At 43.9% G+C, this 72089-nt stretch overlaps 2 protein-coding genes across 2 annotated transcripts in view; one reads left to right on the forward strand and one right to left on the reverse strand.

Annotated features, from left to right (window-relative positions):
• Nucleotides 1–1060: 1060 nt before the first annotated feature.
• STX6 (syntaxin 6) lies at nucleotides 1061–48193 on the reverse strand. The gene is made up of 8 exons (XM_047751902.1): nucleotides 47899–48193; nucleotides 28521–28690; nucleotides 26400–26494; nucleotides 15837–15899; nucleotides 12672–12797; nucleotides 11337–11443; nucleotides 6939–7033; nucleotides 1061–2650 (listed from the first exon to the last, which is right to left on the reverse strand). The coding sequence occupies exons 1-8, from the start codon at nucleotides 47931–47933 to the stop codon at nucleotides 2574–2576; spliced, it is 768 nt and encodes a 255-aa protein (XP_047607858.1). The 5' UTR covers nucleotides 47934–48193; the 3' UTR covers nucleotides 1061–2573.
• An 11897-nt stretch (nucleotides 48194–60090) lies between these two features.
• Nucleotides 60091–72089, forward strand: part of LOC125110743 (major histocompatibility complex class I-related gene protein) — a 15510-nt gene continuing 3511 nt past the window's right edge. The window contains 3 exon segments of the mRNA XM_047752269.1: nucleotides 60091–60238; nucleotides 69777–70037; nucleotides 70718–70993. Of these exon segments, the coding sequence (XP_047608225.1) occupies nucleotides 60184–60238; nucleotides 69777–70037; nucleotides 70718–70993 (592 nt within the window). The 5' untranslated portion in view covers nucleotides 60091–60183.

The following is a 72089-nucleotide window of genomic DNA, read 5'->3' on the forward strand; positions in this document are numbered from 1 at the left end:
GATTAGTAAAATGTTAATCCGATACACAGAAATCGAGTTCTTTCTGCTGTCCACCCCATCCTGCCAGGTTTTCAGCAATGATGAGTACGGGACGAGGTACAGAAGCTGAAGGGGGAAAAAGCCCCACGGTTACAGGAAGTGCCCCTGAGCTGCATAGGGGTTGTTGCAAGCGTCCACACCTCCCGCCATTCCATCACCAGGGTCAGGGGACCACCTGCAAGGGACCCACAGCATTAGGATCAAGGACGAGGAAACGCTTGTCCTTAAAAATAAGCCTAAGCCCTTGGCATGCTCTCTCTGCCACAGTCTGGAGTCTGAATGAGGAGCCTTCAAATCAACACTGATCTGCGTACAACTGGGTCAGACCCAGGATCGGGTCAGCTGGGCCAGAAGTTAGAGCTGGGAAAGAGCAGCCCTCCAAGGAGAAGGCCCCAGTGCCTGAATTTTAAGTAAACTTTCTTTCTACATAGTTCCCTCTTCAGCTCCATCTGTAGTAGCCACCGTTTATCAAACATCTTAAATCAGCGAGCATGGCAACTCTAATATCCCCATTTAGTAATTAAACCTCAGTGTCACAAAACTTGGTCCCCGACATCCAGGGAGAATCATACTCACTAATGACCAGCGTGTTCATGACAGCTGTGAGGGCAGAGTAAATCTGCTGCCACCAGGAGAAGAGCACGGCCTTTCGATAGGGCCACCCTGTGATTCCTCCAGCCACTCGGTGTAACGTGGAAAGTGGAGGTCACAGTCCTGCGACAAAGTCCACGTGGATGGTTAACAAGGACATGTATCTTTCAATGCAGATTAAGGCTCAGCCCTGTCCTCAATTTGCAGAAGACTATTTTTAACAAGTCTCAAAACTGTAAAATAAATCATCTGGTACCCTACATCTGAAGCCCTTCATCATAATCACTTTTCCCCCAATCTGAAGAAAAAATAACTCCTATATCAAATCGAGTTGAGTGTAAACACGGACGTCAGTCACCTATAATCCTTTTAGCTTTCATCAGTAGGCAGATTTTCCTTACCTATCATGATCCTAAACACCAGAAAACACTTTTCTTTAAAAAACTGTTACAAATATTTATTAAAAAGTGCAATTCAAAGGTTAGCTGGGCAAGTACATCATTGCAAATCACAAAAAAAGGGGCATGGACAAAAGCCCAACACTAACAAACAAACAAAAAACAAGATACCAACAAAACAAGAAAAAAGTTAGCGTGCTGAGGAATGGGCCCCAAAGGAGGAGGAGACAAAAGTCAAAGCGAGAACTCCACCCAGATGTTGCTATGCTTTCCAAGCGCAAAAGCCAACAGTCAGGAGGCAGGCAGCCTCCCCCACCCGCCAAGCGCTGGCTCTGTGTTCAGCTGCTACTTCAATATTGGGTTTTCATCAGGGAGGTTAGAAAAATATCCCATATACATGTGTACACTGGAGGCATTTTTAAAGTCATCAGAAGCTTGAAGTGTATAGTGTCTCAGCAGTTTCAGTTACTAAAACCCAATTAAAGCATCTGTCATTTAAATTTGGATTGGCTCAGTTATTTAAATGGAAGATAAAATCGAGTTGTCATCTTAGGGAAAATGGAACCAAGTTCACCTACCCATCCTTGGAATTACTCACAGGCTAAGAAAAATATGGTCCAGAATTAGCCTTTTTTGACATTATAGTTGAAAATGTGATGAAAGGGCTGCCCACGGCCTCAGCCCCCAGGCACAGGGCCACAGGAATAAAGTAACCGCAAACGACACCTCCTCGCGATCTCAGTCTACCCACAGGAGCCGCTGGGCTGCTCATTTAAGGGTCACCCTCAAAATGCAAGCTGCACTTCTGGAGAGGAGGCTGCAGGACAGCAGCATGAATCTGGCAAGGGCCTGACCCCAGCAGCCTCGCCCACCCTCCAAAGCTGTCCTGTCCTCCCTTTAATTCAAGCCACAAGGTTGCCAGCCCCCGCAGCCCAGTGCTTCCCATTCCTTCCCACTGGTTATCCTACCACAAGAAGTACACCTGGAAGAGCACTTTCACCCCAGCACTTGTCCCTGAAAACCCCATCACTGCATCTTCTGTCCCCACCAACCACCAGCTCTCAGAGGCCAAGGGATGCTGCTGTGACAGAACTTGAAACGTACACAGGAGCCCACACCCCCGACGGGGCGCTTTTGGATGGGACAGCGTGTGCCGGCTGGTGGGAGTGGATGGGTCTGAGCAGGAGAAAAGAGCTGCCAAAGACGGATGGAATGAGCAACAGCCAACAGGAGCCAAGTCTGTGAATTTTTCTGGATTCCTTGAAGGCCCTCCAGGGGGATCGAGGTCCAGGGAGGCAAAGCTGGGGCCAGCTGTCCTTGGAACAGGGCCGGTGGCGCCAGGAGTGTGCAGTGGTCAACTTCCTCTTCTCACCGGCCAGCCCCGTGCCGGGATGGAGGAGCTGTCTCAATGGCAGGGTCACAGAGAGAAAAGTCAGCGCAGGCTGTGTTTCCAGGAGCAGGAGGCAAGGAGCGGGCACGCCGTGCGCGATTTCTCCCTCTCCCCCGTGTTCATGTGTGGCAGGAAGCAGCAGCGGAGCCCTGCCGTCACAGGACTAAAAAGAGGATCAGCACGACCAGCAGGATCACGAAGAGGACGGCGATGGCACACCACTGGCGCCGATCTAGAAGGCAGGACCCAAGGATTAGCTCTCCCCAAATCCCCCATCCCCCAAGATATAGGTCCAGGAAACTTAAGGCAACGGCTGGATACTGAAAGGGGGCAGAACGGGCGAATGATGGGGCAGAAAGGCCCTGAGCCTGCTTGGGGGCACCTGCGGCCTGCACACACGTGCCTTCATAACCCCGCCTGTCTCCTGAAAGCCAGCCTCATAACAAGCACCTGCTGTGTCAAGTCTCTAAGATCTGAGACTGCAGCTTTCTGCTGGTGGTTACCACATTCCTGGAAAAAGTGCCGGTGTTAAGGGTCAAAGCTTGTCTGCTTTAATCTCCACCAAAGTCAAATCATTTAATTCAATAATAATCATGTTCCTTTCTCAACGAGCACAATGGGAAGATGGAAAGGAGATGAAAGCTACGGCTGGTTGCAGGCATGATGAATTCACCACCCCTGGGCAGGAAAAATCACACGGAGTTCCTGTTGTGGCTCTGCAGGCTCAGAACCGGACATAGTGTCCGGGAGACTGCGGCTTCCATCCCTGGCCTTGCTCAGTGGATTAATGATCCAGTGTGGCCACAAACTGTGGTGTATGTTGCAGATGTGGCTCGGATCCTACATTGCTGTAGCTGTGGCACAGGTCAGCAACTGCAGCTCCAATTTGACCCTTAGCCCAGGAATCTCCATATGCTGCAGGTGTGACCATAAAAAGAAAAAAAAAAATCAAAAAACCAGTAACCATCTTAAAATAACTGACACAGCTTATCTGTAAATGAAAAGTGGAATGTCTTTACTGAAACTTTCTGCCCTACTCACAATTTAGAACAGGCACAGGAAACACATCTAAATGGCCGAGGGACAGGAAAAGGGCTCCCATGGGCTCTCGCCCACAATTCTGATGGCATCCCCCTCACTCGCAGGGCTGCTGTGAGAACTACACAACACAAATGTCCCTGCACACACTGTGGGCCCCCCTGGGGCACAGGATGCTGTCATCGTCAGGCTGCATCCTTCACTAGGGCAGATGGAAGAAGAGCAAGCAGTCTCTCCACCAAGAGACTGAGAGAGCCTGTGACAATGTAGCTCAACTGCCAGGAATATAAAGGTACATATACAACTCATCCAAAGTTGACCTGAAAGCCTATTTTAGTAGACCAGAGCTAGTGAGAATCACATTATAAAAAGGTCTGAATCACGGCAAGAGGCTGCAAAGCTTTTCATGAAGCAATACAAAGTCCACACAACATGCACTTAAATTACTTCAATGTCAGGAATAACTAAGTCTTAGAATCAACCCACAGAACTGCTCCAAACAACAGTGAGTGAAGCGAGTACCTTCTCAGGGGCTCAGCTTGCTCTACAACGGACATGCCAGAAACGCACCTGGTAACTGGGATTAAAGACCTCAGGTCCATCTGTTCCTTTTCTCAAACAGGACTATTCCAAAGGGTGAGGGGAGGCAGAGTTGGTCTACTCCAGGTAATAGTATTACTCTTTTTAACTATCACTTCAACCGTCCGAAAAACTCAAATACCTAGCATCCTTTCATCTATTTAAAAATGTTTACAATAATCTAAAGCTCCTCTCTTTAAAAAAAAAAAAAAAAAAAAACTTCAAGGATGGTACAGTCAAGGTAAAATGCTTCCTGAGTGCCCAGGACGAGCATCCTGCCATCTCAGACCCCGATTTCCAATCCCATCAGCCTCTACCCAACCCTCCTCCCACCTCCATCACTTTCTCTTCCGAAGCTGCATTAAACAGGGGTTTTCCTCAAGGAGAACGTCCACCACACAAGCTGGTACAACCCAGGAATGTGCTTTTAAATCCACGTTCCCTTCTAGTGGTACGTTGCTTCTATGAAGCACGAGCTGGGTGACCTCAGGGAGCTGTTATCCTGACAGACCTCTCCCCAGAAGAGGCAGGGACTGACCACAAGGGCTTTTGTGATCTCAAGGGAAAAGTCCTAACCAGCTTTCGGCCAGCTCAGAACCTGCCTCAGAAAGTCAGGAGGAACAAAGGGGACGCCACAGGTAGGTCCCCCTCCCAACACAGTCTCCTCCCCTAAGAGAAGAGATGATACAGCATGCTGGAAAGCAAGGAGAAGAAAACCTTGGTATCTGCTCAAAAAAATATACTTTTGGGGGTAAGAGAATGAAGATATTAGTGTGTCTCTTGGGTCCTTCAAAAGTTTAAATATGGTGTCTTGGCTGATGTGCCTGGGACGCAGCCGGCCGTGGGGAGGGCAGAAGTTCCAGCCCTGTGGGGCCATGGAGCCTATGGTCAATTACTGCCTAATCAAAATGTAGTGTGTTCTGAGGCACTTTCTTTTTCTTTTTTTTTTTTTTTTGGCCACACCTTCCTGAGGCATGTGAAAGTCCTGGGCCAGGGATTGAACCCGCCATAGCAGCGACCCAAACTGCTGCAGTGACAACAGCAGATCCTTAACCTGCTGTACCACAGGAGAACTTCTTGATGCGCTTTCTTTAAATACAAGTTTGATTAAAAAGCTGTGACCTTTCCCAAAAGTCCTGAGGAGAACAGAGACAAATACAAATTGCCTCGCCGTCAAATCGAAGCCAACACGGCCAAGCAGGAGGCCGCGAACAGTCTCTCTCTGGGAAGCAAAGAGAGATTCAAATGAACACAGGCAAGCTGTCCAAACCGAAAGGGCTTTCAGGATAAATGCTGTTTCCTGGCTCTCTTCTTAGACAAATATAACTAAAGTTCTTCCTTTGCACCCCAAACTTTACTTTCAGGAGAACATAGAAGAAAGCATAAGCAGGTCTCACTTAAGTGCTCGTCACAATGCGAGTCCTTTTCTAAACTGTTCATACTGGGAATGCCGGGAACAAGGACACAGTGCGTCTTTGTGCCGTTGCTCTTCTCCAAACAAAACTGCTGCTGAAGTAGCTACTTGACTTTGCAACTAATGAGAGTCCTGGTGTTGAAACTGGTTATATAATACTTCAGTAAAGGGTTTTTTGTTTTGTTTTTTTTTTCTCAAGAAGAGGGGCAGGGGAGAAGAGGAGAGAACAGAGGGAAGCCAGAAAAGGACTCTGCAAATCTCCCTGGAGGTGTGTAGAAGATGACCTAGCTGGTGCCTGCCACAGGCAAGAAGAGCCTGTTAGAAGCATGAAGATACTTGCCCCAGGAGAGAAAGAAGAAAACCAGTCTGGCTGGAGCCTCCTTTTAAAAAAAAAAAAAAAAAAAAATATATATACACACACACACACACACACACACACACACACACACACATATCTAACAGGTCCTTTGCCCCCCAGGGCCATCTTCTGCCTGTCTCACTCTTTTTTCCTTCAAACATTTACTATGTGCTAAGACATGAGACACTGTTAAACACTGTACATTAATAACGATTTCATCTAATCCTCACAATGACCTTAATAGCATCAACCTATTTTTTTACATATAAGAAACTGAGCCCAAGGGAAGTGTTATGTAAGACTTAACTATGAGTTTAAAGGCTGAAAATTACATATATACACGAACTATTAGACTCTGTAACATGTACCTGAGGAGAGGGAATCAAGAGAAGACGACATGGCCAGAAGCAAGGGGTGCTCCTCGGGGGCGGGGGGGGCGCACTGTGGTTCAGAACCCTTACTGGACCTCACAGAATGTCTCAGCTCCTCCCTTCACCCAGCGACTCCCACCAAATAAAGAGAAAAAAGAGATCCTGGATTTTCTCTGACTTAAAATATATTACTTCTCATATAATAGGGAAGTAGTAACAAAAAAAGTCACTGAACACATCTTTCTATATATAGTAACTTACTAAGAAAAAATGCTACTTCTTCACCCCCAGCTTGGTGCAAATTTGCTGGAATAGTTCACTATAGATTTAAATAACGGTTTAAACAAGTTCTGCATGGCCATCTTATTCTGAAATAGGAGGGGTTTTTCTTTCAATGAAAAGTCTGGGAGAAACAGTAACTGGATTCTTAATTACTACTTTAAAATAAATTCCCTATTTTGGCAAGGAAATAGGAAAAAAAGAAAATGAAGGATTTTCTAACTGCAAAAAAAGTTACTCCACAAGGAGAAAAACCACCCAACAACACCAGCCTTGCATGGTGGGGACCGCAGACTTTTCCTATGTGAAGGCCTCAGGCAGAGGCCAAGGCCTGTGTGTGCTCGTCTTCCATTCCCAGACCCCAAAGCATGACCAAAATGCACCAGAGGAAAGGAATCTGAACGGGCACACCATGAGAGAACCCCTATACTGCATTTCTAGACTTAAGTAAGAATGCTAGAGCTTGAAAAGGCATACATACCACTGGTCATGTGAGATACTTTTGCAAGTTTCTTCATCACATTATCCAGCCGAGACTGAGTACTCTCCAACTCGTGAGAGAAATCATCCAACATACTAGAAAGACAAGCAGATGCAGGGGGTAGCTGGTCAGCACAAAGTCTTGAGATTAATAACAGGCCATGGAGCTAAATCAAGATCCAGGCCTCAGTTTTAGCAAACATCAGACAGCCAATGTTGGGATTCAAGCCCCCAATATTTTATCCTTGGGACAGGATATGTTTTTGATTTTAGAATTTTGGAAATTTTAAAAAGAAATTATGTATATTGTGTCTTGGATAATACCCCTGGCAGGGTCTGGGACAGACTCTATAATCAAACATACTATTTCTGCAGAGAAAACTATGAGGAGTCACAGCTGCAGTCAGTTCAGGTCAGGATTTTCTGCAACCTAAGCTTGCTGCAAACATTTTTAAATTTTTTTTTAGAGCTTTCTAGATTTCAGAATTGCAAACAAGGTAACGTGGACCTGATCACAGGATAACACAAACTCGGCTTCTATGCAGTGCAGCAGAAAGAAGGCTGTGTGAAGTATGACAACCAGGCTCTGCCATGTGCCACCTTGAACAATGGACCCTATTTGTCTGTAAAATGGGACAATCCTGTCAGCACAGCTTCCTTGCCAGGGTTCTTGTAAACCAGGGTTCTCTGTAACATACAAAGCCGCTCTGCAGCAATGTGAGGTAAAGAAATGCACTCTGATCAAATAATCATCTCCTTTAAGGCACCCTGTGCTTTATCATAAAACTGGGCAGCCTCGGGACTGAGCTCCTGACAACATGCGTGCCTCGTCTACACCTGCAGAGAAAAGGCTCCCCGAGGCTCACACTGCTTGTTGGCCAAGGTGCAGCTGGGAAAGAAGACACCAAAATACTTACTGCAACAGTGTTTATTTCATAAATTGCTAAGCATTCCAGACTTTTCAACTTTGGATTAATATACAATTATCCTGAGGATAGAATGGGACATGCCAGTTAATACCAGAGGGCTTATTAACAAAGCTTTATTACTCTGGCAGCATCACTGACAGCGAGAAACTACTGGTCTTGGTCTGTGCCCACACAAGGCACCTGACAGCCCTGCAGGATTTGGGCAACCAACTCCTCATTAAGTCACTCATTAAACAAACTCCGTGTAGACAACGAAACAAACAAGTCTTTGTCCCTTACCTGAATTTTCAAATTAAAACATTTTTAGCTCATTTTAGAGCCTGGTAGCATTTTGGCCCTGCAGCTGGCAGACTTATCCAGGCAGGGCCAAACGCTGATACACAGGACATGCTGATACACATATACTCTATGTGCTGGGCAGGACTTTTCCTACTATAGACAAAACAACTAAGTCATCCAACCTCTGGCCCAAGAACTCATATAAGTTTCTAGACCAGATCTAACTCACTCAGAGATATCCAAAAGAAATATAATTCAAGTCACACACGCCACTTAATTTTTTTTTTTTTTATGGCCACACACATGGCATATGGAAGTTCCCAGGCTACGGGTAGAATCAGCTGCAGCTGCTGGCCACAGCCACACCAGATCCAAGCCACATCTGTGCCCTACACTGCAGCTTGCAGCAATGCTAGTTAAGACTCCTTAAACCCATGGAGCTAGGCTAGGATCTGCATCCTCATGGATACTAGTCGGCTTCTTAACCTGCGAGCCACAACAGGAACTCTATCACTTGATACTTTTTAGTAGCCACATTTTTAAAAAGTGAAATCAATAATATTTGATTTAGTGTAATACATCTAAAATGTTATTTCAACATGTGATTTTACATTTTTTTCATACTACGTCTTCAAAATGTGGTATACGTTTTATACTCTGGGCCAATCTCAATTCAAACTGGCCACATTTCATGTACTCAATGGCCACATGTGGCTAGTTGTTACTGTACTGGACTGCACAGGTCTAAGTCTAGGACCCATCTTTTTTCCTTGTTATTTTTATTAGTTATACAATTTGTGGAGCTAAATAGTCCTACAAGGCCTTTTAGAAAAAAACACACTTTGGAGTTCCCGTTGTGGCTCAGCAGTAATGAACCCGACTAGTATCCATGAGGAAGCAAGTTCGATCTCTGGCCTCGCTCAGTGGGTTAAGGATCTGGCGCTGCCATGAGCTGTGGTGTAGGTCGAAGACACAGCTCAGATCTGGCGTGGCTGTGATATAGGCCAGCAGCTACAGCTATGATTCAACCCCTAGCCCAGGAACTTCCATATGTAGCAGAGCAGCCCTGAAAAGCAAAAATAAAAATAAAGAACCACACTGTCTCCTGTCCTGAGGATATGCAGCCCCTCACACTACACTCTCAGTGCTGCTTCCAGTTTTTGGAGCTACATGCTCGCTGAGCCAGCTGACTCAAGACACAACGAGAGGCTAGGGCCTAGCCCTCCTTCCATCTCATTCCCCACCTCTGCATCCTTCCCACTCCCCTTCTCCCTTCCTTCCAATGTAACTGTGTCACAGTTTGAGAAGGTCAACATTCAGGGTTACACCGTCTTCCCGGCTTGGGACATGAATCACACTCCTCCCTGGCTCTCCCTCTACTGGCTGAGGACTTCTCTGGTCTGCTGGGTCAGTAATCATTCATCTTTCTCCTTCCCAGGATCTACACTGTTATGGCCTTTGTTTCTTATTTGAAGCTCTATGTTCCACAGGTTTTATGCTATTAAAAAAAGTTAATCCGTCACTATTCCAGTGGACTTTAGAGAGGGAGCAGAGATAAAAGGTTGTGTTCTCTTCACCATCTTTAAATGGATGTCCGCCAGGCTCTGTTGTCTCCCTCACATGGGTAATTGCTCAAGCAATTAGTCCTTTCCTATTCCCATAATGAATTTTAGGGTAGGTACGCATTTTAGACAAATTAATCTGCATGCCTAGATTCCTGTTCCGCCAGCTTCCTGGTCTCCCTGCGTCTGGTCTTTTCCACTATGGTTCACCATCTAGACCACAGATACATGGGCTTCCCCCCAAAGGTAAACCCGATCATGGCATTACTAACAACAGCCTTCGCTGGGGTTCTATTTCCCATTACCCTTTGCATAAAAAGTCCTACCTCCTTAACATGGCTTCTAAGGCTTTCTCTGATCCGTTCTCTGCCTCCTTGATTTGACTCCTGCAACATCCCTCTCAATCCCCATGCTCTGGACACACTCACCTTCTCTGTTCCATGTACTTTTCCAGCTCTGAATTGTCACAGGGGCTCTTCCGTCCTTCCAGTAGACCCCCTTTCCGCTCCCTCCTCCCACCCCCAATCTCACCCCGCCTGGCTGCCTTCTACTCATCCTTCCAGTCGCTGTTAACCCCTCTTCTCGTCTCAGGGACTTTAGACGTTAGGTCTGCAGTTTAGGCTATCAGGGCTCTCCAGGCACTCGCACTTCCCCCATCACGGCAGCCCTGCACTTCTCTGTCACCATTAATGACCTGTAGCAATCCAACCAGTGGCCTCTATGATGACAGAGACACCTTCTATTCTCCTGGCTCTTCTTTGGATACCAGAGGACTTCCCACAGAACAAGATGCCCAGTTTGAATCTGTAATGAATGAATCTATGATGTGGAACACAAAACTGAGGTAGAAGAGTGTCTGAAATATCCTAGCAGAACTGCGTGTTTTTTTTTTTTTTTAAGAAAAAAATATTTGTAAAATAGGGTGTTATGTGGTATCATTTAAGAATGCTGGTTTGGGTATCATACTTTAGGAGCACATGGGAGTGCCCTGCTGGATCGGTGGGTTAGCGTTGGCACTGTAGCAGCTCAGGTTTAAATCGCTGGCCCGGGAACTTCCACATGCAGTGGGCATGGCCAAAAAAGGAGGGGTGGGGTGCACAAAGAGATCATTCTTAAGGAAAAACGAAAAAATCAAGTTATGTTTTTTGTGTTTTCACTTTTTATTTTGGAGGAGGAAGATTTTTTTTATTAATGGGAACTAAATTTATACTTTATTTCCTTTATGGAAATCAAAATTTAAGATGCAGAGCAAAGAGTTCTATTTGGTGTAGCTGGAGAGTCACAGGATGTTAAGGTGACCTAGGTCCTCTCCTCTTTGGGACAAGTATCTCCAGAGGTCACACAGCCATTATCAGTTTCACATGTCCATTCATAACAGCACTTCAAGTGTCTGTTCAGAGGAATTTGCACCTGTTTTTTCAGGTGTTTAAAAATATTAATAACTTTGCCTAAACCCTGTTGAAAATTGCATCTGACAGATTTGCTTCTTTTGGAGAGGCTAGTTTGTAAAACAGAATAAAGATGCAGCTATAAACAAAACAGCTTTTGGTTTTTCTAGCCATGTAACTGTCAGGCTTTTTAGGGGTCCCCCCCACCTCCCTGCAGCAAGAGGGGCGTCTCAGCACTCACACTGCCTGCTCCTCCAGCTCCCCTCCGATGCGCTGGGACATGTTCTTCAGCACCCCGATGCTGCCAGAGACCAGCTCCAACTGCTCGTCCTGCTGTTCCACGATCAGCTGGTGCCAGAGAAATGGGAAATAAGCAATTAAATCCATCTTACCTGATTCCAAGCCCAGCACCCGAGCAGCTGCTAGCTTCTTTGCCAACTCGGGACAATTCACATTCAGAAGCAAAGCCCAGAAATCAAAGGACCAGACCGTCGCCTCCGAGAACATGCTGCTCAAAAGGCTGGGTTGTCAAGCTATGGCCATCCCCTGCTGCTCCAACTTGTGAACAGTCAGCAGGGCTTGAAACCACCCAGGGAGATTTACCCTGCTTGGCTGAAGTCCAACAAGGAGCAGACAATAGGCAAAAGCACCTGTGCAGTGACCAGAGACACATGGGGAAGCTTGGGAAAAGGAAGCCCGCTGCCAGGGTCAAGGTCTCAATCCGCCACAGCCAGCCACAGCTTAACTACAAGAGAAAGTCTGGCAGATCTTCTCTGGACGTGAGAAAACCATGCACACAGAGTCTACTGCTCCCTCCTCAAGGACAAACTAGAAGAGGCTCTGAGGCAGCAAGTTACCTCCAGGACAACTTTTGAGCAAGAATTACTTTAGCCTCCTTACTTTTTATTAAAAAAAAAAGTTTGCTTGGTTAATAGAGATTTAAGTAGACAACTGGTTAGGCCAACGTGCTAATGGAAGAGGAACATGTAACTTATGGGTATACAGGAAACACCATATTTAAGAACCAATAGTTCTGACACATAGATAATCCTCAAATGCCCAGATATTTTACCATTAGCTTCCTTTTAGTAATATGACAGGACAGCAGAAGCAATTATACAGATGTAACCAATCTCACCTTCCTTTTACCCTTTAACTTCCACCAAAGCAATCACTTTTTATGTATAATGGAAACAACAATAATTTTCAATGAAAAAACAAAAACTCAATTTTTCTGAAAGTGCCTTTGTGGAAATGAACAAAAAGCTGAGCTCACAAGTAGAGGATGCAGAAGAGGCTACTATTTTTAAGTCAATGGCCTCTGTTAGCTCTGGGTGTCTGGTCTGCTTGTCCTAAGAAATCTAATCAAGCTTGGTTCTCTTCAAGCTGTCATGCTCTGAAGGAAGCTGTAAACACCCTTGATACAGGCAATCATCACACAGGTAGACTCAGGCAGCTGCAGGGCGAGCTCGGGTCCATCCCGTCTGTCATTAGCAACAAAGGCCTGCTGGCAGGGGAGCGGAGGGAGGTGCCCCCACCTCCTACCTCCCTGTCCTCAGCTGTGGGTCTCAGGTACCTGCTGCTGTGCCTGCTGTTCCTCGATGAAATGGGAGTTGGCCAGCTGGAGCTCCCGGTCGAGGTGCCCGTATTTATCCGTCGTCCCAGTGCTCCAGTTCTGCCCGCCACTGTCTCCTAGCAGGGCCTGCGAGGGCAAGGCAGAAGAAACAATTAGCACCTCTGAACGAGCGCCCCATCACCGTGATATAGAGAGCTCTCCCACTGTGCATAAGCCATCTTCTCTGGGGTCGGCCTTTTAGGCAGTGGTGGAGGCTGGTGCCTGCGTGGTACAATTTAACCAATGCTAGGAAGGAACTCTGTCTCCAAGATCTCCCAGTGAGACTTGCAAATGGGCTCTGTCCAATGAAATGCAAACAAAAGTCAACTTTAAATCAACAAATGCCTGTGTGGGTACTGCTGTATGGATCTAAAAAACACTTGGTGTCCTCAGGCCAGCTCTTCCTAGCACCCTTGCAAGTTCACCAGACACCTGGTGTCGGTTTTAGTTTGATTCCCGAGTCTAGAGTTCTTTTTATTTAAGTATGACCCAGGGATGTTTTTGGTTTGGGGGAGGGGGAAGGACAGAGTTCCCCGAAATCACAAGTCATCACCCCTCACACACGGAAGGCATAAGAACCACCAATGTAACCTATAGATAAATCCCAATGCCCTTCAGTTGAACTAAAAGGCCACAGGTTTTCCAGATGGAACGGCGGGGGGGGGGGGGGGGGCTTCACCAGGCAGTATGGCTACAGTGGATGCCTCACTCTGATGACCCAGGCGAGTGCTAGTCCTAAAGTCAGAGTTCTCCATGCCTAAGCCAGGCTCAGGTTTCCCAACACAAATTTGAGGAAGTTTGCAGCCAGAAAAGGCTAAGTTTGGGAATGCCTTCTATAAGGAGGCCAGCCAGGAATGTGGGATCCCTGCCTGGGATCCCTACAAGCCTTTCTGACTTGGTCAAAGTAACTGCTCAGACCAGCCCTGCACAAAGAACCAGAAGAAGGTGACAACTAAGATTCTTCTTCTGGAGTTCCTGTGGTGACTTAGCAGTTAACAAACCCAACTAGTATTCATGAGGACACGGGTTCAATCCCTGGCTTCACTCAGTGGGTGAAGGATCCAGCGTTGACGTGAGCTGTGCTGAAGGTGGCAGATGTGGCTCAATCTGGTGTTGGTGTGGCTGTGGCGTAGGCTGGCAGCTACAGCTCCAGTTTGACCCCTAGCCTAGGAACCTCCATATGCCGTGCATGCGGCCTTAAAAAGACAAAAAAAAAAAATTAAAAGATCCTGCTCGTTCTGATACAAAAACTCTAAGAACTCTATGAAAGATAGTGGGGACTAGTGATAATTTTTTCAAGGTCAGAAAAAGGCTACAGTGCATCATTAGGCTATGGACCAAAAACTGGAGCTCCTGGAGCCACAGTTGGGACTATTTTTTCTAGCTCATCCAAGGTCTACTTGGGTGGACACATGTCATGCTGTTAAGAGTCAACTGTGCTTTATTGTGAAGAAGTTGAGATTTCCTCAACCTGACCCCCAGGGAGTCTGTTCAGTGGGAAAGAAGATGGAGAGAGGGCCCAGAGCCCTGAGGACCAGCCTGTGTGAAGGTGCCAGAGCCACGGGTCCCAGCTAAGCAGGGAGCAGCGCAGCACCTGGTACTGAAGGAAGCAGCGACACGGACTCTGCCTGTGTGAGTGCTTGGAGAACTCTGGCCCCTGCTATGCCTTGGAAACCAGTAACTCGAAGACATTTCTCTCCTGCCTAAAATAAAATTCCCAGCCATACTTGGAAAGGCTATGTATAAATACACATTTATGTTAGTTCAACTAAGCTATCTAGAGAAGAAAAATTCAAACAGGAGTAAGAGAAGATACGTGTCACTACTCACTGTCGCAACTACCCCAGGTGCAGGCACTCAGCTTCTGTAAGCTGAAGCAGAAATGAAAAGGAAAACTCCAAAACTTAGCCAGCTTGTAGCCGTTTACTAGCTGCATCTAAGAGTTAGTGCCAGACAGGATGGGTGAGCTAATGGTTTTTCCTAGTTGCATTGTTAAGAGCAAGGGAGATAGATAAGAAGGAAAACAAAAACAAAAACAAAACAAAGACTTGAAAACTGAAATGCAGGGAAAGGAAAGAGGAAAATTAAGTTGGGTGATATTTGGAAAGTTCTCTCCCTCTCTTCAAGCTTTTATAATTGTTTTCAAAATTAAGTGAGTCCAGAAACACCCTTAGGTATACAGGATTTACCTCATAAACTCCCGATTCTCAGTTAAAAGTGACAAACTAATTTTTTTTTTTTTTTTTTGCTTTTTAGGGCCGCACCAGTGGCATATGGAAGTTCCCAGGCTACAGGTTGAATCGGAGCTATAGCTGCCGACCTACACCACAGCCACATGGGATCTGAGCCGCATCGTCAGCCTACAGCACACTTCACGGAAATGCTGGATCCTTAACTCACTGAGTGAGGCCAGGGATCGAACCTACGTCCTCATGGATATTAGTCAGATTTGTTTCCGCTGAGCTACAACAGGAATTCCAATAGCTCTTATTTTTTATGTGTCGATGCCTGGGTTTTAGTTTTTGAAATGTATTAGTTTTCATAATTTATTTGTAATAAGTTATAATTATTATATATAATTATCTAATAAAAACTGGACCTCACATCAAAAAAAGATGCGTAAAATAGATTTCATTTAACACGCATTAAATTAACACACATTTAAGGTTCCTCAAATGCTTTACATAAAATTTCAGTCCTTCAATGTCTACTGAGTTCTATGCATAGGCAATGTAATAGCTGCTAGAAATAAAAAAAAGAAAGAAAAAAGGCCTTGACACAATCCCTCTTTGCTCACAAAGGAGCTTGGGGTCCAGCAGAGAAAAATCAAGAAACTAAGCAATTACAGCTCTTAACAGAGTGCCTGGCACACAGAATGTGCTCAACAGGTGCAGAATAAATGGCTGTGTGGTAAGGGCTGTAAGGTTCACAGAGGGTGCAAAGAGCCCAGAGGGGACAACCAGAGGGTGTGAGGGAGAGGAGGGGAGGCTCCCTGACAGCAGCACTAGGGGCTCAGCATACAAGGTCCCCTGCTTGAATGCATGAAATACAGATGTCAGAATTTTTAAATTCTACGTAACTGTGAATTTTCTTCGATTGATACTGTACATTCTGATGTTTACTCACCTGTCTATTTTTCCTTTCAGCTAAAGCCTGTATCGATGAAGTTGACATCTGATCCTTCATGTCCTAATGAAATAGGAGATAAGAAAACAAATAACATCCTTAAACAAAACCATAATTAACATGTCTCAAAAATTAACAGTCTCAAAAATAAACAGAGGAGTTTCTATTGTGGCACAATAGGTTAAGAATCTGTATGCAGCAGCCTGGGTTGCTGCAGAGATGCGGGTTCCATTCCTGACCCAGTATACTGGATTAAAGAATCCAGCATTGCCACAGCTGCACTGTAGGTCACGGCTATGACTTGCTTTCAATTCCAGGAATTTCCATATGCCACAGGTGTGGCCATAAAGTAAAAATAATAACTAAGAAAATAAAAAGAAGGACATATCCTTAAAAAAGAAGTAACCTGGATACTAAATTTAAATATAAGGAAAGTGAAAGCCCCCCGCCACCCGCCTTTACCTACCATAGGCTGGAAACACTGCTAAACACATAGACACATTTATTAGTGACTTTGCAATGACCCTGTGAAGCTGGTTTTATCTTCATTTTACAGTTGAGGAGACTAAGTAAGATCTAGAAAGACCAAGAGGCTTTCTCAAGGTCACCTAGCCAATAAACGTCAACCCTTGGGGACACAAACAGAAGCTTGGGTTCAAGGGCTAGCATTTTCAAGCATAATACATGTAAAAATCCACATACTTCAGAAGTTCCTGTTGTGGCTGAGCAGTAATGAACCTGACTAGTATCCATGAGGAAGCAGGTTCGATCCCTGGCCTTGCTCAGTGGGTTAAAGGATCTGGTGTTGCCATGAGCTGTGGTGTAGGCCGCAGACTCAGTTCATATCTGGCATTGCTATGGCTGGGGCGTAGGCTGGTGGCTACAGCTCCAATTTGACCCCTAGCTTGGGAACCTCCATATGCCACAGGGCACCGTAAAAAGAAAACACACACACACTTTAGAATATATTTACCATTAAACACCAAAGAACACTATCAAATGGTGATAAACAGTTAACTTATTCCTGAGTTGGAGTCACATAGACTATTTCTTTCTGTGTGTGTGTGTCTTTTTGCCATTTCTTGGGCCGCTCTCGCGGCATATGGCGGGTTCCCAGGCTAGGGGTCTAATTGGAGCTGTAGCCGCTGGCCTACACCAGAGCCATAGCAACACAGGATCTGAGCCGAGTCTGCGACCTACACCACAGCTCACGGCCACGCCGGATCCTTAATCCACTGAGCAAGGCCAGGGATCAAACCCGCAACCTCATGGTTCCTAGTTGGATTCGTTAACCACTGCGCCACGACGGGAACTCCTAGACTATTTCTAACACCAGAATTTCCAGAATGGTATCAAAAATAATTTTGTGTGGAAGGAAAAATGAATGGACCCATTACTACAAAACACTATTAAATGTGAGCCATCGGCATCATATTTAATTATAACCCAATATAACTTAAAACGATTTCAGCTGAGTATAATTATAATACAATTTTTCTTTTTAAAAAAGGCCGCCAAAATACTTTGTAATTTTCTGTTGGCAAGCAGGTTATTTTAGAGACGCAAATGTTGAGGTATTAAGCTTTTAGAAACCTCTTCCAAGACCCATGACAAGTAAATGGTAGAAGACATAGTGTCACAGCTTCCCTAATTCCTACTGTGCTAAGTCTGAGTGATAACCACCTTGCTTCAACCTTCAAACTGCCCGTTCCTCCACTTGGCAAATACCGATACCCAGTGTGTGCCGGTGATGATACAGACCAGGCCCCTGCCTGACACAACTCACGCCATGGTGGAGAGGAGGCAAACAGCAATCACACATAGTCTTCAACAAGGCGATTATCATGTTGGGAAGGAAGGGAGAAAAGGGCTGAAATCCAGTGGGTGTATGCCACTTCAGAAGGATGGGGTAACACCTGATTAAGGCCTGAGGGCAGAGAAGGTGCTCACCACAGAAACAGCAGGGGCAGAGAATTCCAGCAGGGGGAAGAGCAAGCACGACAGCCTGGAGGCAGGAAAGAAAGGCTCAGTGAATTAGCTTTTGAGAAGGAAGGTCCGTGAGGCTGAAGGAGCCACTGTGCGCTGGGTGCTGGAGGAAGGATATAAGACAAGGCTGGTAAATCATGCAGGACCTTCAGGCTGCTTAGATTTTACTGAGGGAGTGGTTGGCAAACTTTTTCTGGAAAGAAGTAGATATTAAATATTCAGCCTCCGTCATTTATTGTGTGTGTTTTTTCTTTTCTTTTTTTTTTTTTTTTGTCTTTTGAGGGCCGCACCTGCAGCATATGGAGGTTCCCAGGCTAGGGGTCTAATCGGAGCTGTAGCCACCAGCCTATGCCAGAGCCACAGCAATGCCAGATCTGAGTGGTGCCTGCGACTTACACCACAGCTCACGGCAATGCCGGATCCTTAATCCACTGAGAGAGGCCAGGGATCAAACCTGCAACCTCATGGTTCCTAGTCGGATTAACCACTGAGCCGTGATGGGAAATCCTGTCTTTTCTTTTAAACCACCCTTTAAAAACTGTAAAACCATTCTTAGATCTTATGGGCCACAGATGGCAGGCCCCTGTTCCAAGGCACTTTAGCTATTCTGTGGGGAAAATGTTGCCAATTACGCAGAGCAGAATTAAGGAGATCATTTCACTGGCACACATCTAAAAGTACCAGTGCTGCCCAGGATGGGAAAGGGTACATCTAGGAAGGAGTGCCCTGATGTTGGGGGCCTTCAACAGAGGGTACAAGAACCCTTGGAAGTGACACTGGGCAGGTAGGTAGGGCATCTGCAGGTGCTCTACCTGGAGTGCAGCTGCCCATAAACTCTGGGATTCTTTATTTCATCTGTTCACAAACTTCAAAAGACAAATGAGTCTAAGAATGCCACCCAGAGAAACTGAAAGAAATATACTTAGTAAAGAAAGTATTCAGGAGTTCCCGTCGTGGCACAGTGGTTAACGAATCCGACTAGGAACCATGAGGTTGCGGGTTCGGTCCCTGCCCTTGCTCAGTGGGTTAACGATCCGGCGTTGCCGTGAGCTGTGGTGTAGGTTGCAGACGCGGCTCAGATCCCGAGTTGCTGTGGCTCTGGCGTAGGCCGGTGGCTCCAGCTCCGATTCAACCCCTAGCCTGGGAACCTCCATATGCCGCGGGAGCGGCCCAAGAAAGAGCAACAACAACAACAAAAGAAAAAAAAAAAAAGAAAGTATTCACCAAAAATATCGAGATACTGGTATATTTAAAACAAGGGACACTTAAGTGATATAAGCCATGTTTCTTAAATGGTTGGGATCTACCTGAGGTGTTAAAAATGCAGATCCCTGGGCCCCACCCAGACCTACACAGTCAGACTCTAAAGGCACAGTTTAACGAGTCCCCCAGGTGAGAAGCTTTTGAGAACCTCTGATCTACAGAAATTCTAAGTCTTCAATGAAACCATTATGCAGGATTCCTCAAATTAGATTTTAAGATGACATTCTGATATTCAAATAGTATGAAGAGTACAATCCCATTTATTTAATACATATTAATAACTATACAAAGCAAATAGCTGAACAGTTCACTGGTGGGATAATATATGCCTCTTAAAAAATCCATTTAACATTTTATAATAGCCTTTTTAAAAATAATGACCATTACTTGATAATGAAAATTCAGCACACATGTATGGAAAAAGCAACTCTGTTAAGTTCCAACTGAACTTTGAACATCATCAATAGACTATGTTATTGCTGTTAGAAGGTAGGACGGTAAAGGGGGAAGCAGTGACTGTAAAGGTGCTTCTAGGTGCTGCTTCCACAAACCGTGATCAGGTTATAAACTCCTCAAGCTGTAGACTCTGGGTGCATGCAATTTTCTTTTTTTCTTTTTTTGTCTTTTTGCCTTTTCTAGGGCCGCCTCCGTGGCATATAGAGGTTCCCAGGCTAGGGGTTTAATTGGAGCTACAGCCGCCAACCTTTGCCAGAGCCATAGCAACTTGGGATCCGAGGCTCATCTGCAACCTACACCACAGCTCACGGCAACACTGGATCCCCAACCCACTGAGTGAGGCCAGGGATAGAACCCACAACCTCATGGTTCGTAGTCAGATTTGTTAACCACTGAGCCACAATGGGAACTCCCATGCAATTTTCTGTACTGTTATAATAGAAATGTTTTTTAAAAAAACTACTGCTCCTGAACAATGGCTGGAAAGTACACTGGACCACTTCCTTGAAAATAAACTTGACATTTTGTATTAAGAACCTTGATATTTGTAACAGATATCCATTGCCTTGACCCAGTAATTCTACCAATAGAATTTAAAGAAGTAATATAAAATACATACTGAAACATTCATGCAAAGATGTAGTGTTATTTTAATATGAAAGAAAAGTAGAAATAAGCATCATATCCAGATAATAGTAACTTACAGTAAACCCATACAATGTAATATTATGTATTAGACATTACACTTACAAAGAGTTAAGTGAACAGATAATTCACAGAAAAACACAATTAATTAAACATGAAAAGATGCACTAACCTATTAATGATCAAAGAAGTGCAAGCCATGAGATATTTTTCCCAGTTAGACTGGAAAAGATGAAAAAGACTGACACTATGTAGTGTTCATAAAGGTATTAACAAATATAGACTCTTACGCTCTGTCATCAGAAATATAACTGATAAGGTCTTTCTGTGGGATACTTTGAAAACATTAACTAATGTTTAAAATGCCCATTTTCAGAGTTCCCGTCGTGGCGAAGTGGTTAACGAATCCGACTAGGAACCTGAGGTTGCGGGTTTGATCCCTGCCCTTGCTTGGTGGGTTAACGATCCGGCGTTGCCGTGAGCTGTGGTGTAGGTTGCAGACGCGGCTCAGATTCCGCGTTGCTGTGGCTCTGGCGTAGGCTGGTAGCTATAGCTCTGATTAGACCCCTAGCCTGGGAACCTCCATATGCTGCAGGAGCGGCCCAAGAAATGGCAAAAAGACAAATAAAATAAAATAAAATAAAATGCCCATTTTCAAGAGTTCCCATTGTGGTTCAGTGGTAACAAACCCGACTAGTATCCATGAGGACATGCATTCAATCCCTGGCCCCGCCGAGTAGGTTAAGGATCCAGCATTGCCATGAGGTGTGGTGTAGGCTGCAGAGGCGGCTCAGATCTGGCGCTGCTGTGGCATAGGCTGGCAGCTGCAGACTGATTCGACCCCTAGCCCGAGAACTTGCATATGCCTCTGGTATGGCCCTGAAAAGAAAAATAAACAAATACAATGTCCATTTTCACTGCACTTTTTAGTAAATATCTAGGATATGCTCACAAAAAAGGTTCCTGAATTATGGTTTACAATTGCCAAAAATTAACAACCATCTAAATATCTATCAAAAGGGTCAATGATCATGGCAGTGGCTCTGGTCACTGCTCTAGAGTGGATTCTATCCCTGGCCTGGAACGCCCATATGCTGTGTGCATGGCCAAAAAAATAAAAAAAGAATAAAACTACTCTGTCCTAATACAGTAGCTATTAGCCAACTACAGTTATATATTGAGCACTTGAAATGGAGTCAATGCAACTGAGGAATTAAATTTTATTTAATTTTAATTAATTTGGATTTAAATTCAGTTATTGGAAAACTTACATATGTCTAGAAAATACTGGGTATGCAAATCAACATTTTCAACTGTAAGTTTTAAAATCCTAAATACAGATCAAGTATCTCCAATGCAAAGTTCACTTCTGAACTAAGGTGTGCTTATTAAGTCTAAAATATATGCTGGTTTTAGCTTAAAAAATGGTTAAAATTTTTTAAAATCTCAATATTTTTATATTGATTACATGTTTGAATGATAATGTTCTAGATATAAACAAAAATTTAAATAAAATATAAGTTCACCTGTTTCTTTTTATTTTTAATATAACTATTAGAAAATTAAAGATAGCTTGCATTTTCATATTTCTGCTAGATAGCACTGCTCTAGATGTATCTTTATTGATAGAAGACTATGTCCACAATATTTTTTCATAGAAAAAATTATAAACTAATGAGTCATTTCCTTTTTTTTTCTTTTTAGGGTCATAACTGCAGCATATGGAAGTTCCCAGGTTAGGGGTAGAATCAGAGCTGCAGCTGCTGGCCTACACCACAGCTCATGGCAAGGCTGGATCCTTAACCCACTGAGCTGGGCCAGGGATTAAACCCACATCCTCATGGATACTAGTTGGGTTTCTTACTGCTGACCAACTACAGGAACTCCTGTCATTTCTTTTAAGAATGTACTTCAATGTCCATAAAATGGCTAGGAAAAAAATATATTATAAAACTGTTAACAGTAATTATTTCTAGGAGTGGAACTACAGAGTGGAAAGGCATTTTCACTTTTTATTCGTCAAAATTATTTGAACTTTAAAAATATTAAGTGGAGTTCTCGTCGTGGCTTAGCAGTATTGAACCCAGCTAGTATTCATGTCGATACAGGTTCGATTCCTGGCCTTGCTCAGTGGGTTAAGAATCCCCAACGTTGCCGAGAGCTGTGGTGTAGGTTGCAGACGTAGCTCAGATCCTGCATTGCTGCGGCTGTGGTGTAGGCTGGCAGCTACAGCTCCAAGTCAACCCCTAGCCTGGGAACTTCCATGTGTCACAGGTGCGACCCTAAAAAGCAAAAATGTATTAATAAAAGTTCCAGTTTTTAAATTTTCTGTTTAATAAAATATGTGTGTGTGCACGTACGGGCGGGAGGGCGTTAGCTTTGATGGTCAGTGAACACAACAGCTGTGTGGAGTGCATCCTGTGTGTAGCCATGGCCGAAGGTAATGAACTATGGCTACTTTCACCATGGCATTTTTTTCTATGTAAGTTTTAGCTGCCAGATACCATACCAGAGATTACCTTATTAGGCTTTGGAATTTTAAACTATGTCACTCAACAGTTTTGAGCATTTTGTAACAACCTGTCACACCAAAAACATAATTACTCCTCTTCTTTCTAATACATGAAGCTTAGAACAAGCAATCAAGAAGCAATTAGTACCGATAAACATGGTTCACCTGCCGAAAGAACAACACATTTCCTGCTTTCTCGTGCTCCCGCTTCCATTGTATACCATCTTCCAAGCCAAGCGAAGAGGACACTGTAAATCCCAGTGCTTCCCAGAGGTCTCACATCCTAATGTCATCTGTGCCCACACAGGATGCCTCACCCTTTTTGATTAACCAAAGCCATTTCTATCTTGACTTATAATTGACTATAAACAATTCTTAGGTTTAAAAAAGGTTGGATTTTAGGGGGAGGGTGATATGGTTCTGATTGACTTTGAAAGCTGAAACAAAGCTGGAGAATGTTAGGGAGGATAATTTAATTAAGAAAAAAAGACTTGCCATGAGGAAAATTTATTAAAGTCTCAGCTGAGCCTAGAACTCAGGTCTCCTCACCTCTCATTCAATGTCTGTCATTCACTGCAAAACCTTTCACTACTAAATCAACCCAAAGTCTCTTCTGCAATAGATTTCCATAACACAAACATTTCATATGCAAAATAGCTGATGTATAGGCAACTCCACAAATGTAAAAATGATTACCTCAAAAATACCAAGGCCATATGCACAAAAACAAGAATATTTTGCTTTAGTGAAAACTTCCGGAGTTCCCGTCGTGGCGCAGTGGTTGACGAATCCGACTAGGAACCATGAGGTTGCAGGTTCGGTCCCTGCCCTTGCTCAGTGGGTTAACGATCCGGCGTTGCTGTGAGCTGTGGTGTAGGTTGCAGACGCGGCTCGGATCCCTCGTTGCTGTGGGTCTGGCGTAGGCCAGTGGCTACAGCTCCAATTCGACCCCTAGCCTGGGAACCTCCATATGCCGCGGGAGCGGCCCAAGAAATAGCAACAACAACAACAACAAAAAAAAGACAAAAGACAGACAAAAAAAAAAAAACTTCCAGTAAACCTTAATAACACATATACACAAAACTCTTTAAACAAAAATGACTTATTAAAAAAGCAAAAACGGGGAGTTCCCATCGTGGCTCAGTGGTTAACGAATCTGACTAGGAACGATGAGGTTGCAGGTTCGATCGCTGGCCTTGCTCAGTGGGTTAAGGATCCAGCTTTGCCGTGAGCTGTGGTGTTGGTCGCAGATGCGGCTCGGATCCCATGTTGCTGTGGCTCTGGTGTAGGCCGGTGGCTACAGCTCTGATGGGACCCCTAGCCTGGGAACCTCCATATGCCATGGGAGCGGCCCTAGAAAAGGCAAAAAGACAAAAAATAAATAAATAATTAAAAAAGCAAAGATGGTGAACACTGAAACACAGTAGAAAGATTTAGTTCTTTGCCAAGAGAACAATAAAAAATGTATAATCTATCACTGACTGCCTTGCCTAAGAGGGAAAAAGCACAACTGGCATCAACTGTGGGTCAAAATGTATTTCTTTAAGCAACTAAACAAAACCCCACTGATAAGCCCCGATAATGGTTACAGAGGAGCTTACATAAACTTGTGATGTACAAATTCCTAATATGAGCTTGGCCTTATGTTTCATTTTCCAAATCTAACTTTCTGATCCCATGCTATCAGTGTCTTCTATGTGGAACCCAGAGACTTCTGGATATTAACACTACGTGCTTTTTTTTTTTGGAAGGAAAAAAAAATCAAGTTGGCATCAATGACTACTTCCTTCTCTTCCTCAAAACCTCAATTAGAATATATTAAAATCAGGAGAGCAAAAACTCAGGTACTATTAACCCGCCATGAACAAACAGTAACAGCTTCCAAAAAAGGGGTCATAAAAGTAGGATGGTTAGAAAATCTAAAACATTCAGTTGGATCACATGGTTAAGTATAGTTTAAGTTTCAAGTCTAAAAGGACGGCAACACTGTCAAGTATGTGCTTGATTTAGAATACTTCCTCCAAAGAACGTAATTTTAAAAGATTTTTAAATATTAGAAAATGAACTTTGGGTGATAATTCCAATTATACAACTCAATTTTTACTATACTGACTTCTGAATTTCAATTTGCAGAATTTACAAGTACTATCTTGCAGAAAGAACAAATGTAATGATTAAAGTCAAGAATATACACTTCACTGCAAGGCATCATTTAAATGCCAACATCTAGGGAAGTGTCCTTCAGAAAAAGAAACGATCATAAAAAAATTTATGAGTTCCTGTCATGGCTCAGTGGTAACAAACCTGACTAGTATCCATGAGGATGCAAGTTCAATCCCTGGCCTCACTCAGTGGGTTAAGGATCCTGCATTGCCGTGAGCTGTGATATAGGTCACAGACATGGCTCAGATCTGGCATTGCTGTGGTATAGGCTGGCAGCTATAGCTCCAATTGGACCCCTAGCCTGGGAACTTCCATATGCTGAGGGTGTGGCCCCTAAAAAAAAAAAAAAAAAAGGACAAAATAAAAATTTAAAAAGCACGCAATACATTTATAAAATAAGTAACTGGGAAGTTATTTACCTTACCAAAATATATGCCACCTAATGAAAGAGCCTCCTTATTAGAACAGCCTCTGACTTGGCTAGAGATTAGGAGTGTCTAATCCACATGTTCACTGTATAGATGGGGCACCTAGGTCTAAAAAGGCTAGTGCCCTATTAAAACATGGGTTTATTTCTAAACAATTTAGATGTATGTATAGAGAAAGGCAGCTATTGAGTAAAGGAAGGAACAAGAATCTTTGAGGTTCAGTGATAACCTACCGTTTGAAATATTTTCAAAAGGAAATCACATGACATGGAGTCTCTGGCAAACACAAACCAAGGTTCCTGCCTAAGATGACTCTTAAAAAGCCATATGTTAGCACTGGTATGATCCCAAGTCTTTTTATTCAAGGAAGCTGCTTTCTAGTACATATGTTAAAGACAGCTGGTTCTCTTACATCTAGTTATGCTAATCAACTGGCTTAGCCATATAGTTTCAAAATACAAACATATCTTAACGATAAAAAAATTTCACTTAAACACTATTTTTCTCTTAGGTTTTTCTAACAATAGATTATTATTCAAATAATTTGAGACTAAAGATGTGTTCACTTGGATTGATAGATATTGATTGATAATTGCTGCTCTGGATAACTCCCGAAAGGCTGACAAGCAGTTGTATATGGAAATGTCAGTAACTGGGTTGCAAGAGTTCCAGAAGCAATTCAGATGGTGGAAGAGGCCGCCATCCAAACCCAGCAAGAGCACTCTTCACAATACAAAGTGATCACCAATCAATCAAGAAACCAAATGGTTTCTACAATAGCAGTTCCTCCTTTTGTCCAGAAAAAAAAGGTATATTAAATAAAGAAGAGAGAAGATTTAGTTTGGAGGAAGGAGAGGTATGGACAGGAAGGACACTGCTAAACAGTAACCTTCTCAAAGTCAGCAGTCTACTCTCTCATTTTTGCAATGAGAAATAAGACTGACATTACTAAAAATGGATTTCTTTTCCATCAGCTATGTGGAAAACTAGCATTTAATTCATCTTAAAAAGTGGTTTCAGAGTTGACTTATTAGTTTCAATTAAAGGAAATAGTTCTGAGAAGTCTGGCTATTTCTTGCACAAATAACACAGTAAGATCACATTCCTTACCCTGACGACTTGCCGAGTACTTGTGATGAAGGCTTTTCTGATACTCAATTCTGTTGCATCAAGGTTGAATTTTCTAGGATTTGCTTCGACTATGCGTGGGTCCAAAAGTCAAGGTAAAGCAATCTCATCTTCAGAAGTCTAACAACCAGCATCATGTTAAACCAAAGAATCTCGCATAGGCAAGCAATTGAATCTGGCCCAGCCTTTCTGAACACATAGTCAACACGACCTTAGTCACTCTCAAACTTTCGCTGCCCACGGCCAGATGAGGATCCTTGTGCCCCAAGGGCAGAGATGACCTGCCTGGTCCACTACAAACCCCTGAGTGTCTGACTACAGCTGAGCTGGGCTCTTCCAGATGCCTGAGGGCACTGTGACGACTCCAGATCACCTTTCCCATGACAGCTTTTGCAAGACATTTTCATATGCCATTCCAGGCCATTCCACTTGTGTCAAGAAGCCAACTCTACTTAATCTAGAGATCGAGGCTTCTTCCTTGAAGCTTCCCTGCTCTCCTCACCCCTAGCCTGGTTCTTCCACTCCATGTCACTCACAGGGCTCTCTGTACTTTTCTCTCAGAATGCGCACATATACACTTGTGCTATTATTTGATCAGTGTCTGTTCTCTCACCTTTCAAGCCCCTCTCCACCCCTATCATAAATTCCACGATGGCTGGTACAGTTTTGCTTCCAAATCCAATCTCAGTAACTAACAACATGTCCAGTAAATAGCACACTATTTGCTGAATGATGAATATTTATTAAAACTTTTGTCCTCTTCATCTCACAATTTCTCTATTTCCCCTAATCTTTTTCTCTTCCCTCCTTTATTGAGGAAAGACATTATCTCCCTGTAATTGTGCTTTTGATTCCACTCCTTCACATATTTTGCTCCACTAATTTAGAGAACACATTTATCTTAATTTAAAATTTGGGAGTTCCTGTCATGGCTCAGTGGTTGATGAATCCAACTGGGAACCATGAGGTTGCAGGTTCGATCCCTGACCTTGCTCAGTGGGTTGGGGATCCGGCATTGCCGTGAGCTGTGCTTTAGGTTGCAGACACTGTTCGGATCCTGCATTGCTGTGGCTCTGGCGTAGGCCGGTGGCTACAGCTCTGATTCGACCCCTAGCCAGGGAACCTCCATATGCTGCGGGAGCGGCCCAAGAAATGACAAAAAGACAAAAAATAAATAAATAAATAAATAAATAAATAAAATTTAAAATTTGCCCTGGGGTCATTACGATTAACAGAAATTACACACTCCACACATCAACTGCACATGAACCTGTGTGCTGACTATACAATGGTCCTGACAAAAGCTGGTTTCTTTGATGTTTTATCACACTTAGAAAAATCAAAATAGAACTCAGAACCCATGCAACTGACATATCTTTGATATAAAGTTCTGATTTAATGGGATTTTTCCAGTTTAAAAAAGGCCATATAATTCAGCTTTTACAGTTCTCTGGTTCAAAAGTTAGATCTGTGGACTTATCTGGCATAACAGCATGACTTAGCATAACAGATCTGCTGTAGTAAATGCACTTTCAGGGTCTAAGATGGCTCTCTAATGCACACTGACATTGAACAGGAAAAAGTCGAGAGAGGGATTTTCTTTTGATCTCTCATTACCAATGTATAACACAGGTCTGTACATACCATGCATAATGATACAGCTAACACTTTTACAGAAGCTCACTGTGTATCAGACACCATTCTAAGCTCATTACCTGCTAAATTTTCAACAACCCTATGAGCTAGGTAAACCTGTTATCCCAATGTTCTACTGAAGAGGAAACTGAAGAGCAATGAACCCAAAGCCAAAGTTAGTAACTGTTGGACTCAGGATGTGAACACACAGTCTGACCCCATGGTCCAAGCTCAAAACCACTGCACTATGCCTTCTCCATGTTGCAGGCTTTGTCATGCACTGGAGCAGAATTTGGCAACTCTACCTTAGCTTACTACACAACAATTTTAAGTGTGTCATGGTACAAATAAGAGCAATGTCAATCGGTGATAAAAGGAAATATCTAATCTATGTACTTAAGACACCTGGGTGAAAGCTTGTCCACCTGCCTGTTTGCCTCCCATGGCAGACACCACAGAAAAGGATATTGATGGTTTCGTCAAGGTCCTCTAGATCCCACTCTATGCTCCGGAGGTTGTTTCTTAGCTCATTGGTGGTCCAGTCGATTTCTTCCCTTGTGGCTGTGGTTGGGTCCTGGAGGAGCTCTGTCCATCTCTGAAACAATCCCTGTGCAGTGTTGACTGCTTTCTGTACCTCTCTGTAACCAGGTGAAGGGAAAGGAGAGAAATCGGACAACACGTTCCATGAACAAGTTATTGCAAGACTTAAGTTAACCTTTACTATCAGACACTATCCTCAGCAACCACCTCCCATTCCCCATAGTGTTTCTCAGTCATTAGAGAAGATTCTTCATGGACAAATAGCAAAGTTCAAAACTTTAAAATAACCTGAGTATTATGTTCTCTGCTGATTTTAAAGTAAAACAGTCACTATTTAAGCAGCTATAATATCAAATTTTTTTACCAAGCACAAAAACTTAATTTTTCTAAAAGACTATATTTAAAAGTAATTTAAGAAGCAATAATACACACTAACTAAATGGCCAACTGGTGTGAAGTAAGTCATATTCAGATGAAAAGATCCTAAAAGAACTTTCCTTTTCTTGGGGAGGCTGGTGCAGAAAGAGGCTACAAAGGGTAGAGGAAGGCTTACTCTTACACAGCTAGTCTTTTAGAAGGTAAGTATCTTAATCTGAGACATTCTAAAATCCAAAATCTCATTAGAAGATTTCCAAACATTATTAGCTTTAAATATATCTACTTTCCTGGATTAAGCAACTCTGTACAGCTGATTAGTGTGTTTCATGTTTAGAGAGAGAGAGACAGACTAGGTGCTATGGCCTATTTTGCTTTTAGGTTAGATACAGTCACAAGATCTTAAATCACCAGCCCCTTCTGCCTGTTGAGCTGACATCCACCACTGAAACATAATAATCTAACATTACTACATACAAAAGTCAAAAAGGAGTCATTTTATAATCATGGTCTCTTGTGCACAAAGATTATAACCTTCACGCTCCCAAACCAAGAGATGTTTGGATCCTTGTATGGTTTCTTTTTTTCTTTTTTTTTTTTTTGTGTGTGTGTGTGTTTTTGTCTTTTTGCCTTTTCTAGGGCCGCTTCCTGCAGCATATGGAGGTTCTCAGGCTAGGGGTCTAATCAGAGCTGCAGCCGCTGGCCCGCGCCACAGCCACAGCAATGCGGGATCTGAGCCGAGTCTGCAACCTACACCACAGCTCATGGCAACACGGGATCCTTAACCCACTGAGCAAGGCCAGGGACCAAACCCGCAACCTCGTGGTTCCTAGTCGGATTTGCACCATGACGGGAACTCCTGGATCCTTCTATGATTTCTTAACCAGTTCTTCTGGGTGTTCAATCAGTGTGTTTGTTGTCTATGGCTTTAAAACAGAAATTGCATGCATCCTATTCCCTCTGATACTTCAACTACCACAAGAGACAGCATATGGAAGATCCCAGGCTAGGGGTCAAATTGGAGCTGCTGGCCTACACCACAGCCACAGCATCAAAGGATCCGAGCCACACTGCGACCTACACCACAGTTCACGGCAACACCAGATCCTTAACCCACTGAGCAAGGCTAGGAATCAAACCCGTGTCCTCATGGATACTAGTCGGGTTTATTATCGTTAAGCCACAATGGTAACGTCTCAAACAGACATTTAAAAATATTTATCAATTAATGAAACATAATGAAATTACTATATGTTAATGTTTTTGCAAAAAAATTCTAAAGCAAAAAAATTAGAAGAGGAGCACTGTTTCACATTTTTGCATATCTCTTTAATATCTAATTCAACAATAGACAAGTGGATCCTCACGTCTGCTTCTACATTCAGTCTGCTGACACATGTTTTGGTTGACGTATATGATGGAAATGCCGTTATCATGCAGATACACAGTTGGAAAAGGGAGGAGTATTCTAATAGTCTTTTCAGGTAACTGGATATTCTTTTTTGACACTATACCAAATCAACAAGTGGCAGTCTCTTAAAAATTAGCTGCGATGTGGAAGCTGAAACTGTAACAAAGACTCTGAACTCTCATACCTGACAATCCACTGCTCTGCCTTGCACTGTGAATGGATCTTTCACCCATGTATGATTTTACAGCATCACGTACTAGTCATTGTGAAGTACTGGTTTACTGAGTATCAAAGATCTTCGAATGCTGACTCATTTATTATACAATAGCCAAAATCATATAATACCATCACCACCAATCTCATCAGAAAACCTTAACTATTGGGAATCTTTAAGATGACAGTAATCGATATAAACTTTCCACAATTCTACTTTTTTTAAAAAAGGGCTCTCATTTCATCATCCACAAAAATACTGTCAGCTGTTTTCCAAGAAGTGACAGGTTCTTGTCATTCATTTCTCAGAAAAACTTTTTTTTTTTTTGTCTTTTCTAGGGCTGCACTCACGGCACATGGAGGTTCCCAGGCCAGGGGTCTAACTGGAGCTGCAGCAGCCGGCCTACACCACAGTCACAGCAATGCCGGATCCTTAACCCACAGATCGAACCCGCAACCTTGTGGTTCCTAGTTGGATTTGTTTCTGCTGCGCCAAGTCAGGAACTCCAAAACTCAACTATTTTTTAGATAACTTTAAGATTTGAGAACATACGTTAGTCTCAGTAACAGTTTGCCGGTCATTCTCTGAAGGAAAAAAAAATGAGATTCTGTGGAGGAAAAAATGAGCTATTTCAGCTCACAGCTCAATCACGAAAGCACTTTCCGAGGTCAGCCATCTTACCTCATGATATAGCAAAATGCTTTAGACACACTATCGTTTTGCCATGTCGAGTTTAAAATGTATACTAAGGCTGGGAGAAAACATTTGTGAGTTACGTGTCTGATGAACGACTTGTATCTTAGAAGATATTTCAAAAACTCTCAAAACTTGAGAAAACAAACCCAATTTAAAAATGGGCAGGGAGTTCTCCTGTGTGCAGTGGGTTAAGGATCTGGAGTTGTCACTGCTATGGCGCAGATTTGATCTCTTGCTGGAGGTTCAAACCCTAGCCCAGAACTTTCAATGCTACGGGTGTGGCCAAAAAAGGAAAAAGGGGGGGGGGGGGGGGGGCAAAAGATCTGAACAGTTAGAGTTCCCGTCATGGCTCAGCAGAACAAATCCAACTAGGAACCATGAGGTTACAGGTTTGATCCCTGGCCTCGCTCAGTGGGTTAAGGATCCGGCATTGCTGTGAGCTGTGGTGTAGGTTGAAGACTCAGCTTGGATCCAGCATTGCTGTGGCTCTGGCACAGGCCGGCAGCAACAGCTCCAATTATACCCCTAGCCTGGGAACCTCCATATGCCACAGGTGTGGCCCTAAAGAGAGACAAAAAGACAAAAAAAAAAAAAGATCTGAACAGTCACTTCACCAAAGGCGAATATAAATGACAGCTAAGAACATGAGAAGATGCTCAATATCATTAGTCATCAGGAAAATGCAAATTAAATCCACAATGAGGTATGACTACAAACTTCACACAACCAACTGACAGTGTCAAGTGCTGACCAGGTGGTGAAGTAACTGGAATTTCGTATATTACTGATGGGAATGTAAAACCGTACACTTTGGAAAACAGGGCAGCTGTTTCTTAAACATACAAAACATATACTTACCGTATGACCCAAGAACCCCACTTTAAGGTGACATAGAAACACACAGGTTCACACAACAATCTACAAATTCTTATAGTGGCTTTAGTCATAATAGCCAAAACCTGAAAACAACCCAAATGTCCTTCAGTCAAAGAATGGACAAACTGCAGTACATCTGCACAATGGAATACCACCCAGCAGTAGAGGAACAAATCACAGATACACGCAGTAATATGGCAAAACCTCAAAAGTGTTAGGTGAAGTGTGAGAAGTTAGACTCAGAGGGCCACACACTGTGTGATTCCATTGCTGTGACATTTTGGAGAAGGCAGAACTACAAGGGCAGAAAACAGATCAGCAGTGGCCAGGTGCTAGGTATGGGGCAAGGGGCTAGAAGGAACAAAGAGAAACTTTTAGGGGTGATGGAACTGTCCTGTAACTTATTGTGGAGGTCAGTAGTACCAATTATATGCATTTGTCAAATTTCACAGAACTATACACTTTTTTTAAAAAAGGGTCAATTTTACTGTAGGTAAATTATAACTTGAAAAAATGAAGGCGTTCCTACCATGGCATGGTGGGTGAAGAATCCGACTGCAGCAGCTCAGGTCACTGTGGAGGTACAGGTCTGATCCCCAGCACAGTGGGTTAAGGACCCAGTGTTGCTGCACCTGTGGCACAGATTGGCAGCTGTGGCTCAGGTTCAATCCCTGGCCTGGGAACTTCCATACACCACAGGTGATGGAAGAATATAATGACTCCTGGTACAGTTTGGTGACACTGCCTGAATTAGAGTAGGCTAAGGCACCAGCAGGTCTACCTGCCACAGCTTTTCTACCATCAATGTAAATGTCAACATGATGAAAAAAAGCAAGTAATATCTGAGTACTATCATGAGAAGCATTTTAAGCTGAGGGGCTCTTCCATGAGAGGATCTTGAGACCCCCCTGGGATGATTACACTTTTACAACCACAGCTCTTAAGACACTGATACTCAGATTTGAAGGGAAGGAGGGGCACACCGGTGGATTCAATTCTAGCAGCAGAGAGAGAGTGAAATCAAGCATGCGAGAACTTGAACATGTCCTAAAGAAGAAATGAAAGAAATGTCAGGAATTAGAAACATGCTGCAAAGCAATCCCCGGGTAACATCAACACCCCACAGGCCTGGCAACAATCTCCTGTTGTTAAAAGAGGTTTCATTTTTAGTGTTCATTTAATAGTGCGGACATCAAAAAACGTCAAAGTAGGAGTTTCCGTTTCGGTGCAGCAGAAACAAATAATGAATCCGACTAGTATCCATGAGGATGCGGGTTTGATCCCTGGCCTTGCTCAGTGGGTCGGGGATCCAGTGTTGCCATTAGTTGTGGTGTAGGTCACAGACACAGCTTAGATCCTGTGTTGCTGTGGCTATGGCAAAGGCTGGCAGCTGTAGCTCTGATTCGACCCCTAGCCTGGGAACTTCCATATGCCGCAGGTACGGCCCTAAAAAGCAAAAAAAAAAAAGTCAAAGCAGTCTTATTTTATATTTCTAAGACATGCTCTAAGGGAATCACAAAGGTGGGAACTATCAGCAATGGTTCTAATCTTGAAAAGCCAGAACCTGCAGTGCATCAAGAGTCCTATCTTAATACAGCAACTAACAGGGTCCCTCAAAGTTAAAATATCTCCCAACTTTTCTTCTTCCAGTACCATTTCAGCCTAGCATTAGCCTGAAAAAGAAGGATGAATAGTTCTCTTGTGGAACAGTGGCTTAAGGATCCAGTGCCGTCACTGCAGTGGCCCAGGTCACTGCTGTGGCATGGGTTTAATCCTGGGCCTGGGAACTTTCTGTAGATATGGCCAAAACAAAAAAAAAACACAAAAAACACAAAAAACCAACTTGCTGTAGATGTGACCAAAAAAAAAAAAAAAAGGCAAGAACGGAGAGAAAATGCATGTCACAAACAAAATCTATTCTTAAGCCAAGCGTTAATGGTAACTAGAATATCCAAAAGAACCTGGGATTTCCCAAGTTTCGAGAAACACAAGACACATGTAATAATGTACAAGACTCTAACCTGTGAGATCACCCACTGAACTCGGAGTTATTTGAAAGTATCTGGCATGAAATATTTAGAATCACCTGGCATTCTAAGTAAATCGATGAACAAGACAGAGGAATATTAACCATGTCAGTTGTTTGAGATTTGTGAGGATTTTAACAGAAAGAGAAGAGCTGCTGAGTTTTCTTCACCTACCTTCTCAGCAAAGGTAAGCAAATAGCTTCTGCACAAGTTGGCTAGTAGGCACTTCCCACACCTGCCTGCCCAGCACCGTCTGCTCCCGGGTTAGCGCTCACCACAGTCAGCCCATGGGAGCGTGCTGCACCCCAGGAGGAGTGCTGAAGCTGCCAACTCCTTAGGCCACAGTGATCCACTTTCCTCTGTGGTCTCCGGCAAGGTCAGAATCACAAGATATTGCCTCTTTTTCCTGTGGAGTTTGGTCTGGCTATTTTCAGGCTTTTCTTCCAACTAACTAATGGGAATAATCTACCAGAGGCCAGGTATCACTTGAATTCTTGGAGCTCTTCAGCTTTGCAAACTTCTTGGTAAAAAATAATCTGCTCACAGACAGCTTTAGATATCACGTCTGACACCATTTCATCAAAAACTTGCTAAGTGCTTTCCTAGGAATTACAGGTTTTGCTCCTGACCCAGATTTTTAAGTTCCTTGAAGGACAGAGATGGCTATCCCCCACAGAAAGCAGATGTTCTGCTCCCACATCTGTTGTGGATGCCAGTCATCTTACACACTTCAAGGGTAACAAGAGCCACAGCATTGGAAATACTAGGGATAAGGATTTTGCCCTTGCTGTCCATGAAGCAGTCAATCAAAATCATGGGACTCAGCCAAGGCAATCCTGAGAAAGAAAAATGGAGTTGGAAGAATCAGGAGCCCTGATTTCAGACTACACTACAAAGTTACAGTCAATCAAAACAGCAAGGTACTGGCACCAAAAACAAACAAACAAACAAACAAAAAACCAGAAATATAAAATCAATGGAACAGGAAAGAAATCCCAGAAATAAACCCACGCACCTATGGTCAACTAATCTATGACAAAGGAGGCAAGAATATGCAATGGAGTGGTGCTGGGAAAATGTGACAGCTACCTGTAAAAGAATGAATTTAGAACACTCTCTAACACCATACACAAACATAAACTTAAAATGGATTAAAGACCTAAATGTAAAACCAGATATTATTAAACTCTTCGAGGAAAACATAGGCCGAACACTCTCTGAAATAAACTACAGCAGTATCTTGTCAGATCCACCTCCTAAAGTAATGACAATAATAACAGAAATAAACAAATGGGACCTAATTAAACTTAAAGGTTTTTGCACAGCAAAGGAAACCCTAAACAAAATGAAAAGACAACCCATAGAATAGGAGAAAATACTTGCAAATGAAGCAACTGACAAGGGTTTAATCTCCAAAATATATAAACACCTCCTGCATCTCAATATCAAAAAAACAATCAACCCCATTAAAAAATGGGCAGATCTAAACAGACACTTCTCCAAAGAAGACATACAGATGGCCTGAACATACATGAAAAGATGTTCAACATCACCAATTATTAGAGAAATGCAAATCAAAACTACCATGAGGTATCACCTTACACTAGCCAGAATAGCCATGATGAAAAAGTCTACAAACAACAAATGCTGGAGAGAAAAGGGAAGCTTTTAACACTATCAGTGGGAATATAAATTGGTGCAACCATTATGGAGGGTCCTCAAAAAACCAAAAATAGAATTACCAATAATGATCCAGCAATCCCACTCCTGGGCATCTATCCAGAGAAAACCATAACTCGAAAAGATAACGTGTACCCCAATGTTCGCTGCAATGCTATATACAACAGCCAAGGCATGGAAGCAACCTAAATGTCCATCAACAGAGGAATGGATAAAGAAGATGTCGTATATATAGTCCCTGGAATATTACTCAGCCATAAAAAAGAATGAAATAATGCCATTTGCAGCAATATAGATTGACCTAAAAATTATCATGCTAAGTTGGACAGTGAGACACAAACACCTTATGATATCACTTACATGCGGAATCTAAAAAAAGGATACAAATGAATTTATTTGCAGAACAGAAACAGACTTTGAAAAACTTATGATTTTCATAGGGAACAGGAGGGAGGGATGGACTTGATAGTGGGGATGGAAATGTTCCAAAATTAGGTTGTGATGATGGTTGTACAACTATAAATATAATTAAAAAAATTTTTTTAAATCCTGGGACTCATCATATCCTCATGGATATGAACTCCCTATGACACTGAAAGCCACACCAACTCCCCCTGGGACCACGTGCAATGCAGAGCTTCTTTCCCAGGAAACAAATGTCAAAAATGAAAACACAGTCCACATCTTCGAAGAATGTATCTTTCAGGCAAAAATAAAGTCATTCAAGCTTTCAAAACTGAATTCTTTCATTCTTTATAAAAAAAAAGGGTTGACACTGGCAGGATTAACCAACTCATTTTGTTTTTGAAGTGAACCCAGTACTAAACCCCGGTCACTGCTAGTTGAGCCTTTCCCATTCAACGTTCCAGTCTATTCCACCACAGTGAAGGGCTCACCATACCTACTAACCCTTAGGCAATACATCAGCTATCCAGAAAATCAAAATTTTCTTATCTGGATCTCACCATTTGTCAGAAAGATGGGAGGAAGAAGTATTTCAACCATTAGGGAGCTTATGTTCCCCAGAATCTGTCATTCAGTTTGTGGCAACAAATTACAGGATAATCATAGCTGCAACCTTCATCAGCCTTTTGATTTCTCCATTCTTCTTTGACCATGCTGACAGGCTCTGAACTGGCATCCATTCCAGTTACTGTGGTTGTATAGCAATTACTCCAAAATTTAATGACACTAAACAACCATTTCTTATGCTCATGGATTCTGTGGGTCAAGAATTTGTGCTGAACAAGGAAGGGATGGCTTATCCCTGCTCCATAACATCTGGGGCCTCAGCTGAAAGACTCAATAGGCTGGGGCTATAGGAGCAGGTGCTTTTCATAGCATCTCTGTGTTTGCATAGCCTCTCCATGTGAGCTCTCAGGCACAGTGGCATCAGTAGAGCTGGACTTATGTCCCCAAGTCAGAAAGATGTAGGTTGACACTGAATTGGTTGTCTTTTGCAACAAGTTTCAGGAATCAAGCAGTGTCGTTTCTGCCCCATTTTGTCAGTTGAAGTAGTTATGAAGGTCTGCCCAGGTTGAAGTGAAAGGAACAAGGATCTTAGTTTGATAGAAGAATGTCAGCCTCAAATTTGAGAAAAGCAAATGGGACAGGATATATATTGGGGCAGCCATCTTTGGAAAAACATAACACGCCACAACATTTATATTTGAGGCAGCACCTGTCCTGTATGTCTCTTTACAGAGAGGCCCCTATTTCATCAACACAGAGAGGCTAATGAAGGCAGATGGTTTCCATTCTACTAATGAAACCTGAAAAACCCAAGCTGTGCAAGCCTCGGCAACCCTATCACCTTCCCACCCCATAGCCCATCAACCAGTTTCACCACCAACCCCTGGGGCTAGGTGAGGAGGAGCTCTTTTTACCGTTTGACTTCCACATTCACACCGTTTGTATTTAAAGGGAAAAACACACACGCTCTGCACGTGACCTTACTGCCATTTTGTAATTCAATTTCACTGTGATATCTTTCTCAATAATTCTCATGGAGGGGAAGTCTTTTGTTACCTATAGTTATACACACTTTTAACCTCAATCTGCTGCCATTTCCACAACCCCCCTGGGATAGCATAATGCTGCCAATGCAGGTCAAAGTCACGGGTGACTTAAACTCATCCTCATTTTCAGTGTACTTGACACTACAGCCTTTCTATTTTCTTCAAACTCTCACTTTGTTGTTTTTGTGGCATTGTGCTCTTCTAGTTTCTACCAATTTTCGCTTTCCTATTCCTCTACCTGGTCCCAGCGTTTCTCAGCATTTAAAAAAAAAAAAAAAAAAAGGCAAGCTGATGCAGTGACAACACTAAATCCTTAACCCCCTGTGCCACAAGAGAACTCCCTCAGCACTCTTTTTACAGCTTCTAAGTGGCTGGTCAGCACTAGCAGGTTCAAAAAAATCCCTTGAAGCTGGTACCTCCCCAAATCCATTTCCAACCCTAATAATTCGCCTGGGACTAATTCCTGTATTTTTAGCTGCCTATAGGATCATCCCATTTGCCTAAAACCAAACAGTTCATATCCTCCCTCTGAAAAAGCAAGTATTCAAACAACAAAATAAAACAGGAAAAAAAAAAAAAACCCACCAAATTGCTTCCTTCTCTAACTTCTCCATTAGAGTTAACAGTGACACTATTTTCCAAGATTTGAAACTTGTCTAGACAAGCATCACTTCTGACTCTTCCTCTGACTTCTCACCTTGCACAACCTCAGCTTAAGCTGCACCACTGGATTTTAGATCTGGAAGCAACTTTCAAGATTACTAGTCTGCACTTACTGACAAATAAAGAGAACTGGTGTTCAGACTTTTTAGCTGCTGGCCTCAGGTTCTTCAGAACCAGGGTATGAGGTGTCTTCCAGTACTAACAGCTACTTAATCCCACCTTTGCAAAGCCTCCAGACAAATCTATTTTCTTTAGGGAATTAGAAGACCTGGGGTTGAGCTCTTAGAAGTTGTTTGACTATAGGCAAGTGCATGGTAACCGCTACATTAGAACTATCTCCTGATGAAGAATTTACATTAGGAAACAGATTACATTTAAAGTCCTCAACTGGGTATTCCATGCCTCCTCCTCCTCCTCCTCCAAAACTGGCTGACTTTAATTTCCAATCTGAAACAAAATCTGTTTCAGCTGGCAGGTCTCCCTACCCTCCCTTTCCTCATTCCAGCTCTAGGGCTCTAGACTTTCACTCACTGATTCCCCAGCCCCAGGCGGAGGAGTCCTTACACCTCTGCAAATGAAAAGCAACATTTCCTCTAATGCCCAGACTGAGGCCTTACTTGCTTCACTGAGGTGCCCCTGATCATCATTCCCACTGGGGTGGGGGTAGGGGTGAGGTCTTTCTAAGTTTTTCAAAATCTCCACAGCATCCCAGCTCTACTCCAAAATCGTATACATAATGCACACTTTCTCCCACATTCTTTCACAAAATCTCCAAGCTAGACTATAATTTCAGGAGCCAACCATAGTATCAATAAATCTTTAACAAATGTTTGCAAAGTGGTTTTACAATGAAACATCTGATTGATTTTTAAAAAGTAGAAAATGAGACTTGACTTATATTCAATTTTACTGATTAAAATTACTCTGCAAACAATAGTTTTCATATTAACTATGGCAATAAACAGTTTTCTCAACACTGTGAATTGTACAACGCGGGAGTTCCCGTCGTGGCGCAGTGGTTAACGAATCCGACTAGGAACCATGAGGTTGCGGGTTCGGTCCTTGCCCTCGCTCAGTGGGTTAACGATCCGGCGTTGCCGTAAGCTGTGGTGTAGGTTGCAGACGCGGCTCGGATCCCGCGTTGCTGTGGCTCTGGCGTAGGCCGGTGGCTACAGCTCCGATTCGACCCCTAGCCTGAGAACCTCCATATGCCGTGGGAGCGGCCCAAGAAATAGCAACAACAACAAAAGACAAAAAAAAAATGCACAACGCCTGCCTCAAAGGAACTCATAACTAGTGTTAAAAAGGCTGTATATGCAAATACACACAGAGAGAGAAAGAAATACTACTCACCCAGAAAAAAGAATGAAATAATGCCATTTGCAGCAACATGGGTGAACCTAGAGATTATCATACTAAGTGAAGTAAATCAGGGGAAGACAAACACCATATGATATCATCTATATGTGGAGTCTAAACTATGATACAAATGAACTTATTTCCAAAAAAGAAATAGACTCCAAACTTATGGTTACCAAAGGGGATAGGAAGTAGGGGAGGGATAAATTAGGAGCCTGGAATTAGCAGATACACACTACTATATGTAAAATAAACAACGAGGTCCCTCAGGATAGCTAAGGAACTATATCCAATACCCTGTAATAAACCATAACAAAAAAGAATATATATGTTTATATATAAGACCGAATCACCTTCTATACACCAGAAACTAACACAACATTGTAAATCAACTACAATGAAAAATACAAAAAAAAAAAAAGGTTGTACCTATAGACAAGATGGTTAGAGAATAATGCAATGTAATATATACTGTCTTGATTGCTTATGCCATTATTTCAACACTGACCCACAGCCAAGAGCCTGGAAATAAAACTATCCTTGTTCAGATAGACAAAGCTCCCAAACCAGCAAAACAGTCAAGAACCACAGCATTCATGCTTTTTATCTACAGGAGAGGCTCACTTGGTACCAAAATACTCTCATATTCCAATGCTCAATTTCTTAGTGACTCCCTCCAATTAGAAGTTGCAAAGACAAAGAAAAAAACAAACCAACCTGAAGAACCCCAAACTCAAAATGGGTCCACTCATCAAATAAAGTTCTTAATGAACACAAAGGTGAAAGTGATATAATTCACCTAGCAAATTAGTCAAGATTTCTTAAAATGAGAATCTCAGTACCGGCAAAGGATTAAGGGGAAAAGGGCCCCTCAAACTTTGGGGGTATATGGGGAGTAGAGGGGTGATGGGGTGTATCCTGGAGGGCAATTTGGTAATATGCATTAGAAGCTTTGAAAATGTGCATGCCCTCTGAATCAGCAATTCTGCTACAGGAATACAGGCTATGGAAATAATCAGAAGCAGCACTGAAGACCTGTGACAAGCAGGCTTATCACTATATGTAATAGCGAAAAATTTAGGAACATCATAAATGTCACCCTGGGTGATAACTTATACAACACTTACATGACCAAATACAATGCAGTCATTAAAAAGCCTCCCTACCAAAGGCATTTTAAGAACTTACAGAAATACAGGTGAAAAGATTAAGACAGTATGATCCCAATTTCTTAAATGATTAATAATTAAAAATACTCATTTATATAAATCCTGGCCTTTCCAGTGACAAGCTCTTGAAGTTGGAAGTTTGTTTTTACACTCTCTAAATTTCATTTTCTTCATTTATAAAATGGTAATAATAGTACTAGTATCTACTTCATAAAGATTAAAAAGACAATCCCTGTCAGGTTCTCAGTACAGTGCATGATATACAATAAGAGATCAAAAAGTGATGGAGAGTATTACACAACACTATTAGTAGAAACATAGATCAAAAAGACATCAAAATTTTAGGGAGCTCCCTGGTGGTCTAGTGGTTAGGACTTGACACTTTCACCACTGTGGCACAGGTTTGATCCCTGGTCTGGGAACTGAGATGCTACATCGAGATGAAGCACAACATGGCCAAAAATAAAAAATTTAAAAAAGACATGGAGTTCCCATTGTGACACAGCAGAAATAAGTCCAACCAGTAACTACAAGGTTGCTGGTTTGATCCCTGGCCTCGAGCAATGGGTTAAGGATCTGGTGTTGCTATGAGCGTGGTAGAGGTCACAGACGCAGCTCAGATCCTGCGTTGCTGTGGCTGCGGCCTGCATTTGTAGCTCTGATTTGACCCCTAGCCTGGGAACTTCCATATGCCACCGGTGCAGCCCTAAAAAGCACACACACAAAAAAAAGACACCAAAATTTTCACTAATTTTTTCTGGATGGTGGCATTTCAATGAATTCTTAATCCTCTTTCTTATATTTTTAGTTCCTAAATTTTCTAAAATGAACATTATTACTTTAAATTTAACTCCAATTTTTAAAAAAAAGCTGTAATCAATGATAATGGAAAAAATATTATGAAGAAAAAAGAGGTCTTTCAGAGGGAGCAGCCTATTTGAATAGAGACATATAAATAGACATTTAAAGAGAGAATATTTACTGAGCACTTAATATATGCCCCAAACTGTGCTAAGGCAACTTACAAGTATGAACTCATTTAATCCTCTCAACCAATAAAGCAGCCGTTGGTTGTTAAGCCAACTTTGAACATAATGAATGAAATCAGTTCAGAGAGAGTAATTAATGTACCAAGAGTCACACCAAGCAATTGATAGAAGTAAGATTTCAACCCTCAGTCAGCCTGATTACCAAAGCTCAGCTCTTTCACCAAACTTCACTGCCTCCAGAAGTCACATAAAAAAGGAAAATTACACCCAGAAACCCATTTCCTTTTCCTTTACCCAGCTTTATTCTTCTGACAGAATTTAGCACCACCCAACATATCATAAATTTGTTCATTGTTATCGCCCGTCCTGAGAATGTAAGCTTCATAAGGACGGGGATGTTGTTAGTTCACGGCTGTACCCTTAGTCCCTGGCACACAGAAAAAAGACACTTAGAGATGAAGGATCAGAATAGACCTCATCATGTCTCTCTGGTCGCACCCGGCAGCTTGCTGAAGAAGCTGCTTACAAGGGTCCAGGTGGAAAGGACCAGGACATGGACTAGGGTGGAGGAACCAAAACCAGAGAGGTAGAGAAGATGCCAGAGATGGCCAGAAGATGCACTGATAAGATGTGATGGCCAAATGGACATGGGACCGAAGGAGAGTGGAGAGCCAGGAGTGAAGAGGGCCGAGAGGAGCAAGGCATGTGTTAAGTGGGAGAAGAAAAAGAGAAAAGGGGAATGGCATGGGGGGATGTCGAATAATTAACAGAAAACAGAAAAGCACTTAGGAGAGAGTTGGGTCAGTGACCAAGGTGTGGAATGTGCACAGATATGCAGGGAGGGAGGGGACACCTGACACGATGGGAATAACCCAGTGAGAACACACAGGAGAAGGGCAACTAGACAAACTACAACTTAAAGCGCAGGCCTGGGGTGACTCAGTAGAGCTAGGAGCTCCGGTAGTGAAAAGACCACTGGCAAAGTCTGTGCCAGGTAGGGTCACACTTGCCCCAAGGGCCCAGCTGGGGTGGTTTCAGCCTGTGGTGAGGGATTCTGCTCTGAACAAGAATATATCGACAGTGTCTAAACCTCACAGAAGGAGCCTCCAACACTCAGGCACTAACCACTGCTTATTTTTGTCTGTCTGCTTTTTTAGGGCCGCACCCGAAGCATATGGAGGTTCCCAGGCTAGGGGTCCAACTGGAGCTGGAGCTACGCCACAGCCACACCAGATCCGAGCCACATCTGTGACCTACGCCACAATTCACAGCAATACCAGATCCTTAACCCACCAAGTGAAATCAGGGATCCAACCTGCGTCCTCATGGATGCTAGTCAGATTCGTTTCCGCTGAGCCACGACAGGAACTCCTGCATATTTAAATTAAAACAGCTTTTTAGGAGTTCCCACTATGGCTCAGGGGGTTAAGAACCTGACTAGTATCCATGAGGATTTGGGTTTGATCCCTGGCCTTGCTCAGTGGGTTAAGGATCTGGCATTGCTGTGGCTGTGGTGTAGGCAAGCAGCTGCAGCTCAGATTTGACCCCTGGCCTGGGAACCTCTGTATGCCACAGGTGCAGCCCTAAAAAGAAACACTTCACCTGTACTGTGAAGTGTTAACAGTGTAAGTAGAATTAGGCAGCTGAAATTTGACTCCTGGGTCCACTTATTAGCTGTGTGACTCTGGGGAAGTAACTCAACTCCCTCAGCTCCTCACCTATACAATGGGGGTAATACCCACATCATAAAGCTGTTCTTATGAAGTGAAAATTCTTTTTTTTTTTTTTTTGGTCTTTTTGCCATTTCTTGGGCTGCTCCTGCAGCATATGGAGGTTCCCAGGCTAGGGGTCGAATCGGAGCTGTAGCCGCCAGCCTACACCAGAGCCACAGCAACACGGGATCTGAGCCACGTCTGCGACCTACACCATAGCTCACGGCAACACCAGATCCTTAACCCACTGAGCAAGGCCAGGGATCGAACCCGCAACCTCATGGTTCCTAGTCGGATTCGTTAACCACTGAGCCACAACGGGAACTCCTAAAGTGAAAATTCTTATAAAGTGCTTACTTAGCACACAATGCCTGGCATAGGAGTTTCCTCCTATTATTATCATCATTACTTTCCCAAATATACTTCCTACCCCACTTGGAATGCTTTCCTTGATTTCTAAACACACGATGCCTGTTTCAAGGCCTCTGCCGGTAGTGTTCCCACCACGAACCACCAATACCAAGGAGAATTTATTCAATACTGATGCTAAATACTCAAAGTGCAGGGCTGGAAGTACGGGAAAAACAAGCAGACCCCCAGACCTCACACTCTTATAATGAAAGACAGCCAGAGGAAGAGGTGCAATAATGTGCTGTAGGTGCCAAGGGAAGCACTTCCTGGAGATAGTGAGATGCTCACAGTGAATCCAAAAAGCTGAGTGGGTGAATTAGGCAAAGTAAGAACACCCAGTACTGTGGTCATAGTCACTAGACTGAGTCTGGCAGTGCCAGAGCTCCATGCTAAAGGCAGGCAGAGTGAGCAAGGGTGGAGAAAGGCTGCATCCCGAAGTGTTCAGATTTAACTCCATAGGCAACAGACTGCCACTAAATGATGTTAAGGAGAGAACTCCTGCTTGGGTTCTAGAAAAGCTACACCTGTGCTGCCCCCAATATGGAAGCCACATGAGGCTGCTGAAGCAGGCTAGTGTGGCCGAGGAACTAAATTTTAAATTTTCTTTCTTTCTTTTTTTTTTTGGTCTTTTTGCCTTTTCTAGGGCCGCTCCTGTGGTATATGGAGGTTCCCAGGCTAGGGGTCGAATCGGAGCTATAGCCTCCGGCCTACGCCACAGCCACAGCCACGCAGGATCCAAGCCGCGTCTGCAACCTACACCACAGCTCACGGCAACGCCGGATCCTTAACCCACTGAGCAAGGGCAGGGATCGAACCCGCAACCTCATGGTTCCTAGTCGGATTCATTAACCACTGAGCCACGACGGGAACTCCTAAATTTTAAATTTTAATTTAACTTTAAAAACTGATACACACTTCAGTTACCAAAAATTCTGAAAGTATATGTGGAACAATCTGGGTACATCAATCCGCACTTTGAACTGTGTGTTTAATAAACTCCAAATAAAGATCAAGTGTTTCTGATGAAAATTTAGTGTCCAAATTGAGATGTGCTCTAAGTATAAAATACTCGCCAGATTTTTAAGACTTAGTACAAAAAGGGAAAAATCTTTCATTAACAGTCTTTATATTCATCACATGTTGAAATATTTTGAGTATACTGGTTAAAGATGACATTAAAATTACTTTCACTTGTCTTTTACTTTTTACTGCATCTACTAGGCAATGTAACACGGCATGTGTGGCTCACACCGGCATACTGGAGAGCAGCCAGCCAGCAGAACTAAGACAGAGGAAAGGGATTGGAAGCAAGAGGACCAAATGGATACTCTTCTTGCTAAGAGTCCAGAAGAGACACAGGCTGAATTATCTAGGAGCTACCCATCTTCAAAACCTAAGACATACTACTACCTCCAAAGCTTTTCCAACCACAGCCATTCCTAATGAGATGCCTTTCTCCGGACTACTGGGGCACCTAATCTTCTGTAGCATTCACTTCAGCATTTGATCACTTACCACCTGTCATTTCTACTTAATTTGGGGGTAAGTTGTTTTTCAGATTAGACTACCAGCTCCTAGGCTACAGCATTTAATCACTTATCACCTGCCATTTCTACTTAATTTGGGGGTAAGTTGTTTTTCAGATTAGACTACCAGCTCCTAGGCTAAGGGCCACAATTCAAGCATCTTTAATTTTTCCACATCGTGGGGTGCATTTTCAAAACTTTTAATAAGCAGAGATACATGGCTCCATACATTCCCTCACACAGTGTGGAGGCACTCATGTAGCTAATTTTACTTTTCCACAGCAGAAGGGTTTTTTTTCAAGGGCTGCACCTGTGGCATATGGCAGTTCCCTCCAGGCTAGGGGTCTGAATTGGAGCTACAGGTGCCGGCCTACACCACAGCCACAACAAAGCCAGATCCAAGCCTCATCTGTGACCTACACCACAGCTCATGGCAATGCCAGATCCTTAACCCACTGAGTGAGGCCAGGGATGGAACACATGTCCTCATGGATACTAGCTGGATCCATTTGCACTGCGCCACAACGGGAACTCCCACAAAGCAGAAGGTTTTGACATCTTAAGAACATGAGCTAAAATGATGTCAAAGTCAAGCAAGACTCAAGGCCAATGTTCCAATAAAGCAGTGATATCTAATCAGTGAGCAAGCACTGGTGAACTGCACTGGCTACTATCAAGAAAAAAAAAGTCAAGATGGCAAAACAATTTTGCATTTTCACAAATCCCATTAAAAATTTTAAAATTCTGATTATCTACAGTCTCCACAGCCAGAGATAACCTTTGCAACCCTAAGCATTAAGAACGTTCACTCAAGGAAAAAACACAGTTTTCACATTTAAAAATTATCCCCTAAAAATCAATCCTAATAAACCACACATTTTCCAGGTAGAGAGCCACATATTACCAATAATCTAAACTCAGCGTTTTTCCATTTATATTAAAGTCAGGTTAAAAAAAAACTTTTAAAGGCAATGTTAGAAATACATAAATATATTTTACTGTATCATGGGTAATAAAGTATTTCCCTTAAAGTACCATTTAAATTTTGTAAAATGAACCTTAAAAAAAAAAATAACACTCAAGCAACTGGTCAACTTTTACCCCTACAGAAATAGGAAGCTAGTAGCAACTAGTTGAAAGCAGAGGCACTTTAAGGTCATTGGCACTGATTTTTCCAGAACGTTGCAGTTCTCAGATTGTTTTGTTTGACATTTAAAACAAAAGCTGACAAGTTATAACAACAGAATCAATCTTTTCTGCATTTGTTTAATGGCTACAAAGCCTATATAACAGAGTGCAATTAAAGCTTCTATCTCCAAACAAACAATTGAGCAATCAAAGATGGAGTCACGACACTTCTTAGGGAAAAATAAGTTAGGACAGCTCTAGTCTCAAAGGCAGAAAAAAGAAGAAATGGGGGAAACCTGTCAAATAGCCTGGATGAAATCAGGGAGTTAAAAAGAAAGCACCTATTTCCTTTAGCACTGTGGGAAAATCCCTGTGCTAACAGAAAGCTAAGGAAAGTTTGGTTTGGCTGATTTCATTTTGTTTTCCTTCCAACATCACCACTGAGTTTGAACAGCAGCTTTCCTCCCCTCCCATTACTCGGTAAAAACTCCCCCACTGAATAGAGTTGTCTTCCGGAGCCTCGCGCCCCCGCCTCCCAGCCTGCAAACGTGCTCAGACGCCTCTGGGCTTGTTGTGGTCTCGCCAGTCAGCGGGCCAGCGCTCCGAACTCAATGGACAATGGGAGCTCACCCCCGTCCACGCCAACTACAAAGCTCAGGAGGCCCATTTCCCTTTTCCTGCCCAGATGCTGTTTTTCCCCCTTCAAAGCAGGGCCCGGTGCTCCACTACAGCCCCACTTTGGTCTGGGACGCCTGTCTCCCTCCCCACCTGAGGAGCTGCTGAACCCCTCGACACCCCTCCATAAGTTGTAGAACGGCGCACAAGCCAAAGGAGACCCCCCCTCCCCAGGGGCTTGACTGGGGGCACGGTTTCAAAGTCCAGGTAGCACGAAGAGGGGATGTCTCTGGACGCTTTATCATAGCCCTCAAGGCTAAGCCGTCCCCACGCCAGACTCTACTTGTCTCCCCTCCCCCTAGAGCGAGAAAAGCGGGGAGGTGAGGGCAGGCAGCACTGCCGCCTCCTCCTCCAGTGGAGCCCCCTACGACACTCACCCTTTCACCACAAAGAAGGGGTCCTCCATGGACATGGCGTCCCGGCCCCCGGCCGCCTCACGCCTGCTCTGCGCACTGGGCGCCCGCGCCCTCCCAATCTCCCTCTGCCCACCCCACCCGCCTCGCGCAGCAGCCCGCGTCTCGGCCTGCGGGACTTGTAGCGGCTGCGCGCGCAGGCAGGGGTGCACCGGCCCGCCGCGGGTCCAGTACTCTGTCGGCACCTCAGACCGAAGCCGTGACTCTGGCGCCGGCCCCGGCGCGGCCCCCTCCTCGGCTCCTCCCGGCGCGTCCGGCCGCTTGGCCCCGCCCCCAGGTCCCTCAGCCTCGACCAGTCACGAACGCCGTCAGCCGCACCACTTCCGCACTCGCGCTCACGTGACCAGAGCCAGCGCGCCCCCCCCCCACCTCCCATCAGCAGGGCCTGGGCCGTGCATTACTCGACCCTGGAGGCGGGGCTCTGGCGGCGGTGGAGAGGGCGGGTCTTCTCAACACTCACCTCTCAAGATTCAGGGGGAGGAGCTGTTTGTTCCCTGGCAAGAAAGGTAGTCAGGTTTCCTAGATACGGAGTGGTATCAGCTTGCACAATCTTTTCACCTTTCCTCTCCTTTTGATACTTATTTTGATAACATATAGATTTAGAAATCCATCTCGTCCTCGACTTAGAATAAAGCTCGTCTACCTTATCTGACTCTGATAATGTTGCACAACTCCTTTATGTGGGTCTTATAGTGCCCAGCAAGGCGCTGAAGGCTGTGAGTTATCTCAGTATCCTTGGAGGGGAAGGTATTATTATTCCCATTTTGCAGATTAGAAAAATTCATATAGGTTTCAAGATTTCTTGTGCTCACACAACCTGGACAGGGCAGAGCCCCAGATTCTGTGCGCTTTCCACCAGGCTAGGATGTGTTTTTGTGTGTGTTGCGTTTTTTGTCTTTTCTGTGTTCTTGAAGTGATCAGTAAGATAATTTTTTCATACAGCATATGGTGCTTCCTGGAAGAGAGCATTTTTGAAGGACAAAGAAGGGGCCAGGTCTGGCAACTTCTTACCAGCTAAGTGGTTCAAGAGCTCTTCCAGGAAGCATTTTGATCAGAACAGTTTATCAAACTCATACGCTACATAGTCTATGGGTTTTGCGAACTTTAATTGCCGATTATCATTGAGCACATACTGTGTGGCAGGCACTGAGCTTAGTTTATCTCAGGTGCTCTCACAATGTTGTAATCCCCATTATACAGATAAGAAATCTGAGACTTGGAATTTAAGTGACTGGCTTAAAGTTAGCAGTCTTTTTGAAGATAGAAGAGTCCTCAGAGCCAGACAAGCCCTGTTTGAACCTGGGTTCTGTTATTCAGTCTCTCATCTATAAAATATGAATATTTAGCTCATAGATTGTTGTGAAGTTTAAATAAAAATGGCTAGATGGAGTTCCCGTTGTGACTCAGTGGGGTTAAGAACCCAACTAGTATCCATGAGGATGTGGGTTCCATCCCTAGCCACGCTCAGTGGATTAAGGATCCAGAGTTGCCTTGAGGTGCAGCATAAGCCAGCAGCTGCAGCTCCTATTCGACCACTAGCCTGGAAATTACACATGCTGCAGGTGCAGCTCTAAAAAGGAAAAAAAAAAAAAAAAGCCTGGAAACCCCAAGTCTCCCACAGAGTGAGGAAGTGAAGTTAGGGAAACCAGTCTGGAAGCTGCTGTGGTCATCTCACCTGAAGGGATGAGGACTAGACCAGGACAGCAGGGATTGTAAATGGAGAGGAAGGAGAGAATCTGATAGATGTTTCCAAGGAAAAACAAAACAAAACAACTAGACATGATGAGAGATTGAATGGGATCAGGGAGGAAAGAGGTAAAAGTCAAAGACTCCAGGCTTCTCCAAGACACTGGAGGAGCGATGGAGGTCAGATGTGGGGGGGAAACCTCCTGGAAGAGAACCGTTTCAGTTCTGAACATACTCAGGTGAGGAACTGAAAAGGGATCATCTTTCATTCATTCAACAAACACATGGAAATTGAGATGAGAATGGTGATTAAGATCCAGAGTTGCAACCAGATTACTTAGGTTCGAATCCCAGTTCTGCTACTTCCTGATTATTGCACCTTGGGCAAACTGCTTAGTCTCTGTCCTCAACTATGAAATGGACACCACAAAACACCTCCCTCATAAAGTGGCGTGAGGACTGAATGAATTAATGTCTGAAAAACGCTCAGAACAGTGCCTGGCATGTGTTGTTCTCTTACTGTGCGCTAGGTACAGAGGACACAGAGATGAACACGCTTGGTCCTTGCCATCAAGGAATTCTCAGACTGGTGGGAGAGACAGGCCATTACACAAAATGAGAAAAGAGCATGGGTCGCCATAGAAACACAGAAAAAAGCTACCAGTTTATTTGTGTTTGGGGGGGGAGAGTGGGTTCTAAACAATGGCTAGGGGCAGCCAGGAGACAGCGTGGCAGCCTGGAGGGCAGCCGTGGCAGAGGGCGCTGCTGGAGGGGAAGAAATGAGATTGTGGCAGCAGGAACTAAGGCTGAAAATGGGCAGAGCTAGTTAATCGGGGCCCTTGATTGTGATGTTAAGAACTGTGGACCTGCTGCTATAGATCACGATAGCTGAGGGCATTGACAGGATAATGCTGGCATTTGAGACAGGTGCAGCAGTGGCTGAAAAGTCCTCTGGAAGGTCATGGTCCAGAGAAAGGATGGGGATGTCCTGAGATGGGCTCACTGCAATGAAGGTGGAGAGGAAGGATAGATATGTTTAAAAAAAATACTTAGAGGCAAAATCTGGGCACCTGGTGAATGAATGGTTCAGGATATTGGGAAGTTGGGGAAGGAGGAAGGAAAGTTTCTGGAGTTGGAAGTGGGTAACTGTTAGTTCCAATCACTAATAACACAGGAGGGTTAGGTTGAAGGTAGATATAAATTAGCTGCTAGTATATTGGTTTTCCCCACTAAACTGTAAGCTCCTGGAGAAAGGAGACTATCTTAATGTGAGAATCACCTCAATGCCTGGCATAGCCTCTTATTATCTATTCCGTGGATTTATTAATTAAACCACAAATGAGAGGTCAGAATTTAATAAGCAGAAATCAAGAGGATAGAGGACTTGGAAAAGCCCCATGTACTCAGGGGTTTGGAAAAATACCAACAATGGAGATAATGGAGGGTCGGGATAGGAAATGTGTGTGTATGTGCAGGGGGTCCCTTTCTTTAATATGTCACCTCCTTCATTCTCTCTCAAACCAACCTAGACCTTGGCCTCCACTGCCCCAGGGAAAGGGAAGTATAGGCTAAAATGTAAGGAGAAACAAAGGAAGCTATTTCTTTTCTAAGTTTAACAGGCTCCAGGTTCTGGCATAAACAATAACACAATAACTCAGGAAGAATACTCAGCAAAAAACCATCTCCTCAACCCCCCCCATCTCCTCCCCCCGCAAAAAAAAAGAAGAATGAAAAATTCTCATGGAGTACAATAATCAAAATAGTAGTTGCCTTGGGGTGGGGAGTATTGACTAGGAAAGGAAACTTTCTGGGGTGATAGAAATGTTCTATATTTTGACAGGAGTGTGTGTTACATGGGTGTATGCATTTGCCAGAATTCATCCAGCTGTTACGTCTAAATTCTGCCCATTTGGCTGGAGAAGGCTAACATTCCAACCTTAAATTTTGTAGAGTCCTAAGAGGGCATCCAAGAGAAGCTCGGGTCCCTGAGTGAGTCACCACGGTTAGAAGAGAGAGTGATGGAGGGAGCTTATCATGGCCCTGCAAGGTGCCCTGTGCTGAAATAAGAAATGCCTATGCAGAGAAGAGGGCATAGGCCACCAGGTCGAGGATCCCATGAAGATAAGCATCAGAAAGGATCAAATCACACCCTGTTGCTAAGGATGCCAGGACAGACTAAGCCACTCCCATCCCCTAAGAGCTGTGGGAGTTCCATAACACTCCCACAAGGCAATCTCTTCCATTTTCAAAGAACACCCAATGTTCCCTCACTAGGTCATTTTAAGGATCAACTAAGCTGATAAATGTGAAAGCATTTTGAGAAGTATTTAAGGTCCTATAAGCCTCCCTAAAGCCTTTCAAAAATAATTTAAAATTTTTAAATTGTGGTGAAATACACATAACACAAAGTTTACTGTCTCGGGAGTTCCCTTCGTGGCTCAGTGTTTAACAAACCCAACGAGGATCCATGAGGATGTGGATTCAATCCCTGGCCTCGCTCAGTGGCTGCTGTGAGCTATGGTGTAGGTCGAAGATGCGGCTTAGATCCCATGGTGCTGTGGCTGTGGTGTAGGCCAGCAGCTGTAGCTCCAATTCGACCCCTAGCCGGGGAACCTCCATATGCTGCAGGTGTGGCCCTAAAAAAAAAAGTTTACCAACTTAATGATTTTTAAGTATACAGGAAAGTACGTTCACATGGTTTCCCAACCAATCTCCAGAAATCTTTTCACCTGCAAAACTGAAACTCTGTACCCATTAACACCACCTTATTCTCCCGTACCCCTGCCTGGCAACCACCATTCTACTTTCTATCTCTATGAATTTAACGTCTCTAGATACTTCATATAAGTGGAATCACATGGTATTTGTCTTTTTCTGATTGGCTTTTTTTCACTAACCATAATTTTCTCAAGGTTCACTCATGTGGCGGCCTGTGTGTCAGAATGTCCTTCCTTTTTAAGGTGGAGTAATATTCTGTGGTAGGTATAGACCACATTTTGTGTACCCGTTCATTCATTGCTGGACATTTGGGTAGCATCTACCTTTGACAACTGTGAATAATGCCGCTATGAGTGTGGCTGTACCAATATCTCTCTGAGACCCTGTTTTCAATTCTTTTGGGTGTATACCCAGAATTGGAATTGCTGGATCATATGGTTATTCTATTTTCAGTTTTTTGAGGAACCACCAGAATGTTTTCCATAATAGCTGTACCTCATTTTTTTTTTTTTTGGCCGTGCCTTTAGCAGTGACCTGAGCCACAGCAATGACAGTGCCAGATCCTTAACCCACTGCGCCACAAGAGAACTCCTACATTCCTGCCAACAGTGCACGAGGGTTTCAATTTATTCATATCCTTGCCAACACTTTTTATTTTCTATGTGTGTGGTTTTGTTTCTCTAGTAGCCAACCTAATAGATGGGAAGTGTTGTCTCATTGTGGTTTTGATTTGCGTGTCCTTAATAATTAGTGACATTGAGTATCTTTTCATGTCAATATTTCATTGTAGAAAATTCTCAAACTTTAAATGCATTTTTCCTGTGTATGAAAAATTTCTATGTATAAAAACAAATGATGGGAGTTCCCGTTGTGGCGCAGTGGTTAATGAATCCAACTAGGAACCATGAGGTTGCAGGTTCAATCCCTGGCCTTGCTCAGTGGGTTAACGATCCGGCGTTGCCATGAGCTGTGGTGTAGGTTGCAGACGCAGCTTGGATCCCGAGTTGCTGTGGGTCTGGCGTAGGCTGGTGGCTACAGCTCTAATTCCACACCTAGCCTGGGAACCTCCATGTGCCGCGGGAGCGGCCCAAGAAATGGCAAAAGACGAAAAAAAAAAAAAAAAAAACCCAAACAAACGGTGGAGTTCCCATCATGGCTCAGCAGAAACGAATCTGACTAGTATCCTTGAGGATGCAAGTTCCATCCCTGGCCTCGCTCAGGGGTATTGCTGTGAGCTGTGGTCATAGGTCGCAGACATGGCTCAGATCTGGTGTTGCTGTGGCAGTGGCGTAGGCCAATGGCTACAGCTCTGATTCAGCCCCTAATCTGGGAACTTCCATATGCCACGGGTGCGGCCCTGAAAAAGACAAAAAAAAAAAAATTGTTTATTGGCCATTTGTATGTATTTGAAATATCCAAGTCCTTTGCTCATTTTTAAACTGTGTGGTCTTTTTGCTGTTGAGTTCACCCTAAATCCTTTTTTCCTTTTTTTTTTTTCAAAATCCTTGTTGAAACAAGCTAGAATAAGGGAGAAAATTGCTACGTAGATGTTAAGTATTAAACTTATCATTATCTCAATCTTTTACAAACCTTGATATGCATGTTCATGTTCTGGAACACTCCAGACAATACTCATACTTGTTGGCTTCCACTGATCTGGCTATGACTCTCTACATTTCCCAGCAAGAACCACAGGAAATATCCAAACACTGGTCATGTTTTCTTTCCTCTGCTTGGTTGTTACCAACACCTCCACCCTTATCTACACACTAGATTAAAATAAACCAAGAGGAATTTTAGTCAGTTTATATATCTCACACAAGGAAGTGATTAAAATTTTCTGGAATATCCTGTTGATGGTCACTAGAAGTGTTGTTTTAAAGTGTGTGATGACATGTATTAAAAGCAGCAAGATACAAAATCCTCTACGAGATACAAATTCAATTCTGTTCATTTTTATATAGAAACTTTTTTATACATAGAAAAAAAGAAAATGAACTTAAAGTTGGCAATTTTCTATAATGAAATATTTATTTGGATAATGAGAAATGTAAAAAGTAAAAAAAAGAAAAAAATTGAAGATAAATGAGAAAGCCAAGTGACCACATATGAAAAAACACATCGGAGTTCCTGTTGTGGTACAGCTGAAACAAATCTGACTGGGTTCGATCCCTGACCTGGCTCAGTGGGTTGAGAATCCAGCATTGCTGTGAGCTGTGGTGTAGGTTGCAGACGCAGCTTGGATTCTGTGTTGCTGTGGCTGTGGTGTAAGCCAGCAGCTGTTGCTCTAATTAGACCCCTAGCCAGGGAAGCTCCATATGCCGCTGGTGGGGCCCTAAAAAGACAAAAAAGAAAAAAAAAATCATGGACTTGGAGAATAGACTAGTGGCTGCCCAACAGGAGAGGGAGGGAGTGGGAGGGATCGGGAGCTTGAGGTTATCAGATACAACTTAGAATAGATTTACAAGGAGATCCTGCTGAGTAGCATTGAGAACTATGTCTAGGTACTCACATTGCAATGAAACAAAGGGTGGGGGGAAAATGTATACATGTAAGAATAACTTGATCCCCTTGCTATACAGTGGGGGAGGAAAAAAAACAACAACAACAAAAAGAAAAAACAAAAAAAAACCCCAAAAAAAAACCTTACACAAGAGGACATTACAAAAATCTTCATGGAAGCACTCCATTTAAGGGTAAAATATAAATCTGAAACAACCTAAGTGTTCAAAGGAGATAGATACCTAAATTTGGGTATATTCATATAATGGAGTATCATATAGTAGTGACCTTGAGAAACCTAAAATACTTGAATGTCAAAAATATAATGTTACGTAAAAAACAAGTTATAGAAGTATTGATTATAGTACTTTTAATATTAATGCTGAAAAATGCTATAAAAGAATACTTTACATTGCTTAAAGAACACACGCAGACACACACATACCCCAGAATGATAAACACTAAATTTAAAATAGTGAGTCTGGAGGGTGGGAGAGATGTATAAAGGAAACTTGGTAATTATTATTTCTGAGGCTGGGTCTTACTTCTGTGACTTACAACTTATTGAATTATTTAGCTGTTAACTACTGCATGATGCCCATTTAAAAAGAAAATTTAAGAAGTGAAACTCAGGAAGAATAAAGAGTTTCTTTATTAAAACGGAAAAAAAAAGATAAAAGAGAACACATCAAATTTTAGCAATTTTAAATCCTTTTTAGAACAAGGCAAGTTACCATTTGCAGCAACATGGATGGACCTAGAGATTGTCATACTAAGTGAAGTAAGTCAGACGGAGAAAGACAAATATCAGTTATATGTGGGAGCTAATAAAAATGACATAAAACAACTTATAAAACAAACAAACTCACAGATTGCAGAATTGAACTTATGGTGACCAAGCAGGAATAAATTGGGAGGATGGCATTAACATATATACACTACTATATATAAGTAGATAACTAACAGAGACCTACTGTATAGCACAGGGAGGTCTACTCGATGTTCTGCAATAATCTATATAGTAAAAAAAGAATGGATATATGTATATGTATAACTGATTCACTTTGCTGTACAACTGAAAGTAACACAACATTTTAAACTGAATATATTCCAATAAATTTTTTTTAAAAAATCACAGACTAAAGCAAGTAAGAAATGTATGAATGAATGGGTCTTAGTGAGTACTAAAAGTTAAAATACACTAGAATGCAGCAAACGTCTCAAAAAAACAGTGAATTTGAACCACTGTCGAAGGGCAAGCGTGACTTTACCATCGTCTATGAATTTGTTAATGCACAGGGAAGGAAAAACCACAATCTCTCTTGGTCGACTAGCAAACAACAGTCATAGTAATAACGATTGCTAACATTTACTTACTATGTACCAGACTTATTTGCTAAGTAATATCCATGTATACTCTTCAGAAGTGGCTCCAGAATTTCTACATGGGGCAAGTTTTAGAGCGTAGTTTGTTTGGACATCACGGCTAGGAGGCTGGAACTAAGGTTATATGGCAGACCCACCCTTTCTTTCTTGAGGGTTTATTTGGAATGGTGATTATGTGTGTGTGATGATAATGCTCTAAAGTCCCAAGAAGTGACTTGGTTCCACCATTGCCGATTTCATTGTATCCTCACAACTTTGCAAAGCACATATTGTTATAACCCTCATTTCCCACGAGCGAAATCTGAGGCTTAGAGTGATTAATAATTTGCCCAAGGTTTCATAGGTAGGAAGTGGCAAAGCCAGCCCCAATTGAAAATAAGTTCATCTGACTCCTAAGCCCATGTTCTCTGCTGTAGAATATTCTACTGCTGATTTGTACACAGACGGGGTAGGCTTACCCCCAAATTGGTGAATGGATTTTATAGAAGCACAGAAAATGGCTCAAATTAGATTTCACAGACTCATGCACGTGTGTACATGTACACACACACTGAATTTTTTTAAACAGCCCAGAGGAAGCTACTTATTGAATGTGGTAAAATACATTGCAGTCTACTGAAAACAACATATTTAGTGAACAAAACCCTTTGGCTAACTTAATGACTTGTCTTTTGGTTTTTGAAGATGACTTGGCCCATTTGCATATGGTTCAGATTCTTCAGAAGGGCCTTACGATATGAGGCAGTAAAAAGCCAAAGACATAATTAAAGGGATCCATAGTCAACAAGCCAGGCTGAGATTCGAGGAAAGGTAATTGCTCAGAGGTAGAGCTAGTTTCCAAGGAAATACACAGGACACTCCCACCCCAGTGCTTCCCAGTTTAGGGGGGCAGTCTTCCCTTGTCCTTTAAGATCTTGATCGTTACCGATTTTTTGTATTTAAGCTAAGGACTATTAAAGCTATGCTATAAAAAAATGAATGTTGATATTGGGAAATTGCTAAGTGAAAAATAAGTTACAAAATAATATTAGGATGTATTAGGTTGTGAAACCCCATTTTGATAAAATGAACCCCAAAGTTGTGTTTGGGAGTTCATTCGTGGCTCAGTGAGTTAAGGATCTGGCATTGTCCCTGCTATTTCATGGGTTCATCCCTGGCCTGTAAACTTTCACATGCCATGGTTAAGCCCCCCCCCCAAGAAAGTGTGCGTGCGTGCGTGTGTGTGTGTGTGTGTGTGTGTGTGTGTATGTATACATAGTCATGCAAAAGCTCTGAAAAGACATGTACTAAAATGCTAAGAGTAGCTTTCTCTGAGGAGTTCTTTTTTTTATTTTATATCTTATTATTCTGATTTTTTTTTTGGCGTGTTTTTCAAGTTTTCTGGATTGTATTCGGTAATTTGCACTTTGGATAAAATGACAAAAAAAAATGAAAGGCATGATCACCACACCTACTTAAAAATTTTTTTTATTATAGTTGATTTATAGTCTTGTGCCAATTTCTGCAGCACAGCAACGTGACTCAGTTATACATATGTACACATACCTACTTTTTAATGTGAATGCAGCAGGCTGAAGTACAGTATGCAGTGTGAGGACATCACGTGAACAGAAATTCACAGGGACAAGTAAATACACTGCCACGGAACTCCAGTGCCTGTGAGAAGTATCTGGGACTGCTGGGGACTCTGGGAGTGGCACATGGGTGTCCTAAACTTAAGTGAAGAACCAAGGAAAGAACAAAGGAGGGAAGGAGAAAGGAAGAAAAGATCTGAGAAGAGAGGGTGCTAGGAGATGCTGAGAAGGTAATCAAATATTGATTTCATTATTTGGCTTTTTTCGTTTGGAAAATGGAAGACATGTAGTTTTCTATTACTGATACAACACATTACCACAAACTAAGTGCCCTAAAACAACACAAATTTATTCTTACCATTTTAGAGGTCAGAAATCTGAAAGTTGGCCTCATGGGCTAAAATTAAAGTGCTGGCAGGGTTGCATTCCTTTGGGGGCTCTAGGAGAAAATCTCTTCCTCCTCTTTCCAGTTCTAGAGACTGTTTGCCTCCTCATATAGGACCCTTGTGATTGCACCCCCTCAGATAATCCTGGACAATCTCCCCATCTCAAGATTTTGGAGAGATCCCTGGCCTCGCTCAGTGAGTTAAGAATCCGGCGTTGCGGAGTTCCTGTTGTGGCGCAGTGGTTAACAAATCCGACTAGGAACCATGAGGTTTCGGGTTCGATCCCTGGCCTTGCTCAGTGGGATAAGGACCTGTGGTGCAGGTTGCAGATGCGGCGTGGATCCCGCGTTGCTGGGGCTCTGGCATAGGCCGGTGGCTACAGCTCTGATTCGACCCCTAGCCTGGGAACCTCCATATGCCATGGGAGTGGCCCTAAAAAACAACAACAACAACAAAAAAGATTTTGGAGGAGTTCCCATCGTGGCGCAGTGGTTAACGAATCCGACTAGGAACCATGAGGTTGCGGGTTCGGTCCCTGCCCTTGCTCAGTGGGTTAACGATCCGGCGTTGCCGTGAGCTGTGGTGTAGGTTGCAGACGCGGCTCGGATCCTGCATTGCTGTGGCTCTGGCGTAGGCCGGTGGCTACAGCTCCGATTCAACCCCTAGCCTGGGCACCTCCATATGCCGCGGGAGTGGCCCAAGAAATAGCAACAACAACAACAAGACAAAAAAAAAAAAGATTTTGGAGATTGGGATGTGAATATCTTTTGGGAGAAGGAAACCAGTATGTTCTACCACCTACCCGACACATCATAAATAGAATTTCATCGAATTCTTCAACAACCCTGTGAAATATACGCTAGGATTTGCTTCTAAAGTAGAGGAAACTGAGGATTCCCTGCTGTGGTACAGTGGGTCAAGAACCCAACTGCAGCGGCTCGTGTTGCTGTGGAGGTGTAGGTTCGGTCTCTGGCCTGGCATGGTGGATTAAAGGTCTGGTGTTGCCGCACCGGTTGGGTATATAGGTCACAGCCGCAGCTTGGATTCAACCCCTGGCTCTTAAACTTCCATGTGCCAAGGGTGTGGCCATTAAAAAAAAAAAAAAGTTGAGGAAACTGAGCCTCAGTGCAATTTGGGATTCTGCACAAGGTCAAGTAGCTGGGATGCAAACCCAGGTCCATGAACGGAAGCTCAAGCCAGCCTGCCTGGTGGCTTAGCCTCCACCCACCCCTCCCATTCCCCTCCTGTCTGGGCCTGTCTTCCAACTCCCTGGACAAGCTTAAGCTTCTGTTTCCCAACTCAACATGTTCTCCTGTGTAGCCCTGGCTTGGTGTTGAGGATTGTTAATCAAGCAAGCTGCCTCTCAAAACTTTCTTTGAGGCTTTTTTCTAGCTCTCCTTTATTCAACAAGCATTTTTTGAGCTATTATAGCTGGATGCTAGAGCAGCAGGAAAGAGAGACCTAAGCTAAAACGGACAGGACAGTCTCTGTGAGACATACTAGGTACGTCTGGACTGTAGCATTGTAGGAAGTCAGAGCTGAGAGTTCCAGGTCCTTGGAACTTCATGTGAATCTTTCTCATGGACTTCGGGGTGAAATCTAAGCTTCCGGGAATAAGCAAAGGCTTCTTTTCTTTTGAGCTCCCTGAGGGACCAGATGTGATTAATCTTCATGTTCTCTGTGTCTTTCAAATAGCCGTGCTTCATAAATATTTAAAGGTTGGGAATGACAGGCAGAGCTAAAGGAGAAAGCCGTGTCTGAGACCAACAAATGGTTAAAGGTCACCGCAGAAGGCACTCAGTCCTTTTGTTTTCTCTCTATTCTACCTAGCAACTGATAACACTAACTATTTCTCGTCATCTTATTGGGAGATGGCCCTGGGCGTTGCTCAGTTGCTGATTGACTCCAGAGCTTGGGGTAGGTTCCTGAAAGATCAGTAGGGACCTGTCAGTGTTTTGGTTAAAAGGATCAGAAAGAGAAGGACTTTAGAGGGGCTGATGGTGCTCCTGTTACCTCTCATCACTGTTTTAACGGTGAAGCACAGCGATGCTCGTGAGTACCCCAAGTTCTCTTTGCTCTGAACTCCAAAGCTGAGGCAGCCTCGGGGAAACAGCTTCTTCCTAAAACTTCTGGTGAAATGAAGAAGCCAGGGTGGAACAGTGTGTTTGTTAAACCCAGGACTTGTTGGAGCGATGGACTAGCTGTACAATTTGTGCAGGATTTTGATGTCCCCTGTCTTCTGAAGGGTTGGAAGTCATTCTGGAAAGACTCTCTGGGTAATCTCCTACTTCCCTTCTAGAGCATTGTTCCCTTTCTTTTCTGCTTATAGCTTTTCTTTTACTTTTGTTTTTTCTCTCTACTAGCCTGGTGAGTCTCATGAGGATGTGGTCAGAGTTTCAGGGCCATTGAACAGTTCCATTGTTCGGGTTTATTTGCTTTTCCTCCTCACCACAAGCCCTACCTGTAACTCAAGATCCTGGAAAGATAAAACCATGGTTCTGGACTTGTTCACTGGCTGTAAGATACATCAACTGAGTAGAGGAGGTTTTCATTGTTTAGGGAGCCCACATTACCAGGGAAGCAGGTGCCTTCTGTTGCCCCAAATACACAAGAAGGCCCATGGACTGCAAGCCCCAGGCTTCTCTGCCCTAAGCAACTCTGGTAGTTGCTGTGTCCCTCTGCAAAATGCAGTTTTCTCTGAATAGCCCCTTCTTCGTGGTTCTAGCTCCCATTGGGCTTTAGAAACACTATTTGCTTGTCTAATTTCTACCCCCCCTGGGGGTATAACGGCCTCCTATAGTTGCTTGCTTCTGGGTGCCCCCATCATCTCTCATTTGTTCCCTTAACCCTGCCCAACCTCTGCAAGGAGTCCCTTCATTAAAGTGTCTTCATGTGACTCATCAGAGAGAAGGCTGTTACCTGCCAGGACTCTGACTGAAACATTCTGATGATTGAGGGATCACAACTCCAGGAAATTGGGGTCACTGCCTCAGGAAATGTCTGGATGACTCCAACATCACTTCCAGTGTGTTGCTGTCATTGACTCCATAGCCTGCAGTAGTCTGCTCTTTCCCTTGTACTTCTGTAGCTCCTGCTCACTGTTTTGTAATTTTCTTTTCTTTTTGCTGCAGTGTGCAGTGGCCTGAAATAAAATCTCAGTTCCCAGACCAGGGATTGACCCAGGTCAGAGTGGTGAAAGTGCTGAATCCTAACCACTAGACCACCAGGGAACTTCTGGTGGAGTTTTGTAATTTTCTACTTACCAAAATCTTTCTTTAAAGTCAGGGAGAGACAGCCTCATTTTTCTCTTCATTTTCCTTGTTCTCCCTAGTGACCAAGAGGCACTTCATAAGTGCCTCCTGAGTGAAATTATGTTTCAAGGTGATGTCCCTAAGAAACTGAAGTAATCTGACCAGAAGCCATAGAGAACTTGGGCAGCAACAGTGACTAAATTCACAACTGTGGTTTATTCTAGTTGCAGAATTTGTATGAAAATGAAAGATGTTTCACGCATTACAACTCCTCCTGTTCTTCATTTCAGCCTGTGGGAAACTGAGGTGGTGACATGGGTGGGTGTTATGGGGGTGAGGCCATGCATGGGATCTCTCTTGCAGAGCATCTATGGTTTTTGAGTTTCACCTTGAAAAAAACCAAGGTCAGTCTCTCTCTTTTTTTTTTTTTTTTGTCTTTTTAGGGCTGCACCACGGCATGTGGAAGTTCCCAGGCTATGGGTCAAATCGGAGCTGTAGCCGCTGGCCTATACCACAGCCACAGCAACGCCAAATCCAAGCTGCGTCTGTGACCATAGCTCATGGCAACGCCGGATCCTTAACTCACTGAGCAAGGCCAGAGATCGAACCTGCGTCTTCATGGATGCTAGTCAGATTTGTTTCCACTGAGCCATGAAGGGAACGCCCAAGGTCAGTCTCTTGATATCACTCTTAATTCTGTTGATGTATCAGTCCGCTTCACGAATAATGGAGTCCTTCACAGACAAGGGACTGATGATGGATAAGCCCCCTTGAATTGTCAACCAGGCTGGTGCTAAAATGACAGACTTGCAAATTATCTGTTTAGAAATGACCTTGAGTTCAAAGAGTTAACATGAGAAAATATGGGCATTTGCTATAGACTTTATTAGACTTCTTCAGTCTGTTTCCATGGAGCTGTAGCCAGGGTACATGAAGTAGAAATTTCTCCAAGATAGGGAGTTCCCGTCATGGCGCAGTGGTTAACGAATCCGACTAGGAACCATGAGGTTGCGGGTTCGGTCCCTGCCCTCGCTCAGTGGGTTAACGATCCGGCGTTGCCGTGAGCTGTGGTGTAGGTCGCAGACGTGGCTCGGATCCCGCGTTGCTGTGGCTCTGGCGTGGGCCAGTGGCTGCAGCTCCGATTCGACCCCTAGCCTGGGCACCTCCATATGCCGCGGGAGTGGCCCAAGAAATAGCAACAACAACAAAAGACAAAAAAAAAAGAAGAAATTTCTCCAAGATAATGTTTTACTCCCCTAAGGCCCTCTTCTTCTTGGGTGACATCAAATCTATCTAAATCTGAGAGATTCAACTAATTTGTAGATTTCCTGCTGACTAGTTGGAATATCTGTCTAGTCTCACTAAAATCCATTGACCTCAGTCATGTTCTTACCCCAGAGGATTGCCAAGGACTGGAGGAGGGGGCCTAGGTTAAAGATCAAACATGTGGCTCAATCAACACTTGCCTTATGAAACGCAAATTGAGACACATGACAAAGGACATTCTTTCTGGTGGGCAAATTTATGTGTATTATGGAAAACCTTTCAAGAGTATAAGTGCCAAATCACATTTTGTTACAACTTCAATGAATCATTTAAAGAGAATAAAATTCATAAAATTGCAGTTCTTCTGGGAAATATAAGACGTATGGTCATCCTTGTATACAGAGGGGACTGAGAAAGAACCCACCAGGGCACATTCATTCTCCAAAGCTTTACGTAGAACACAGTGGTCTCCCTGCGGACACACGGAACAGGCACCCTCCTTGAGGACTTGGTCTTGCTCTTCTGTCTGGAAGGTTGTTCTCCCATGGTTCTCTTCCTCACTTCATTCACGTCTCTGCTCAAAAGCCACTTGCTCAGAAGACCTTTCCTGATCCCTCTACCTAAAAGATCACCTCTCTTCATACTCTGTTTCCTTTCTCTGCTTTATTGCTCTTCACAACCCTTATCAGCAGCTGATCTTTCTTCTAGAAAGGAGCTCAGAGGGCCAGGACTGTGAGGTGTTCATTGCTGTATCCCTAGTAATGAGGACTGTGCCTACCAGAAATTCAGAAGAGAATAAAACTTACATGAGGAGTTCCCGTCGTGGCGCAGTGGTTAACGAATCCGACCAGGAACCATGAGGTTGCGGGTTCGGTCCCTGCCCTTGCTCAGTGGGTTAACGATCCGGCATTGCCGTGAGCTGTGGTGTAGGTTGCAGACTCGGCTCGGATCCTGCGTTGCTGTGGCTCTGGCGTAGGCCGGTGGCTACAGCTCCGATTTGACCCCTAGCCTGGGCACCTCCATATGCCGCGGGAGCGGCCCAAGAAATAGCAACAACAACAACAACAACAACAACAAAAAAGACAAAAAGACAAAAGACAAAAAAAAAACTTACATGAAAGGAGACATTCATTGGTAACCTCCAAAGGATAGCTTCAAAAGAGGAGCTAGGAGTTCCCGCCATGGCGCAGCAGAAACGAATCTGACTAGGAACCATGAGGTTGTAGATTCGATCCCTGGCCTTGCTCAGAGGGTCAAGGATCCAGCGTTGCCATGAGCTGTGATATAGGTCACAGATGTGGCTCAGATCTGGTGTTGCTGTGGCTGTGGCATAGGCCAGCGGCTACAGCTCCGATTAGACCCCTAGCCTGGGGAACTCCATATGCCGTGGGTGTGGCCCTAAAAAAGACCAAAAAAAAAAGAGTAGCTGAAAAGTCAGACTGTCACATTTAGCACTTCTGGGCCCTGGATAAGTTCCTGTGGTGAGAGGAGTTGTTAAGAGGGGGACTGGCAATTCTTGATGCAGATAGAACCACCCACATCACTGCATAGTTTGAGAAGTGTCCAAAGGTCCTCTTAACTAAAAATATCACCCTCCACTTCTCCCCCTCATTCCCACAATGCCTGAAATTCCAGAGAGTAGTTCCCAGGAATCATAATCATTTTGACTGTATTAAGGCATCAGGCTACTTGGGAGGGCCATGGAATAATTGGGACTTTGTTGAACTGGTTATCCAATAGGGACTCGCAGCCAATCCTAGGAAGGTCTGGAACCAAGAGCCTGGGCAATCCAGGACAGTGAGTCATCCTTGACACAAGGGGGCGGGAGAGAGCAATGGTGATTTGGGCAAGGAGCCTGAAACAGAGCCTGGGATGGGGAAGTGCCAGTGTTTAGGACCAGCTGGGTAGTCTAAGGCAGAGGGACTTCCCACCTGAGAAATCAGAGTCTAATTCCTGACTCCTCGATTTATGGATTCTAAGGATAATCTTGGGCAATTTTCTTCATCTGTCTGCATCCATTTTTGATCCATGAAATGAGAATCTTAAGACCTACCTCAAAGAGTTGCTGTGAGAAGTCAAAGCAACTCATGTTCGTGAAAGGCTTAGCTTGGTAGCTGACCCGCGGCACGTATGAGCTCAGGAAATAAGTGCTGTTCTGAGGGTGATGGTTCAGATTTTGCTGCCCTCCGTAGCCCATGAAAAGTCCAACTAGGAGGTTTCCCACCTCCTCCTAGTGGTATTTCTGGATCCCTTCATGTGAGAGCAGGATCTTTCTCCTCTAGCTGTTCAAGCACTCCATTGGTACTTCTTTTGTGGCACTTCCTACTTGCTGTCATGTGTTCTTGTGTTGTATTTATGTCACATGCTTTAGCTCTCCAGTAATACTGTAAGTTCCTAAAGAAAAGAACTGGTGTCTCATCTTTCCCTTTTTGACATTGCCTCATAATTCCCTGTACATAGTAGAAACTCAATAATTATCAATTGTCCCCATGGACAAACACCTGAAAATACTATATCAATTATTTTATAATACAGTGATTTTTCACAGTCTTTTGTCAAAATGATCAAGCTAGTTAGTCTGTGGGGTAAAGGGAAGATCATTTAGGAAATAAAATCATCATTGCATTTGGTCTAATTGCTGTCCAGTTATGTTGTTCAGACTCTCCAGCAATGTCTATCAGTGTCCACTGGGACAGAGCAGCAAATGCTCTTTGAGAAGTAGCTTGACTGGCCTGGACAGAAGACCAAATTCGAAATTGTAGATTTCAGTTCAATAAGTGGATTGATGCTGATAATCTGTTCATGGAAAGAGACAGAAAAACCTAATTTCATAACTTCTGCAGCAAGAAGAAAGAATCAGAAAATGTTATTGAATCATATGAAATTGCTGCTTTGGTAGATCAAAAATGGTCAATTACAGGCCTTTTCAAATGATTCAACCTTCATAGTTATCACCGAAGTCTAATCACCTATCATCTGTAAGGTAGAGCATATCACAAGGTCTGATGTACCATGAGAGAAAGGGTACCATGGGCTTTCCCGTATTTTTCTGTTCCGATCTACTGACTTAACATCTGTCAACCAACTTCCCATCAGAGCCGAGATAGCATTTTGGAGGCCCAGCTAAGGAGCAAGTGTGACTTACACCTGTGGGCGCACCAGATGGGTAACTGGGTTTATGGCAAACGAAGAGGAGAAGGCTGTGATGTCCTGGACCAGAGCCACACCATGGCTGCACAAGGGTGGCCAGGCAGATGACTGGCAAATGGAGGCCAGCTTTTAGGAGCAAAGCAGGCCCTAAAGTCGGGGCTGGCTCATGCAAAATAACTGCTTCAAACCAGGCATTAGGCTGAGATTGAGGTTGGAGAAAAAGGCATTACACTGTCCTTGAACGGTATTGACAACAGACTGTGTCTACTGCTTATAAACTCTGGAAGATGCAGATTTTTATGAAGTTACATTTTTAGAAGAAAGCAAAATTACATGAGTTGTAAATGTTATGTGTGAAGGTGATGTCAGTGATACCCACTTAGGATAAACCTCCTGTTGAACAGTAATACACCAAGTTGGTAATACCTTTATTTTTTTTTTGCTTGTTGGCATCTACGAAGCATGTAGACACCAGATGTCATAAAAGGAAACCCAGATTCCAAGAGAATTTCTATACCAATCTGTAACACAATCTCTTTTAAAATTCTTTCTTCCTTCCCCTCCCCCATTCTTTGCCTGGAATTTATTTCTTTGAATTTTTTTTTTTTTTTTTTTTTTGCTATCAATAACTATGGAAGCAATTCCTACCTACTTATTTAACCCCTCACTCCCTCAGCTCCAACACCAGGCCTTCTTGCTGCTCCTGGAATGTGCCACGCTTGATCTTTCCCCAGGGCCTTTGCACAGGCCCTCCTGCCTGGATTGCAGTCCTCAGGTACCAGCCTGGCTCCCTAGGCACTTGTTCAGAAGTCCCCTTCTTAGGGCAGTCATCCCTAACTGCTGATATTTAAAATTATATATTGCTTAGTTCTCTCTGCAGCTTTATTTTCTCTATGGCACTTTTTTTTTTCTTGGTTTTTAGGGCCACACCTGCAGCACATGGCAATTCCCAGGCTAGGGGTCAATTCAGAGCTGCAGCTGCCAGCCTATATGACAGCCACAGCAACACAGGATCTGAACCACATCTTCCACCTACACTGCAGCTCACGGCAACACCAGATCCTTAACCCACTGAGCAAGGCCAGGGATTGAACCTGAGTCCTCATGGATACTAGTCAGGTTTGTTACTGCTGAACCACAACGGGAACTCCTCTATTGCACTTTTTTTAAAAGACATATTTTATACATATATATATATATATTTTTTTTTTAATATTGTCTGCCTTCCTCCCCTCCTCCCACTAGGATATAGGCTCCAGAAGGGCAGACAATTTAATCTGTTTTGTCTATGGTGTACTTAGGGAGGGCCTGGAATAGCGCCTGGCACAGAGGAGGCACTCAAATTTGTAGGATACGCAGACGGATACTAAGCAAGTTTAAGAACTAATGTTCACGACTTGCTCTTCCTTTCGCCTCCATCTTTAAATAGCTGCATTTATCTGCTAAGGAGCCGCAAACCTTTTGATGTGGAGGAATAGAACCATTTGCAGAATCAGTCACAGATTCAAGCATATACAACTTTTGCAGACTCCAGACCAGATATAAATTAGATTTCAGCTCTGCTCCCCATTCTTTAGCCTGCCTCTTACGACAAGTTTTTTGTTTTTTCTTTTGGCTGCACCCACAGCACATGAAAGTTCCCAGGCCAGGGGTCAGACCTGTGCCACAGCTATAACCAGAGCCACAGCAGTGACAATGCTGGATCCTTAACCCCCTGAGTCACGAGGGAGTTCTAGAAAAAAAGGAAATTACAGACAGACTTGCATGCACAAAAGCTGACCCAGCCATTTTGTGAACCATTTTTTTAAATGAAATATATCTTTAACGTAAATACATATTTATAAGTGAAGAGGAAGGCGTGGTCATCATTAAGTGGACGATCAGCACAAGGAATGGGAGTCTGACACCCATCCGAGTTTCTCCACAGTGTCAGGGTCACGCCTGAAGATTCACGTGCTCCAGGAACTCATGAAGGGAGCGAGAGCAGCGGGATAGGCTGCCTGGAAGAAATTGGGAGGAGTGGTGTCTAACCCAGCTCTTGGACACAGGCAAGAGAAGCCGTGGACAGGATACTACCCTTTAGAGGGGCCTGCTCCGGCGCTCCCCAGCCACATCCTTTCCCACAGAGCCAAGAGTCCCTGAGGCCAAGGGGAGGGGCTCACCCCATGTCTGTACCACCTGCAGGTATCTGGGACCTGCAGTTCGCTGCCCAGATGACTCGGGGCTGCTTGGGTTTACATAGGCCTCTTCCTTTGGTCCCTCCTAAGGATGGACTATCCTGCCTCAGCCTCTGCCAGGCTCAAGAGGTGGCAAAGAGGCAGTGATTGCGGCTGAAACCTAAATGAGCAAGCAGGGGTGCCTGCATATGGGTACAAGGCCTTTGGCAGGGCTTGGTGGAGCTGGGGTAGGTAGAGAAGGCAATGGTTCCTAGGCCAAGGGCTGGGGGCTGGAGAATGGAGGCCAGCTTGTTCTGTGCCACCCCAAAGTTTGAAATTTTTCAATGTGAACTTGGCCTTTTGAGGTCACAGGAAGGGCTATTTGTCAAATGTTAAACAGGTTATTAGCTTGATTTATTCCTTTTAAATATTTGGCCCTCTGGAATGTGGGCCTCCTTTGTCCTCTTGACTCAGCCATGCAAACGTCAGAGCTGGTCCTGGGAGTGTTCAAGAGATGGGTTTTGATGACTGAGGAGGATTTAGATGGGTCAGGATGGCAGGAGGAAGCAAGACAAGAGACTCAGAGATGCGCATTTCCAGCCAATAGCGAGCAGGGTGGGGGAGGAAGCCACGGTGCTGCCTGCCCTCCCCTGCCAGGTCTTTGCATGGTGTGGGGGCTCCTGACCTCCAGCCTGGGCTCTGCTTACCACTTAGGCCTCCTGTCTCCCAGTCTCCCCTGTGGTGCTCACTGCGCTCCAGGGCTCCTAGGCCATGGGTTCCCACAGCTCATGCTCTCCTCCCTGCTGCCGGCACACGTGGTTTCTGCTCTGCTCCCATGTCCCTTCCCAGCTTCAGGACCTGCTCACCTCCTATCTGTCCCAGAACCTCCCCAAGACATATGTTCTCTGGAAAGTCTTTCCTGAGCACCAACACCCCACGCTGATCCCCCATCATGACACTCTTCCCACGACTTTGAAACTGCTTTGCCGTCTCCACTAGACCGGGGGCTTCTTGGTTGAGCCTAGAGAAGTTCAGGGCAGAAGTGGCGGGGAGCGCCAGTTTTGTTTCATTTTAGCCTACTTTTGACCCTTAGTGATGATTACAATTCTTAGGGTGATGTTTGGCCAGAAGAAAAAGTAGAGAAAGAATAGAAAAATGGTCGAGAGCGTTGGTTTGGTATAACAGCAAAAACACTATGCTTTTTAAAAATTTTTCTCAGGAGGCTTGATGTGGATTCTCACTGGGGGTCTGTCAAGCAGATTCACCTGGTGTGTGTGTGTGCACATGTGGCGTGTGTGTGTGTGTGTGTGTGTGTGTGTGTGTACACCTACACGCCTACACATGTGTGCACAGTGATGAGGTAGGGCCCTTATTCATCCACCTGGAGCCTCCGTGGTGAAACAAAGGAGTTGGGTTATCAGAGTTTTCAAACCCTCAGGGTCCCTGGGGGACAGCTCTCCTGGGGGCCCCTTTCCCCACTGCCCAGAATATTTACTTCACTTACAAGTTGAGTTACCTGTAAAATTTCATCCTAAGATTTCCAAACCTAAACAGAACAGACTCCAGGTCTTGGCTAAAGCTCTCAAGTCCTATCCGGGTCCCAGTACCTGGGGTTCTGTGATTTCTGGAAGAGGAACTAGCAGCTGGGTCCCCAGGAGAACAGGTGCAGCGGAACATGGAAGCCCCGCATGGGGGTTCAGTGGAATGCAGCTCATGGCTCCGGATCCGCTGTGACTCTCACTATCCACCTTCTTTGCCTCCCTCCAGGGACTCACTCTCTGAGATATTTTTGCCTGGGCATTTCGTATCCTGGCCATGAGATGCCTGAATTTATTTCAGTTGGGTACGTGGATTCTTACCCCATCACCACGTATGACAGTGTCTCTCGGCAGAAGGAGCCGCGGGCCCCGTGGATGGCGGAGAACCTGGCGCCCGATCACTGGGAGAGGTACACGCAGCTGCTGCAGGGCCGGCAGCAGACGTTCAAGGCGGAACTGAAGCAGCTGCAGCGTCACTACAATCACTCAGGTGGTGAAGGCAGTGGAGTGAATGCTTTCCATCTCTAGCCCCCATCCCGGTAGAGAGGCCCCTGGGCTGACGGCGAGTGTGAGCAGTTGCTGAGCTGCATTCTTTTGGCAAAGCCTGGGCAATCTGGCTGATGGGTTCAGCGCCTGCCATCTGTCCTGTGCGGCTTCCAAATTGTCTGTTTCTTCCTCAGGAGCCCTTTGCCCCGTATCCCTATCCCATCCCCATCAGGCTGCTGACCTGTACCTTCTCCTTTCCCATCCTAAATTTGGCCATTGCCCGTCTCATTTCCTGGTGGCCAGGCTGAGGCAGGTGCTTGCCTGCGCCCAGCGCTTACTTACTACATTAACTTTCCCAGGGCTATTTCTGGCTCCTGCGTCTCTCTGCCTCCTCCACTGTATTAAAAAGTTTATCAATTGGTCACTCCCAATACAGGATAATGCCCAAGGCAGGGGTTAGCATACTCTCTTGGCCTGCAGTGGGTACTCTGCAGGTATCTGTCGTTAGGTGGGCTTATGTCACAGGACCCTCCTAGAGACTCATGATGCCATGGCAGGCCTGTGCAGTGATGTCCTGTGGGGCAGAGGAGGCTCCCAGCCAGGCCCCCAGTCACAGCACCTGGGCACCCACCTCCACATCCCCACGTAAACCTCTGTCCCCTCCTGCCTGCATGTGTGTTCCAGGGCTTCACACTTAGCAGAGAATGATTGGCTGTGAGTTGCTGGAGGATGGGAGCACCACAGGATTTCTCCAATATGCATATGATGGGCAGGATTTCATTATCTTCAACAAAGATACGCTCTCCTGGATGGCTGTGGATAATGTGGCTCACATCACCAAGCAGGCATGGGAGGCCAATTGGCATGAGTTACAGTATCAGAAGAACTGGCTGGAACAAGAATGTGTTGCCTGGTTAAGGAGATTTCTGGAGTACGGGAAAGATACCCTACAAAGGACAGGTAAAGAGGAGAGGGAACACCTTGACTCCACATCCTCCGAACCTGTGTATTTTACACATAACTTCCTCTAATCTGGGTTGTGGTCGCCCTAGTCTAAAAGCTAGTTTGTTACTTGGACGATGGTGATCTGTAACTCCTTGTGAAAACGTGCCCTCGTTCCTTTTTATCAGCATTTTGACAACATTCAGCACTTCCACTTGTCTTGACAGTGGAGTACCTCCAGGGACGCTCCCTTTAGGGGAATCCAGTGAGACTGATCCTTCCATCTGTCAGTGATAAGCTGGGAAATACTCTGGGAGGTGATGCAATTCTTCAGGTTGTGTGGTCACCAAGGGCTTACACAACACTAGGATGAGTGGAAATCTGCTTCGCTTTCCTAAAGGGTAAACTTTATGATACAATTTCTTTCAGTACAAGGCTCCCCTTATACACTGAGGATATGATTTGATTAGTCAACTTTAACACAGGACTTTTCATGTATGATCTCATTATTCAAATTAATTACACATTCATCATGCTGGGGGAAACTCCTAGACAAAACTGAATGTCTCTTTCCCACAGGAGTGATGTTTATTTATGTTAAAAATCACTTTATTGATGTATGTATGTGTTTTGTTTATTTATTTATCTAGTCTTTTGTCTTTTTAGGGCTGCGCCCGTGGCATATGGTAGTTCCCAGGCTAGGGGTCGAATCGGAGCTACAGCTGCCGGCCTACGCCAGAGCCACAGCAATGCCAGATCTGAGCCACACCTGCGACCTACACCACAGCTCACGGCAATGCCAGATCCTTAACCCACTGAGTGAGGCCAGGGATCGAACCCGCAACTTCATGGCTCCTAGTTGGATTCGTTTCCACTGCACCACGATGGGAACTCCTGTATATATTTATTTTAATGGCTGCACCCATGGTGTATGGACGTTCCCTTGGGCCAGGGATTGAATTTGAGCCACAGCTGCAACCTATGCCACAGCTGTGGCCACAGTTGATCCTTTAGCCCACTGCATCTGGCTTGGAATCAAACCCAAGCCACTGAAGTTAGATTCTTAGCCCTCTTCCCCACAGTGGGAACTCCCCAGAAGTGATATTTAATGGTG

Source organism: Phacochoerus africanus, chromosome 11 (assembly GCF_016906955.1).
Source record: "Phacochoerus africanus isolate WHEZ1 chromosome 11, ROS_Pafr_v1, whole genome shotgun sequence".
Classification (NCBI taxonomy): Eukaryota; Metazoa; Chordata; class Mammalia; order Artiodactyla; family Suidae; genus Phacochoerus; species Phacochoerus africanus.

What these genes read in the sequence shown, in the direction of transcription:
- STX6 (XM_047751902.1), bottom strand. Translation starts at nt 47,933, where the DNA reads ATGTCCATGGAGGACCCCTTCTTTGTGGTGAAAGG. An exon ending in GGACCTTGACGAAACCATCA is followed by an intron (nt 26,495 to 28,520) that starts ATATCCTTTTCT and finishes TTTTGGACCCAC; the next exon opens with GCATAGTCGAAGCAAATCCT. An exon ending in AACAGCAGGCACAGCAGCAG is followed by an intron (nt 11,444 to 12,671) that starts GTACCTGAGACC and finishes CTCTGGCACCAG; the next exon opens with CTGATCGTGGAACAGCAGGA.